Source organism: Gordionus sp. m RMFG-2023, chromosome 3 (assembly GCF_954871325.1).
Source record: "Gordionus sp. m RMFG-2023 chromosome 3, tfGorSpeb1-WG-v2, whole genome shotgun sequence".
Classification (NCBI taxonomy): Eukaryota; Metazoa; Nematomorpha; class Gordioida; order Chordodea; family Parachordodidae; genus Gordionus; species Gordionus sp. m RMFG-2023.
The window spans coordinates 6891324-6963412 of record NC_088777.1 but is presented as its reverse complement, the minus strand read 5'-3'; the positions used below and the strand labels follow the sequence as shown (position 1 = coordinate 6963412).

Here is a 72089-nt window from a genome sequence, read left to right as displayed (position 1 = left end):
TCAGGATTTGAATAATTAATTTTAGTTTTACAGCTTTATTATCGATTCGTTGCTTAAAATATTTCGGTATAATTTTTAATTTATATCTTGCACCCAGTATCCATATATAGTTACACAATCTGAAGTTCTGTAATAAAAAATCTATGATAAAGTTCTTTTAACTCATTTTCTTTGAGACCAAGAATATACGACATAGAAATTTTTATTATTATTTGGTTTGGAAATTATATTATAAATAATAAACTTATTTTTTGCTGTTTATATAATTCAGTAGAAAACATATTGTCTTTAATTTAAAAATCCTCATTGATTGTTTATTAAATAAGCATGATATTTAAGAAGTTTTCGAAAATTTTATTATATTCAAAATATTTGCAAAAAGCAATCAATATAATCGAATTCTCAGGTAATATTTTATTTTAATTTAATATATTACGGTAAGATATTAATAGCGATTTAAACTTTATTTCTCAAATTTGTTAAATAATGTGGAAATAGAAAATATTAAATTATAAAAATAGTATAAGATAATTCATATAATAATTTTACGTATATATTCATAAAATTATAAAAGTATAATTTGATTATCTATCTCTCCTATTTTATTATTTGATATTAGGTCTTGAATCTACATCCGCAGAAGATACTATTATGAAACAAAGCACAAGTGATATTTTTAAACTTATATTTTGATTGAATATATAAAATAAAATTGAATCGAACAGAGATAAAAATCACATTCTATAATAAATATAATAGATATGACCTATCCTAGAAGTAAATTTAGAGGTAATATGATTATTTAATTATAAAAATTTAAGAAGATTCATTTTAAGGGATAATTTTTAAAAAAATTTTTAAACTTAGTGTGGTTTAAAAAAAATCCTCATTGATTAATAAAACAAGCATGATATTTAAGTAGTTTGGAAATTTTTTATTATATTCAAAATTTTTGTAAAAAGGAAACGAAAAAATTGAATTCTCAGGTAGAATTTTTATTTTAATATATGGATAGTGAGTGATTTGGACTATTTATTTTTTGAATCTGATAAATAATGTTAGAAATATGACTATTCTATATTAATTATTTTCATAGAAAGATAAATCTTTTTAAAGCGATATTATATTTTGGGAAAAATATAAATATGCTATTGTAGACTGACCATATATAAAATTGATGTTGTTGTCTTAAATTTTTTATCATAATTTGTCCTGGCCTTTATTTTCTCGCTACCTAGAGGAATGTCAGATAGCTTTATATTTTATTATGTATAAATATTTCAACTTAAATAAAAACATAAGTATATCTGTTAATACCAATTTAACGGTAAAAATTTCAATATTGTGAGATTATATATAATTCAAAATCTATTTTAGTTTAATTGTATAATTATCATTGGATATAATTTTGTTGAGATTAGTTGGAAATTTATTTAAGTCAACGATATGTTGTAAAATAATATGCCGTAGCAGGAATAGTGTTGGAGCTACAACAAAATGCCGGCGTTTAGGAGCAAACATACCCATAGGCGTAGTCAGTTTATTTCTAAGAGGTGGGCACTATTAGGTTGATTTTATTCCCTCAGATTTTTTGGAGATATTTTAGATTATCTATTACAACCTAGCTATATTACATTTTTAAATAATAGCTTTGATTTTTTTTACCTCTTCTTTATTTAAAAAAATTATTAAATTTTACTTATTTTTTCTTCAAATTATCGTTTATATATTAGATATGTTGTATACATTTTTGGGAGAGAGATGAGTGGGGGTAGTGTAGTGTGAATTATTTTTATTAGTTTAAAATGCTACTCTGGCTATGCCTATGTGTACACCTCATAGGTTTCTGTTAATGTAATTATGTATAATTAAATAAATAAATTCCCTAATTTATTAAAATTATTTTACTAAATATTAAAGGGTCTGAAGAAAATGTTATCGAAGAAATGCACTAAACAATAAAAAAATTAAATTTTTTAATAATATCTTTCTTATGCTCATTTTATTTTGTTACTTTCATTATTTTAAAGTATAAAAAATGTTTAATAATTTAGCCGAAAAGATAATTAGCGATTTGTGATTATAATTAAGGATCAAAACCGTTTATGATTATTATATTATTAAATTTTATGTTTGGATATATTTTATATAATATTTAAATATGGGTGCACTTACTAAATTTCAATAAAATTGTTACGCATAATTAAATGAATATATTCGATAAAAAAATACACAGAGATTATATAATCAAATTAAAATATTTTATATCTGGTCGTTCTGAAATATTTTTTACAATTTGCTTATATTTTTATAAAAATCATTTATATAGTTTTTATCTAAATTATAGCAGCAACAATAGATTTTGTATCTTTATCTCTTATTTTTTCTTAAATACATCAACTCTCAATTCAATATTGTAAAACATGTAATATATATTTAAAATATTCATTGCCTATATTTTTACATGTGATTATATTTATTAGTGTCAAGTTTACGATTTATATGATAGATGATTTTAGCATATAAGGTCTCTATGTTAAGATACACCAGACATACGCTAGGTACTCTTCATTTCCATAAATCTGGATTAAAAGATTAAGGAAATATTATAAACAAGCATATTTTTGGGCAACATGAACATTTCCGCAAATTTGTTATAGGACTATTATTAAATATCTGTAGGTTGAATACAAAAGGATTGAACAAAGTACTAGCATACACATTTAAACTGTTAATTATTTAATATTTATATGGGATTAGTGGAGGCTAAAACTTATTATATTTTTATAGGCGAAGAATAAAATCATTATATTTAGGTTTGAAATGACCCCACTTTTGTCATCATATGGGGAGCTTTCCTTTAATCATACTCATTCTCATTACTTGAGATACCTGTTTCTATGCTATACATATTCTATTATGTTTTGAAACCTACCATTTAAAATTATTTAGCTATAATATATTGCATATTTTTATTTATTTCTAATTAATATCATAATCTTCTTGTTCGCCACTATCATTTTAAAATGATGAATAATATCAAAATAAAAAAAAAATTGGTCATCAAACTACCTCCAATCCCCCCACCCCTCTTAAATATTTCCTTTCTAGGTAGTTTAATTCAATTTATTTCTTATTTCTTTTAAAGTGTTAAATATTTTAATAGTTCAGTTTCATGTTTAAATTTTCATTAAACTACTCTCATATAAGGTAAAATACTTATTTATTAAGATATGCATAAATGATATGAGTATGGAAGAATCTAGATTCAAATTCTTGGTAAAAAAAAGAATATTAGAAACAAATATTATTATCCTATTATTAAAGAGATACAAAGTATAGAGATACAAAGTATCCTGCTAAATGATAGCATCTTAAATATAATATAACTTTTATAAAATTATCACTACCTATTAAATTAGAATAGATAAGTCTAACTTTTTATATAATATATTTAAGAAAAACTAAATTAATTAATTAGATTTTTTAATAAAAATTTAGAAAAATTGATAATAGCTCAATCATCATATTTGATAATGAGGTAGATTATGTTATATATTTGGCACATTCATAGTTTAGACAGGCAAGTTTGACTATTATTTTTTATCGAGTTAAATATTAATTTATAATATAGAGTATTTTAAAAATTATTATTTTTTGAAATAATAAATTTCTAAATAATTTTATTAAGCCTTCGCCGTTTTCGAGTATTTAACATTGTACCTAAACTGAATAAATTGTTAACCGGAGCTATAATAGCCAAGGGGGAGGGGGCATGAGAAAACTATCCCTTAGGAAAATTTGCCTATTGTCGCAAATATTATTTTAAGCTAATAAAAGATTTTTGCCTTACCACCTCCCACCCCTCTCCCCTTCTACAATATTTACAATATTTTATTATAAACAAGAATTTTGAAAGAAAAATAAGTAAAAGTTAATAAATTTTTAAAATAGTATAATTCAAAATTTTTAGAAAAAAGCAGTTTCAAAAAAAATGAAGACCAAAAATTATTTTAAAAATATAACATAACCAAAAGACTATAAAAAATTGACCTAAGGACCTCTAATAGTGCGGTAACCCACCTAATGTTGCCCTGACCCTTTCTCTAATAAATCCCTGGCTACTGAGTTGATAAAGGAATTATCTTAGTTTATATTTCAAAAATGTTCCTTAATGTAAGCTTAACAATTAATTTTTTCTAATATATTTCTACGATTTTTAGGATATTACAACCTCCAGCTTAATGTTATTTCTATTATTATAGAATAATTGTTTCACTAAAAAAATAAAATATCCTCATTTACTTGGTTATAAATGAGAAATCTAATGGTTGTAGTTTGATATGTGGGCTTCTTTTAATAATATATTTTTAAGTTTTTTTTGTCATCCGACTCAATCCATAAGTTTTTAAAGTATGTATGATAAGAATATCAAGAATACCTTAATTTATTAGGAAAATAAAGCGCAAACTTGAATTCTTATTTATCTAAATCCCTCTTTAACCAACAATAGTATAAGAAGTAATTTTACATAAAATTTCGTGCTTTTCCCATGTAATTTGTAAATTAACTATATGGCCTAAAACCTTAGAGTACTCTTCAATATTAACAAATCAACTTTTAGAGTTTTACTATCAATTTTTTCAAACTATCATATAGTATATCCCACATTATTATATGCTTATGAATACCTTTTACCTCCCTTATCTTTTCTGATATTTGGTTGGTCTTTTTAAATGTATTCCATAGTTATATATTTTCCCATTACTCCATTGTAAATCCAAAAGAATTATTGAGTGTTTTATATTGATGAAAGGCTTATCCTTAGTAGTCACAAATAATGATTTTTAAGCTAGTGGGTAAAAACATAGAATTACTGACATAAATTTCTTGGACAAAAAGTTTGGATTCCTTGTAAAAATATATTGGATATAAATATCCACAGAGACATCATACAAAAATATCTAATTTTTAAGAATTTTAACTGATTTTTATAGTATTAATTTAATATTACAAAGCAATTTTATGCAATATCTTAAAAAAATATAAGTTTGGATGAGGTAATGAGAATTTTGAATATTTTATAACATAGAAATTTAACTGACAATATCGATCAAGAATTTAAGAAAATTTAGATGATTGTTATGGTGATAGCTAAATTATACATTTTTGAGATTCATCTCCACTTGAGACAAACAAATCATTCTAATATTAACATGGATTTAATTGAAAATTTATTATAAAATAAAAACTTTTATTTTACTTTTAGAAAAATAGATAAAGATATCTCTAGAAATATATCTAGAGACAAATATTGTTTATAAATGTCTATCTTAATATAGATACCACATTTTTGTACCTATATACATTCTCTGCACTAAAGTTATGAATATAAGTCTCGTACCATTTAAATTTATAGTGTATTAGATACGCGATATTTTGTAAAATAAAATTCAAGTGATAATTCAATAAAGTTATTAATAGATTTTGTTTGCATTTTCTTAGTTTGAGTAAAATATAATGACAATGTTATAAAAATTTAGGCAATCTATATTTAAAATAGATATTACATTTGCCCGCAGAATGTTTAAGCATGGATCTGCTTTTAGATGAACTGTTCTGCAAACAATTGATGCAATTCTGAAATTCGTCACAAAGCATATATATTTTTCCAAAAATAATTAATCCTAAGTCTAACTTAACCTTCCTGGTGTTAATGCTACCCATTACTTTACGCGATTGATTGTAAAACTTAATAGATTACTATTTTATATCGCAATATATTTTGTTGATGTTAATTTTAAAATTATGAATTTTATAATAAAAAATAAAAAAAATTTAAATAAATAAACTTTTGATTATGATTTTGAACCAATAACATATTAAGTTTAAAGGTCAATTATAAATAATAGAAAACAAAAACATGAACTCCTACTACATTGCTTGCTCGTTTTGTGGAATCGGTTTAAAATAAAAAAATTTAAATAAAACTTTTTATTATGATTTTGAACCAATAACATATTAAGTTTAAAGGTCAATTATAAATAATAGAAAACAAAAACATGAACTCCTACTACATTGCTTCCTCGTTTTGTGGAATCTGTTGATAGAGATAAAAAAAAATTTTTGGGATCCGAAATTTTAATAAAAATTATACAAAAAATCTCAAACTAAAATAATTACTCTTTATTTCTCTATTTTAATGTTATGCATTAAATTAAAATATTCCGATTGAATGATTTAAATATATGATTATCTATTTTATTCTATTAATTATAAAATATTACATAAAATATTCGCCATTTTCAGATTTTTTTAAAACTTTTCTTGTTTATTAAATTCATTTTAAATTTATGATAATCGTTGTTTGAAAATTTTTTCCCCTCATGCCTAATGTCCAAAAGTTATATGAATGGCTGGTTTGGCTCTTTATTTATATATTTTAATGTGTTTTAATTAAACTTATAAAATATACATTTTTCGCCAATTGCAGCCCTCTAATGAAACATGAATATTTTCTCGAAACATGGGCTTTGCCTATATTTTATTGATGATGTTATGGCCAAAGGGGCCGGGCGGACACAGTAACTATATAAGAAAGCTATGTGGGGCCTGGTTATACGCCAATAATTTTTGAATTTTAACATTCGTATTAAAATATGAAAATCCTAATTAAATATTGTTTTTAATGATGTAAATATTATATTATTAATAAAATGTTTATAATAAAATGATATTATGATAACTTGAATAATAAAAATAAGACATAAAATTTAAATAATAAGATTTAAGTATATTTCAAATTTGAACAAATATAAGTTTAATCAAGTTCAATTTAAAAAATATAGATAACAATAACATCACTCACAAATAAAAAGACCACGACTTTTTATGAGTTTAAATATAAAATATTTTACAAAGAATTAAAAAAATTTTAATTAATTTTTCTTTATAATATTAAAATTATGTTGTTCAATTACTACATATTAATCACTATTTCACTAATCATTCTTGGAACTCCAAATAGTATACATTGACTTTTATATTTTATATTAGAGAATAGCAATAAGATGATGGGATATATCAAATTTTAGTCTGAATTACAGTCGATAGCTTTTTTTAAATATTTAATCTTTTAGGGGCAATTGTTAAAAGTACAGAATAATTATTATTTGAATTTCATAACTATTTTAAATTACGGATCTAGGTCTTATGGAGTCCTGATTATTTTTATAATAATTTTTATGTATCAAAAGAGCGAAAATATATTTTGACTGATATATTAATAACGACTAAGTGGGTCGGCACAGGTATAGAAAGGAATATCTCTTGACTGATTATTCTTAGGTATTTTAATGCGGGTCTATGAGAGTTTTATAACATAAAATTGGATATAACTATTTATTGATGATTAATAATTAAAATATCTTTTAATAAACCGGTTGGTCCTAGCTATTATTCTCTTCACTAACTAGCCTTCCCAACTTATTGTCCATTTCCTAATTATGGTAAAACAATCTACCTCAAATTTGGCCACCACACTAAAAAGTGTCAAAAAAATATCCCAAAGTGATCCTTTCGTTGGAATCTTAAATAATCTGGACTCAAAGGATTAATTTAATTTTAAATAACTTTGGTACCTGATGATGGCATTCTTCGCTATTTCTTCAACAATATTTTAGACACCCATTACCCTCGTCATGGATGCTAAAATCATTATTGGCCTTAATCAAAATCACAGGAAACTAAAATATTCTTACAACTCACTACAATCTTAGCTTTAAACCACTATGTCCCAGAATATAATTATGGTTAGGTTAAATTAAGCTTACTTTTTTGGGGTTATTCTTCAAAGGTAAATTTCTTATTCACCAAGTTATCAATCATAAATTGTTTGGTTACTAATGATTATACCCTATAATTTTTAATAAATAAAAAGTTTAAAAAAAAAAATTAGAGCGTTCTGGAAAAATTATTTTTTTAAATTGTAGTTATTTATATTTGTTCTAAAACTTAATTGTTAATTTTATAGGTTATAGATATGTTACAGGTTATATTAAAAAAAAATGTTTTTAACAAAATATTATATATATAGGATGAAGTGGATATTATATACAAGATAAAGGACACTAAATAATCTGCCGAAATTTTATAGTTGAAACTTTAGACAATTTTTTTTAAGGCCAAATATTGGTTAAGCCGTAATAGAGATGCAAAAAGTTTATATTTAGACCCTCTCCCCAACCCCGATAATATAAAACAAGCCTTTATTGTTACTTTTCTGCACATCTATTACAAAATTTGCAGCAAAGAAAAATTGACAACGAAGTCCAACAGAGCTAAAACATTGCTTTTATATAATATAAATACACAATTCTTCTGAACCAATGCTCAATTTAAGAAATAACAATTTTAATTCGATGTTCAATAAAGTAAGTAATAGCTGTAGGATGAGGTGATTATACACTAATTAAAAATGGTCAGAATTAGCTATTTTTTTAATTTTTTAAAATCCAATATCAAATTTTTTTTATAATCACTAATTAATAGAAAATATGTTAATAGTAATATTAAGTATAAAAGAAATTCAATAAAGCTCAAATTACATAAAAAATATTTTTAGCAAAATAATTATTACTTTGAGTTATATATAGTCAAACTCTATAATTTAGGCTTTAATAATGTAAAAATTTTAAGTCCCAGACAAATTCCTATGGCAACTGTCTACTTTGAAAAGTGGGTAGTTAATTTTTTGCCTATTTGCGTAGGGCCTATATAAAAGCAATTGTTATTAAATTTTTTTTATCAATAAAGGTTAAAAGAGAGAACGAATTAATGAAAATACTAATTTTATGCTATTATAAGAAATTATATTCTAATTTTAATGATATTCAAATTGATATAAACGTAAACAGATTACATATTTTAATAGATATAATTTGAATTTTTTTCAAGAACTAAAACAATTATTACCAGCCACATCTGATAAAGGATATATTTTTAACAATCACAACAAAGCTTTTAAAACGGGATATCCACTCACAGATATCCTTGGATGATATTTCCATCTAAAAAAGTGCGTGAATAGATAAATAAATAATTTGGGACTAAAAGTTGTCTATGAGTCTAAGATGACTTCCAATAATTGTGTTTTTTGGCCCTTGCATATTTACCAGAGGATGATGTTGGAAATGTATTTGATATCTTAGCAAAAATATTTCGAACTCACATAAGCTTATTTCTTACTGTGAGAAGACCTATACCAGAGTACGTATCTTTCCCAGCGTCCTTAACATGTTCCAACTTCTCATCTTTAACGATGGCTCGTGTCCATACCGATTACCTTGTTTCTTATAAAGACAGATTTAACTTTAAACAATCATTCATTCTTCTTGGCATTTTCTACAACCTCGTGTCTATACCAATTGCTTATTGTCCAACGACAGCATCCTCATTTTTATTCATCATTTATTTATTTCATCCAATGACTGCTTGTAAACTATTAATAATTGATTCTAATCCTTGGCAACCATGTCTTAAGCTGTTTCATATAATCTTGTCACTATTTGAATGATTATTTAAAATTTCTTACATTTTAGTGACAAACAAGATAATCTCTTTAATTATCTATACTATATATTCCTTGAAATGTGCGATCATTTGATATAACTTAATAGAATTTTATATATTTTGCATACCAATTTCTAAAAGTTATATATTTGTTATTATAATAAATAATAACATATTACTTTTCTGGTCGTTATTCAATATAAGCATTGTAGCAATCATATTTTTGTAAGGGTAATAATTAGAATATTTAAGTATTACTCGTTAAAATTCATAAGATACGTATAAATGAATTATTCGAAATAAGGGTTTGGAAGACAGAAATCATTGCTTTTTTGCTTCTAATTATATATATCAAATTAATTTAATAATTTAGCTTATGGCAACTGTAAATTTTAATTTTGTTAAATATCATATTTAGAGGAACACATTTAAATCCTTTCAAATTATATTAAGTTTTTTATAGATTTTTTATATAATTAATAGTGTAGGCATTCTATCGCTATAGTGAATACTATAAAATATTCCCAAAAGGAATTACACGGAATGTGATTCTGCTAATTACCGTGAAAAGCATTTCTGTAAATAAAAAGTAGCGCAGTATCGATAGGCCAACAAGTAGCGAGATAATTAGCGGACTATGCTTTATCAACATTGATAAAATATAGATATTAGTATTTGAATTTAGACGCACATGCTATCTGGCCGATATTAGACATTTTTATAGTTATATTTGCATTTTGAATTAAAGATATAATTATAGTGGTTCCATTTTTTCAAATTTTTAACAAATTTTGAATATATCCAGATTAAAGTAAGGTAAGAAATTTTGAAATATAAATTAAAGCACAAGAATATCTTAAGAATTATCGCATGTATATAAACTTAGAAAATATTCTCGAAAAAATTATAATGGATAAATATATCTAAAAATTTGGACATTTAATAGCTAAATCTCGATTGTGGCTAAAATGTTGAGTTTTTTTAAAAATCGGCTTAAATCGAGTCATTTAAAAACACTACTTCTCAAGTATATTTTAAAATAATAATCAGCCAAATATTAAAATTTTTTCTATCATTTGAAATAGATTCAGAAGAATTCTACGCTAATAATATTTGCAAAGTCTTGCCTGATTAATCAAAAACCAAAAGTATCCAGATATTATAATTGAAACGATGGGCTTTGCTGCTAGTCGAGATATATAAATATTAAATTTATAGAACCCTGCTTTTGACTCAATAATATCATATAATTAATCAAATTCGTCATCTACATTTGCCCTAATTTCCTTAAACTTCATATAATGTTATTAGGTATTCTCATAGTCTCAATCAAATTGATATCTTGAAATTTAGTTTTGTAGTGAAAAATTTTCAAATTATTTAGTATAAATTTTATAACTGTAGATAAATATGATGCCCAAAAAAAATATCGGTATTAATTCAAAGAATAAATTAGTTACGTATAATAAATAAATGTAAATTTGAATTATATATGATAATATGCATTGAAAGATAATTTAGCCGGCTTCTTCTAGCGGGGTCTATTTTGAATTTTTTCGATTCCTCGTCGGCCGAAATGCTCATTTTATATGTCTGCCATTGACAACCCGGGCCTTAGTTCTCATTTAGTTTTAAAGGAATTTAGAAATAATTTCACGGTAATGCATTTGCAGTTATGCTCTCGGATACCTCGCATAAAATATTTCTTACACTAGTGACTTTAGAAAGCAAAATTTTAGAAAACGCTCCAAAAAAAAAATTAATCAGATATTTAAATTTAAAAAACAATTAGTACAATAACACATAGATTAATCAGAAAGTTCTCATTTATTGAAAATAGAGTTATTGGTTACACGCTATTTTTAATTTTTAAGATAACGATTAACAATTCAATTAAGTTCTTTATCCCTTTCCGCCTAAAATAAAATATATTCATTATTTTTTTTAAGCTCCACCATACCGTAAAGGTAAGAATTATAAGCTAGTTTTATATTTACATTTACACAACTAACCGAAGACCCATTATTTTTAATAAAATTTAATCGGATATATAGCTTATATTTATACATTTTTTTTTCAAATAAATAAATTAAATTTGAAGGGAAAAAAATAATAAAGTAGTTACCTTAACTTAATTTTTGTTTTTAACTCTGAATAGTCGGAGACTGGGCTCCATTCTTTTTCAACATTTTAGATATAGATTTTTACATAAGGTGATTATATTTTTGGAATACATTAAAAGGTACACTAATTTCTATCTTTTATATCTGAAAATTTCTAGTTAGGATATCCATTTAGAATTTTAAGAAAGATGTCAGACCACAATTTGAACAATTTAAACATATGAGGAATTAATTTGCAATATCATCATAATATGTTAATTGATCATCTGTATCTCTTTCTCCAAATTTGATTATAAAACTATCATAAAAATATTATCCATTAAAGTTTATCAATGCGAGAGTAATTTAAAAATATTTTTTATAATGTAATTAGCAAAAAAATATATATACTCAAATTGAGCGGAAAAATTTTTATAACGTCGCCTGATTACAGGAGTGTTTTAATCGATATTTTATTTAAAATGAGTTAGAATAGAGATTATGAATATCTAAATAATATGTATATGATTTAAGAAGAATATTCAAATTAAAATAAATATAAAAACAAAGTTTAAAAAACTAAAACCTTTAGGTCTTCAGACTATCTATTTTCATGTCACACACCCGCATTCCCTTTTTTCACTCACCTTTAATATAATAGTTTTAATCCTTTAAATTATATATTGGAATAATGTTCACCTTAATATAAAATGATTTTACCAACTTATAGACCCGATGGAATACTATTTAGTGTGCTTTTTTATAAGGGAAGCTCTTTTATCACGTCTTAACTTATGGCTTATATCTAACCTATATTTGATCTTAATTCTACTAAAGAAGCAACCCTATTAGGCTACGGTTAAATTTTATGAATCCAATAATATCGAGTCAGGAGGCAGTTCCACCTTAGAAGTACTAATAGCAGAGTTCCTCATGTGAAACAAACTATTGATACTTGTATCATTCTTTAGTTCATTGTACTTTAATACGTTGTTCTTAATAAAAAAAATTAATGACTGTGTAGCTTAGTGATTCAAAATAATATGTTTTATAGGTTTTCATATCCCTGTTCTTTCTTCTTTTGTACCTGAATTTAAGATCAAGTTTAAAATATCATTTTAAGAGATTATATTTAATAAATATTTTAGTAGTAAATCTTGATATTCAAAATGTAATTAGCTACATATTAATATAACTAGTTAAAATTTTTTGAAAAATATAAAGAATTCCGTTACAGTTATTAGTTTCACATCTTAAAATGTAACTAATTACAGTTATTTTTTGCAAAAATTAAAAAAATTAGTTACAGTTATTTTTTGTAAAAATTAAAGAATTTGTTACAGTTACTCATTATATTTCAAAATATAACTAGTAATAGTTATTTTTTATAAATAAAAAATTGCTTGACACTAGTTTATACTCTTAAAAATATTTATTATTCCTCATTAAAAAATATTCCCTTTCTCAATATTAAAAAAATTTATTAAATTTTAATCAATTTGTTAGAGAAAAAATAATGAATTGAAACTTTAAGATATTTTCTTATTTTTTACAAAAACGTAGAAACTCTAATGATCAGGCGACTATGACCTTCACTTTTTATAAATTTATGACCCATTGGAATTAAACTGTTTATGGCTCCACTAGAATATAATTAACACCAATATTATAAAATATCTATTTAAATGAATTTTTAATCCAAAACTATTTCAAAAAAAACTAGGAACATTTATTTTACTAATTTAGGTGTATTTGTTAAACCAACATTATAATTCTAATATTGTATTCAATATTAAACAAATATTCTCCCAAAATTATATTAGGTGTAGATTATTATTTTGGAGGACGTCGACATCCTAGGTTAACGTGTACAATATCATATGGTACAATATGTCTAATATTTATACAATTTTAATTATGCAAATTTCCTATAATTCTTTAATTACAAATTATTATATTAGAGTTTTTTATTCTGGAAGGAAATAACAACCAATAGGAACAAATTTTTCAAAAGTACAAAAATGAAATAACATAAGAAACAATAGGAATAATAATAAAACAAAAATAAAACGTTATTTTACTTCGATTTTTAAAATATATGGATAAATTTTACTAAGTAGGACACAAAAATAAAAAATTAGCAATTCTTTTATAGTATAATTCTTTCATGCCCAGAAATTTATGATCACACAAATTTATTGAAAATAATTAAAATATATAGAAAAAATCTCAGATAATATTTTTTATAAAAATAAAAAACTATTTCATAAGATATTACAAAAATTAAAGTGGGGCATCTACTATTCAACTATGCACATAAATATATTTATGAATAATTTATTATTCAAAAAGTTTATAAAATTTAGACTTTAAGAGAATACCCACAGTACAAACTAAACCGAGCATTATCTTTTCCCTTGCTCAATCTTAAATAAATATGAGGTTACACATCTTCTAATCTACAAAGGCACGTTTTATCAGATGGTATGGGATGGCTGGGTAATGTTGATTAAAATTATCATTGCCAGCATACTACTCTACATTTTTTTCATAGTCATACAAGGTTGAACTTTGTAAATTTATCGAAATCACAAGATTCAGTTTGAGGAGCCAAGGTATTAATTATCGTTTGTATAAATATGGATAAACAGCAAAACCAATTTACAGGCATTAGTTTGGCTATATATAGACCGTGGAAATCGGGCCTTATGCTCTAATAATCCTGGTAGACTGGTATGTTAATCCCCATTAGCATGTTTATTACTAATAAAAATAAAAATTTTAAAAATATTGTCTAATTTAAATCTATTAAAGAAATACCAAAGTACTAATGATAAAAAAATGTTTATTTTGCCGTTTCATATATTGGGCTGCATATAAATTAGTTTTAAATGTCAAAAATTCCGGAATATGGAGTTTCAACATCTCTGATACTTTTAGGCCCAAAGCAAAGAATTAAATTCAATAAGTGGTTAAGGAATTAATTGAAGATCATTTTTCCAAAATGTGGGAGTATATAATAAATTTATATATGTCCCTTTAATGGAGGCTTTATGATTAGTTTAGCTATCTCATAATTTTGTCCATATATCAGAGATTGATTTCCATGGATACCCAATTTATTAAAGTGTCAAAAAATATACATTTATTTTAAAATATTTATTATAATATATTTCTATTAATCTCAGTAAAATTAATACCGTTATTTTATAGTGAGATAGGAACCAACCTAGGGAACTATAATATTAAGCTATACGACGAAGCATATAGTAAAGGTTTATATGTTTATTATTATGGGAGTCCATGTGCCATTTTTTTATATATGAATTACCATCTAAACATAATATTTTTACTCAAAATGATTTACAATTTTTTATATATCCAATACTTTTCTGAATTCTGGCATAATTTTCTTACTATAAACAAATTAATTAAACCCGGGGATGTACAGTAAATATTTAATAGCACGAGGCTGGTTATAATAGAACAATCTCGTGAGTTAAAATATATTGACTATTTGGTTTAAGATATTAATGGGGATAGATCAGGAGGTTTAACCGGTGCTATATTTTTACTTTACATAATTTATACCCGAGTTATGGTAGGAGTGAGGAAAATATATCACATTATTAAGACCAAATCAAATAATTAATATATTTTCGCGCACTTGATTTTATAGTAATAGGATATGGGCAAAGACTTTATGTGGCCAGACTTAGTGTGCATAAGATGACTAGCATTTTTTCCAAGCAAAACACTTTCAAAAAGAAAAAAGAAATATAAACACCTTTTATAATTTTCGAAACTTAAGGCTGATTTTTATTTTTACCTTTTATGTGAACTAAATTCATGACAAATATATTTTCTGCCCGATAATATCGAAAATAGGTAAATTGTAAAGGGCTCTTGTTGGGTAAGGTTTGTAAATAAAAGATAAATAGGGTGAGATAGAATATAGAAAAGGGGTCGTGATTTATTTTAAGGAAAGGGGAATAGGATAATCCTTTCAAGTTTTTTTCTGCATATTTTTGAATCCAAAATATGTTTTTTATATATCTATTTTAGTTGATAGTAATGGAGATGAAGGTAATTTATTTTATTCCACAGATAAAGAAATGAATTGCTTTGCTTATGAAATAATTATAACACTTTAAATTGGCCAAAATATATAAATAGAATAGCTCTAGTATTATTTTAATATAACAAAAATATTTATCCACCAATGATGAGCATGATGAATTCCATATTGAATCAGCGATCTAACCAGACCACCTTACAATTAAAAAATTTGTAAGATCTAAACACACTAACTAGTAAAATTTAAAATTTAATTTCCAACTCGGCTTACTTCTTGAGATACACCCCTTAAAAAGCCAAAATCTTAAAATATAGTTTAAATTATAATTATATCAAAAATTAATTTATCCAAAACCATAAATTGAAATTTATTATATAGCTCTTTATGTCCCTTTAATATATAAAATTTAATATTTATGAACTCAGCCTATTACCAAAACCGGAAATGATCTTTAAAGAGAACTACATTTGTTTCACTTCATATTTTGTAAATAGATATAGACATTATAGTGCCATATATTTGTACAAAATACTAAACTGAAAAGAAAACCGGTATAAGAGTTATAATTTAAAATTATAGTTATTTCAAAATTATGTTAAAATGAATAGAAGGTTTAGGATTAAAATATTTTTTCCATAAATAAATAGATAGATTGACAATGCGGCGTATTTAACATCTAGGTTTAGTTTTTATATTTTACAAAGAAAATAATTTTAACTATATTTATAACTTTATTTGAATATTTTTTATTTAAAAATCAATGAAAAATTAATATTACAATAATAACCGAATATTTTATTGATATAAGATTATAACTATATATTATAAATGTAAAATATTTATATAAATGATATATTAACTCGTTGGCATATATCGGAACATTATACACCTGTCTTCATCTTTGGAGAAAATTAATTTTTTAAAAATAATATTTGTAAATATACTTCATCATAGAGAATAATAATAAATTGTTTTCATTTAATGTTCTAAATATATTTAAAAAAAATGAAAATATAAATTCTTAGCAAATTAATAAAATTATGAAACATGCCGTAAACATCCATTAAATTTTTTTTAAATTATGAAAATTATATTCAAAATGCTTTATATGAATCAATTATTAATTATTTTTTATATAATATTGAAGTCGCGACTAAGGATATTTTGGAAAGCCATATTTATGATAATTAATATTATATTAATAAATATATTATTCATTCTTGATAGCAAGAACTTTTTAAAAGATATAATATCTTATCCTGATAAATTGTCAGACATTCACAAGCATGTGGAAACTTATTTATATTAAAATTTGAAAAAAAATCACTACTAGTCAAACATAAAATCAATATAAGAATCTTCTTGTGTATGATTTTTTAAAATAAATAAGATTAATATACTTTTAGATATTTGAGAACAGGAATGAGTTAGATGCAAAAATTTGCAAAACATCAGAATCTACTATTATGACATCATATGTATATTATTATCGGTAGTCTTCAAACCTAGCATCCCTCTTTACAAATATTTAACAGATGCTTAAAATAATAGCAGAATTCTTTAGGAAATCTTTCCTCATATAATAGGTGCTATCAGATCTTATTCAAAAGGCTATAAAATTTGGGGTTGAAAATTGATTTCCCATTTTATCTATGGTCAAATATATTTGTATAATTGCTAATAAATAGTTTTTTTATTGTGAGAACGGATCTTTTTTTAAAGTTGATTTTTGATTTCCGCTTCATGTTTTAGTTATATCGTTTAGATTGCTGGAATAACGGAAAAAGATTAAATTTTGAATGATATAATTTGACAAATAAGAGAATTTTTTCCAGCAAGAATGTAGATTCATATATTCTTTTGACCTTAAGAATAGGTTCTGACTATCATAAAAGACAATATTTTACCGGCACTAAATATAAAACTACTTGATTCACCAAATCTAGTAAAGTGTTGACATATATATATATATATTACATTGTTTTATGTTTATAGAGGATTTTAGATACGTCTAATATTTATATTACTTTAACTCTTGAACCTGTACTTCCCAGTCTAGGATTTTGCAATATAAGACAATAATAATGTTTCTATATAATTGAAAGTAAAAAAAAATTTTCTTTAAAAGGCCATTACTCGCCTTTTTGTAATAAGCTTTTTATGTACCTTTATTAACATTTATGTCATATTATAGGTTTATTATAGAGATATATAATAAAATGGTTTTAGCAAGATTATATTATTGATATATATAAAATAAAATAGTGGATATTAAAATATTTACTAATTACATAACGCAAAGTATATATTACTATTATATAAATTTTTTTTAATGAAGATAATCCAAAAATAAATAAAAATTTTTGGGTTGATTTAATATATTAGTAGGCTCTAATTTTATTAAAATCAACTTGCTCTGCACTAACATGTATACCTTTATACAGTTTTAAAAGAAATAATTTATTTGAAGAGTCTTTATGTGCATGTTTTCTTTCAGTTAGCGAAAATAATACATAAAATACTATATTTTTGGATAAATATAGCATAATAACATCAAGTATAAAAAAGAAATTTTCTTATTTTTATCAACTAAATCTAATTTAGGATATTTTGTTTTTAATTCACTTAATATTACATTAGCATTAATTTATTTAATTATTTTATTATATTGTTCTCAATATTAAATCTTTTATATCTCAGTTATTCCAAATGATTATTAAAGTAAGTCATCAATACACTTTTTGCATGCATCTAATTATAAATAAATAATTTTAAAAAAAATACGATTAAAAATTTGATTTTAATGGAGAAATATATATGTTTTTAAATTATCGTATCGGAGCATAAATAACAATAGGTCTAAAAATATTTATATTTTATTATATGATGATGCTGAATTTCAACTATATGGAATTGATAAAATTTTACTATTTATCACATATCCATTTAGAAGTTTATAAATATGTCATTTTTCATGCTATAATAGAGATATGCAATGTACCGGTGGGTGAAAAATATTTTTAAAATTGGCGAGTGAATTTAAAATATTTTTCTTGCGAAAGGAGCAGAATATAAAAATAATTTTTAAAATATTAAGTAAAATTTGAAAAAAATATATCATATACATTACATAATTTTTTTAATCGTATGCTAGAATGGATGTCGTTATATATTTTAAAAAAATAATAACTCTAATAAAAGCACTAATGTTTAATGATTACTAATATGACCTCTGTAATTAATTCATGTATATTATTATTTAATATTTGGCATTTTCTAATTATATATGATAAAATTACTAATAATTCTATTAAGTATATAATTTAATCAATAAATAATAATTCTTTACATTATTTATTGGCGACTTCGATAAAAAAAAATTAAAAAAAGGAGTGTAATAATAACACGGAGCAATTATCAATGAATGATGAAAATAAAGGTTTAAATATATATGTAGAAGATCATTTCCAAATGTGGAGATTATTCAAAAATTATTTTAAATCCATTCGATTCCATCAATACTGATATTCATAATTATATAAAAAATTTGGAATTTGTGAAGTAAAAATAAACAATATTAAAGCAGATTCAAAAAATGATATTGGAATACATTGGAATTCCAATTTGTGAAATTATAAATCGATAGTTCTTGAAAAAATTTAATTCATTGCTGATATATTTGATATAATGATATGAAATATTTTGTTAATTAGAGTTAAACGGGCAAGAAAAGAAGGGGAAGGATTAATTAATTATTTTCTAAAAACACATTCATTGAATACCATATAAATTTATAACATTGAGGCAGAAATTGTAAATAATTTATTGCTGGCATTTACCTATAAATAAATAATAAATTAATTCGAATTGATAAACTACCAAAGAAAATTTATTATTATAATATTTATATTATGCTCAGGCCATTAAAAAGATCTACGAAGAATTTAAAAGTTCTAAGTACAAAAAGTTTTCATATGCAAATTTATAGATTATTGTAAATTTACACGTATAAATTTATTTTAATAGTTCGAATATTTGAAATTTAATAAATTTCATGAAATATTTTCATGTCAAACTTATTGAAGATGTAAAGTCAATACTTCAATCATAGGAAAATATAAATTCAAATTACAAATAATTTTATCAATCTATATTGTAAGATCATCACAAGATCTTTTTTATTCCACTTTCATTCCAGTCTTTAAAAAGAAACGCTATTTAATATATACAATAGAACTGTGTTATTTCCTAATAATCGTATGTCCCTCATCGTTTCAAGTGGCGTAGCTAGGAATTTTTCTTAGAGGGGGTCCATACATATAAAATCCTGCAGACTCCTTTTAACAGGACTTCAGCCCTTTTGCCGGGCCTTCGGCCGAGTTTATCTTAAAATCATATTTGTTTTTCTTATAATATAAAAATCCTAGAATTATTGATCAATCTTCGATAATATATAATAAATATATTTTTTAAATACATCAATAATATGTTCTTATAATTTAGTAGATTATTCAATGACTTTATAATAATACTACTTAGAATAATTTTAATAATAATATAATATCCTTCCACAAACATCAAAACCAGAAAAATATAAATATTCATGGTATTTATTTGATATAAAGTTAAACTATTTGAGAAATTTAAGTTGAGTTTTATCTATCCGTATAACTTAGCTATTTTTTAATTTTCTTCTCCATCATATCCTATTTATACTTTCATTACTAGTTACTAATATTATTTTAGTAATAAAATACGTATATGATCATCGATAAAAAGATAATTTGAATTTTATTTTATTAATTTAAATATTGGTTCGGTCTTTTAGATTAGTAAAAAAAATAAAACACCAAACAGAAATTCTAAAGCACGGTGAAAAAATTTACTACCCGATTTTGTTGCTCATTAGTGCTACCACCGTTATTAAAATGAACCATGCTCATAAAATTTTTATATTTATTTTTATTTTCATAAGTGTCTGTTGTGTAGAAACACTAAATACTGAAATATTATCGATGTAGAAATTGAAACTAAACTTATATGAATGTAAATATCAGACAAAGTTATATTATTAACGACATTGTAAATTGAATATAAATGATTGAAAGATAGAAACCGCTATTAAAAAACTAAACAAAATATAATATTTTACAACATAAATAAGTGTTGTTAAACGGCTCGAAACAAAATTGAAATATCAAAATAAAGAATGTTTCAAAAAAATTAAAGAAATGAATGTAACAGTAAAATATATTTAAACATGTATGCAACAGTAATAAGTTGCTTAAACAAATTTTTTGGGGCTCCTAAATATTTGCCCATTTCTAAGTCTGTGAAGGGAAATTCTGCAATATACCCATTTTTTTCTACATTACTCTTATCTACTTTCCAAATTGTTAAAAATATAGCATAATAGAACATTAAAAAATAATCCACAAGGCTTTATTAAAAAAGCTTAATATGAACCAAATTATTTTAGAACATATTATTACATACTATTTTATATAAATAAAATAAAAAATTTAATCAGGTCGGATAATCCTTATTTAAAAGCAGATATTAATAATAATAATCATAAATTTATAGGTAAAAAAAATAGCTATATATGTAGTTAAGATAAAATATTTTGTAAAAGGTTAATCATTTAAAGGGACTTAATAAGTAAGTTAATAAGAGTATTAAAATTGAGTTTGATATTTTATTTTTCTTGATTATCATAATCCTTTAGTTAGTAAAAAAAATTAATTGCCCAAATATTTGCAACTTTCAATTGCCGAGATCTGCCATTCATTTATATCAATACTCTCTGTTTCATGTCCTCCTATCACCATATACTCCGTCTTTTCTCTATTTACTTTTAATACTTAATCTTTCTTTTATTTCATCCTTAGATTCGGCAAGTATCACAATATCATCTGCAATTATCATATTCCACGGGACTGTTTGAGGTATAGACTGTGCTAATACATCTATTACTGTAATGAAGAGAAGTGGGGTGAGAGCCGACCCTTGATAAATAATCAAAGTTTTCAGTCCTTTCCATTTCGTCTCTTGTATGCACGCTATATCAACTTTTCTCTTGTTCAAATTGATGCCAATTCTCTCGTCTTACCTTTATGTGTACCAATATTCAAACTTGGTAATCTTGTCTTCTTTACTTTGACCTTTACTTCACAGGATGGAGTTCTACACCCTGCGCGTCGCTTGGGAACGCCCTAGCTTTCATATTCATATTTCCATTTGTTTCCTTCATTTTGTTTATTGGACAGGTATCCTTAGCACCCGGCTGTCCAACCCTGTCGGTGACCGGGGTGTCATCTCTAAGCTCCGAAATTCATCATACCATATGTCTTTACACATCAGTCATCGAAGAAAAACTTGAAAGTTCTTATGCTCCTTACCAGGATTGAACCTGCGTCCTTGTTTCTTACTTCTGTTTCCAGGTATACATCTAACCCATTAGGCCACCCCCTTAATGTTTATAAAATAATTTATGTCAGATCAGTAAATCATATTTCTTAGATATATCATTAACTATTTTTAATAAATTGAATGGTTATATAATTATTCATTAATTTCTCATTTTAGCTGAATTCTTAACAGGAGGAAAAACATAAAAATTTATTATTTAATATATATTATTATTATTATAAATTATGGAAAATTTATCTAATATTAATTAAACTTAACATATGATTATTATAGATCAGAATCTTTTGTGATTATTATATTTATCAAATTATAACAATTTTATTCGGGATTTCTTTAAAATTTTATAGCATATATTTTTATATTAATGGAGTTGGTTAAGAGTTACCACTAAAGAATAAAAATTATTATTAAATTCAATAATTCTCAAAAGTTTTATATTAATATATTTTTGCAATGCAATTAAGTTTGGATAATGTTTTTCCACTTGGAAGCAAGCGTTTTTTAAAAAAATATTATATTTAATTTGGACTAGTAAAATTTTTAAGATAATCTTCTAGGAGATTCTAAATATTAATTGAATTAATACAATATCTGGTTCTGATTTAATGTATATATTATATAATGTCTATATTTGTGATCTGACTGAAATGGCTAGCGGACATAGCAATAAAATAGGACCAACATAAGATAAAAAAAAATGCTTTATTAATAAATGGAGGATTATGAAGCACACTGAAAATTAAAAAAAATTATATCCAATTTTTAATAACATCTTTATTTAAAATAAAAGATTGCATGTAGAAAAGATATATTATTTTACTAAAAATAAAAACTGAAATACTCAAAGATTTTTTCCTTATTTGTAAATTACTTTAATACTATAATGACTTGTGCTTTAATTCAACACCTCAAATTTATAACCATTATGAACGCTCAAAGATTATGACGTTACAATATTAAAATAAATTTAATCATATTTTATTAATTCTCACATCATGTACTTTCTTGTTTAACTTTTTGCCATTTTTATATTCCGATTTTGGGCATTATAAACGTTTAAATTGCACATAGAATCTACAAGATGCTAGAATTTTTTTCAATAATATAATTTCTTTATTTATTATGCCCTATAGATCTGGTTTAAATCAGGAGGGAGAGGGTATCAAAAACTTTAAAATATATCTAGAAAATGGTACAAAATGCGAACATAAATGTAGAATAATATTTGAGCAACCTATGATTTTCCCTGGAATGTATTCCGAGAAAACATTTTTATAATTTTAAAATAATACATGTAAAACAAAAAATTTTGTTGTCATCAATAAATTAAGTAAAATTGGTCCGTATCCAAAAATAAGATATTTTAACTTTTTATTCGATGGAAAAAAAGTTTAAGTTTTAAATGGATATTGAGCATCTTCCTTATTATTATTAATAAAATTTAAAAAAAGGAACAATTCCTGGTGCTGTTTTAGTAACAATCTTAACACATCAATTAATTTTCAAACCTTTAATTAAAATTTTTTTTAAAAATAGTCTCATCTAACCCCCTTTGGAGTATATTTAACTATTACAAAATGCTTTATGAATGGTTGGAAGCATTATCAAGTCGTAACCTAGGTAACCTCTTATTAGATGAACAATTAAGAGTTGTCATAAGCCATCGAATTGGATGTAACTCAACCATATACATGCATCAAATTTAAAATATTAGTTGATTCCAAAGGGAGGTGATCTTAATTGTATATATAGATCCAAGACATGCAGCAATTAATTCAGCTATTAGCCGTTCTCTTATCAGGGCCCGAATACTAAACATCCTGAGCCTGCTAATTTATCATTAGATGATGGCCTAAAACCGGATGGCTTAACTTCTGTACATTGTTCATTAGGGAAATCCTTAATTTGGGACTTCAGAAGCGTATCTTCATTTCCAAAAAATTTAAATTCTAATCTGGTTGACATATAGCTGAGAAAAAAAAACAATTGAATATTCCAAATTAACAAATTATATTTTTTTACCAATCGATATCTCTTCCCTTTGACATACGTTAAGTGGAACTTTAAAATTTTTAAACTATAGGCGGCCAAATAAGAGCCCTTACATCAGAACCTAAAGATTATAATTTTTTTAAAAATATACAAATTACAATTTTATAATACAATTACTCATGATTTTTGTGTAGTCCCACCTCCGTTTTTATAAAATGAGGTTTTAATAAATGTATTTTTTTTCAAAAAAAATATTTGATATATCCGTAATTTACATTGTATGACTAGATATTTTCAATTCATATTAGTTTTAAATATATGTAACACTATATTGCAATACTATTAATCAAATTAAGACATGGAACAATATAATAATGGGAATAAAAATAATTTTAGATAATTTTTTCATATTTGGCTGATATCGAAGGATATAGTATACTGAAGAACTGATAATATTGAAAAAAAAATTATTTTGACAAAGAATTCATTATCATCAAAAGAAGATTTATAAAATTTAATTTAATTTAAGCCAACCAAATAATTTAAAAAAATAAATTAATTAATAAACATATTAAGCCTGGGTGTTAGGTTGGTAGAGTGTAGCATATGTTTTCGTTATTTTATTATCTTATTTGTTAATAAATATGTGAATTCCATAACAAATCAACATGAGCTTCAACCCTCTCTCAGATTTCTCTAAAATTTTACTAGAGTTTGCAAATGTTACAACTAAGAAAAAATTTTTTTTTAACCTCTAACCCCAAACAGCGGCTGAGATACGGGGCACTAAAGATCAAATAAATTAGAAATTTTGGGCAAAATGTTCTCCCTTTAAATTTGGATGTAATTTAGCTAGAAGTTTCATTTAAATTTCATTATATAGTCTGATGGTAGATCTTAGATTATATAATATTAAATATTTGAAATATTTAAATGTCAAAAACCGAAAGAAGAAAACCGGAAATGATCATAAAATCAAATCGGCTATATTAATCCTCTCAAATCTTTTTATTTAGATATTTAGGACTAATTAAAATGTGCAAAATTTCAAGTTGGGCCGATTTAAGGTTTAGGAGATATTTTTAATCATTAATCAATTGTAAAAATTCGTAATAAATATTTGATAAATCATTAATTTTAACATATTTAAGCTAAAAATTTTTAAATATATTATTTTATGTTTTCAAATAAAAGATTAAATAAATGTGGGGGAGAGGGGCTATTTTACCTGAGTTTCCTCAATCTAAGATAAAAGTTTGAGATATCATTAGACAATAGTGAAATTGATTATGTAATTTTTAAAAAATGGTTATGTGCTGATCGAACGACTTTTGAAACAATTTTGCAATTCGATACCCGATTTTATAAATTTATTTTTGGAAAAATTAAACACGTTAATCCTACATTGATTTATATCTTCGCAACTGTCAGCATTTCACAATTTAAATTTAAGTTTTAAATGTTTAAGAATTTGTAGTCATATATAATAATTCGGAAAATTTTGCTTTTGTGGCACAGCACAATGAGTAGTTTATTTATTAAAAATCCCTTTTTATTTATTTCATAATATTGCAAATTTTATAGGTAATTATAGATACATCAAAATAAAATAAATAAAGAGTCATATTTACCGTTATAGTAATCTTTAAACATTGTAAATAATATTTTCAGATAAATTAGCAACCATAAATGGGATGGCGAACGGGTTGATTTTTTAAAACAATAGGTGAGTGGAGTTCAAACTTCGTATTCCAGACCGATTGCATAATCCCTAATTTAAGATTTTTTTTGTTAAATTTATATTTCGGAGTTAGTTTAAAAAAAATAAACTAGTTGATATTCTAATCTAAATAATATATAATAAAATTATATTTGTTTAGATTTTGATAATATATTATATAAAACAGGGTTTCGAACCGTTTTGTATAACGGTTCGGTTCGTTCCGGTTTTTAGTTTAAAATTTTATAAAGGTTTTGTTCCATTTCGGTTTTTAAAAAAAAAATCATATCGGTTCGGTTTATAATTTATAACGGTTCTTTTCGGTTTGTTCCGGTTTTTATAAATTTAATTTAAAAAAAAATTAATCATTAACCATGTATATATTAATTTTAGAGAAAAATCTTTTTAGTTTATAATTTCTTATTTAATTTATCCATGATAATCTAATAAATATTTTTATTAAATTTAGGAAATATAAATTAGACAAATTAGTTTTTTTTTATTTCATAAATAAATAAGATAAAAACAAACATGCGTAAATACAATAATGAATAAAATAATATGTATACTATACTATTTAGGTTTAAAAAGAGAATTCGAACGGATAACTAAATATTTTCTAATATTTCAGGATTTAATTTAGTTCTCTGCGCAGAGAGTATAAACTTAAGGCTTGAAAATGCTCTTTATACGGAGACCTGCATAGCTGGAACTGCTAGCACAGTTATAGCTAACTTATAAAGTTCTGGCATACTATTCTTTACATTTTCCCAATAATTCAAAAGATTAGTATCTTTTTCTAATCTCTCTATATTATCAAATTGACCGAATTATATATTCTATTTCTATACATTTATAATAATTTTCGATGCCCTGAGAATTATTCTTATTAAGACTTTCATGCGACTTTAATAAATCTTCAAAATCATCATCTAAATTATCCTTCGAATACGAACACGTAGGCATAGTATTTAGAATTTCAATATTCTGATTATTTAGATTTTGTATCAAGTTCCAAGTTTTACAAAGATGTTTTCTGGCGATCTCTCTTTCTTCAAAAGTTAAAAATACATTATATCTAGGGTCGAGATAAATAGCAGAGCAAAAAACTTCATTTTTGAAATTTATTTCTAGTGCTTTCATCGTAGAAACTAAAAGTCTGGCAAATGGAGTGTCTACTTTACTCGTTTGCATGAGACATTTGATCCACGCAGCATAAAAATCGCCCATTGTCAATTGTTCACTTTGTAAATATTTTGTCAAAACATAAGCTGGATATAAAGCTTTTAATATGTCACTAATTATTTTAAGATATCTTATTTAATTAACAGATAAATTGTCTAATCTATATAAATTAAGTATTTAAAGAAAAAACAACAAACCTGGTATTATTTGATATATAATGTTGATAATATAAAAATATTTAATTTGATATATAATGTTGATAATATAGAAATATTTAATTTGAAAAGAAATCACCAATTTAAAAAATGCCCCCAAGGAAAATTAAAATTTTAAATTTAGGTTAATAATTTAAAATTAATTATTTTTAAAACCGTTTTGAACCGGTTTAAACCGGTTCAAAATATTTATAACGGTTCGGTTCGCTCTTTTAATATTTTCTTCATAACGGTTCGGTTAAGATTACGGTTCAGAAAATCATAACGGTTCATTCCGGTTTTGCGGTTCGGTTCGGTTCGAACCCCTGATATAAAATATATAAATATATTATAAAATCATACACGTAGATAGAGGCAAATCAGAAGGACACACCTTGTTCCCTCTTAGCAAAATGATGAGATTGTGAATTATTTTTGAAGAATTATAAATGTCTTTGTGAATTGCAAATTACGAGTTTTCTATTTTAAATAGGTTATGTTGGCCTAGCGTTATCAGCGCGACAACTTATCAAGCGGCACTTTATCATGCGCCACTTTACGTTACTTTATCACAACAAATAAGACAGAAGTTAAATATTTCTTTATTGTTATTTAATAATTTTGTTAAATATTATTATACTTAAACCGATAAACATAATAAAATTTTATTAATCAAAAAGATTAAAAGTAATAAAATTTAATATTAAAAATATATTACCCAAACTCTTTGATAGTTTCAGAAATTATAATATCTTATTCCTCATCCAAAATTTCTTTGCATTAGAAGTAATTATTAAATTATAATTACAATGATATGGATTTGGCGGAGGTTATGAGATTGAGAATCGCTAATATTACTTTAAAAATTTAGAAAACTAATAGATAATATTGAACAAAAATTTAACGAAATTTATGTAATTGATGAGGCAAAAGTGAAATAACATAACTTTGAGTGCCAACCTATACTTGTACCTAGTTCCTAGATAAGCTAATTGTTCCAATATAAACGTAGACTCAATTGAGGATCAAAAATAAATATGGGATACCATTTAAATTTATAGTCTTTTGAAAATATGCAAATATGTAAAATAATTCAATATTATATTTAATAGATTATTCGCTCTTCTTAGTTTAAATAAAATATAAAGATAATATTATTTAAATCTAGAAAAATCCTTGCCTGCAAAAAGTTATAGCTCATTAATACAATTTGAACTACCGTAAAAGCTTTTTTCAAATATATTATTATCTACTCTTTTCTGCGTAGCTCGTAAAATTTTGAGTATATTAGTATTTTTAATGGCGGCATATTTCTTTGATAATTTTTTTAAAATTATTATTGTTATTATTAAAAACTAGCAATAATGATGTTGAAAAAGACAAAAAAAAAACAAACCACAAGTACCTTTATTTCCAGCCATGCATAGTCAACTTGAGAGACCTGCAAAATTATTTTTTTTGGCCCGAGCCCGCCTCTGGCTCGGTAATTATTTCTAAATTCAGACTCGGTGCGGCATGGGACTGAGAAATTTTATAAAATCATATGTTGAAAAAATCTTAAACTCTAAATGCACTTTTTATTCTTTATTTTAATGTTATGCATTAAATTTAAACATTTAATCACTTTGAATGATTTAATTATGATTACCCATTTATTTCATCACCTGGTATTTGGAAAAAACTTCCCGAAAAAACCCATGAAAAATAACCCCACCCGGAAAAACCCCTTTTTAAACCTCGGAAAAACCCCATGAAAAATTCCAATTCAAAAAAAAAGGAAAATCATTATTTTTTAAAAAAAATTTCTTGTCAACTTTTCTTAAATTTTTGTTATTCCTTCTTATTTTATTTCTAACTTTTTGCAATTTATTTATTTTATTTTTCTTACTGTATCTTTTCTCAATTTATATTTTTCTTCTCATTTCTGATAATTTTTTTGTCTTTTTAAAAATAATTTATAATTCCCTGTTATTTTTCTTCAATTCTCTACGACCTTTTTTTCCTTATATTGTATTCTTTTACATACATTCAATCACTTTAAGTCATTCATTGATAATTCCTTTTAGGAATTCTTTTTAATTTTTAATTTCTTTTAGTATAACCTAGCAATAATTAATATTGATAAATAAATTTATAAGCGAATGCCACAATCATTAACAGCTATTAAGATGTATTATCTTATTGTTTATCATTAAAGGTTTAAATATAGATTTAATCAACAGAATCAAATTGTTTATCAGAATTGAAAACACTATAATTCCTAGTATCTAGACAATTGAAAGTTAACATATCACCTTTATACGGTATATTAAGATAAAAATTTTTTTATTATATTTTAATTTGATATTTTACTAATATAATATTTAAGTAATAAAATTTATATCTTATAAAAAAAATTAATGGATATTCATCCTGGAAAAATTATATTTGAAGGTTATTCTTATACCATCCATAAAAAATGCCTAAACAAGATAAATCCTAAGATTCTATAAAAAGACAAGAAATCATAGGGCAAAGCACAACCCTTCAAATCTTGAGAATTTGGAAGACTTAGTTATTGAAGGTATTAGTATAAATATAATTATATTTTCATAAAAATTTAAATATTATAGGTGATTGGGTAAATTGTGGCTCTCAGAACGCAAAAAGATTTTTATTATTTGAGAATGGTCCACATGCTGAAGAACGTATAATCATGTTTGCAACGAATGAATCTTTAAATTTAATAGCAAATACGATAGTTTGGTATAATGGAAATTTTGCCATGCCTCCAAAAAATTTTCTACAATTATATGTCATTAGAGTATCAATAAAAACTATTTTTTATCACCGCCGTTTATGGTGTGCTCTAAAAAAAACGCAAAATACATATGAAAAAAATATTTAAAATAATAATGTCTAATGTCGTGAAAGAGATTTATTTCCTATCCATATACATGAATTTCGAAAAGTCTGCTATGAGCGCTTAAAACTATCATTGGTATGATTATTAATATGTTTAATTATTTATTTTTATTTTTTCAATTAGGGGATCACATCGTAGTACCCATAGAAAAATTCAGAAGCTCCTTTATGTGATATGGGCAATGCAATGACATTCCTGAAATCGGTTACTACGAGCAATGGTAAGGATATTCTTAAATATTTCGATAAAAATTACGTCAGTGGAGTATCAAGGGAGGTCACAAGAAACAATTCACAATCCAAGACACGTCTAATTGGGCCACAATTTCCTCCAGAAACTTGGAACGTGAATCAAAGCATTCTATCCGACGAAGAACGCACAAATAATCAATGCAAAGTGTGAAATCATCGTTTTTCTAATCTGGTAGGGAAGATTGGACACCGAAAACAAAATCGGAAAGTTACAATACCCAGATTCGGTTAAAAAAACGAGGAATACCGTAATGGAATGCAAAGCCTTCCAGATTTTATAAGAGCGATTTCCTTTAATATTCGATGTCAACCCTATAATTATTATTCTAAATTATTAAATTTGCAGATACATAATAATGATTTACCAATAAAATAAACATATTTTATTGCAAATTTAGTCTACTTAAAGTAATTAAGGATGGATATTGTATTTATTACTTATAGCAAATAAATTTTACGAAAATAAGTAATACATGGGTCATTTTAATGGGGTATTTTTTTTCCAGTACCAATTCATCAGCATTTTTTCTTGTTAAAGCATTTTTTATGGAGGGTATATGAGTCAATTTTAATTAATGAGGGCCTAATAACTCACTAAATTATATTTTTTACTAAAATACTAATTTGTCTATACCTTGATATTATTAAAAGTAATTTCGAAAAAAAATTTCGGCGTTTTTTTTCCGGGGAATTTTTTCCAGGGATTTTTTTCCATGGGTGATTTTTCCGGGATTCCACCAAATTTGATGTGAAAATGAAATATTTTTCTAGAATTTTTTAAACTCTTCTCGTTATTTAAATTCATTTTTAATTTTGATATTCACATGAAAAAAAAATGGAATAATATGATATAAATTTAACATGAATATTTAATTGAGGCATTACTGCACCTAATTATATCGATCATGTTACGGCCAAATGGGTCTGGCGACCTTGCATTACACTAGCTCCTACTGGCCTTGGTTATACACTATTAATGGTTAAACTCAGAATAAATTTATACTATGAATCACCTGATTATAAAAAGAAAATTTAGATAAACAAGTTGACCTTTAATATTTAAAAAAAGTATACTTATAAGGTTAAAGTTCAGCTTTAAAAGATAAATAACAAAAACAAAATCTCTAATAGACATATCTCAATGGCAATTAGTAAAAAATTCAAAAAAATAAGCCTACATATATATTTTCATTTGAAAAGTTTAAGGTCAATTTAAAATGTTTAGATAACAAAAACATGAACTTCCAATAAAAATTATTATAAAAACATATTATTTTTTAACTTTTTTAAAAATATTTTTGAAATATACATTTGATAAAAATAATTAAAAAGAATTATAAATTAAATTTTTTAATATTAAAGTTATGTTATTTAGTTACTTTTTAATAATCACGATTATACCAATCATTCTTGGATCTGAATATGGTACTTTTCGTTTATATTATTTTATATTAGAGAGTTTCAATCAGATGATCGGATTTAAAAATTTTAGTCTGAACTATAGTTGACGTTTTGAAATTTATACAATTAGAGAATAATTATATTTACAACTCATTATCATTTTAAAATTTATTCAAGCCTAATGTGGTCCTGATTGTTTTTTTGAAATATTTTTGTGTATTAGTCGCTTAAAGTTGTGACTGTAGGTCTGTGAGAGTAAGGAATTCTTATACCAAGAACTAATTTACAAATTTTAAATATAAAAATTTGAAATGCATATAAAATTGATTGCAATTATAATAAATAATTTAAGAGCAGATCTACTCTTTGAAAGAAAATTTGTCAGTTTTATTTTTATATATAGGGTTATAACATAAAAATATTTTGATATCTAATACATTTAATATCATTGACTAGAATAGTGATAAGGGGCCCTATACTCCCTGAGAGGAAGCAGAATACCTCTAAGAAATAAAATATCCTCAGCTAAAAGAGTGGATAAATATTTTTTAACAACAAATCTAAATTATAAATTTTATATGCAAAAAATTTTATTACATCAAATCTTTTATATATTATACAGACACCTACAGATTCATTTGCACAGCCTGGCCCGAATTTTTTAAAAATTATATTATATATTATTAATTCTTATAGCTAATAATAGCGATGTAAAATATTTGTTTTTAAAATATAAGCCCGGCCGGCCTGATTATTTTTTAAAAGAAATTTCAGCCTGTTTAGCTCGGGTATTCTAAATAGGCCTGGCCGGGTATATTTAAAAAAATTAAGATACAGTCAGGCCCGCTTACCCGGGCCAGGGGACTGGGCCCCCAGGCCTCTGATATGTAATAATTATAACAAAAAAATATTTTTAGCAAATTAATAATTTACACAAATAAGGGTTATATTTATATGAGAACATATTCAAAATCTGAAATAAGTTTTATGAGAACTATCATATTGTTGCGTGTCCCCTTAAAAAGCTTGGTTAATAAAAACCAAATAATCAAGACATCTTATTGTTTTACTTATGATTGTATTATTATTAACATATTGCAAAGAATAAGGGTGGTGACGATATGGTGCGAGGTTCGAGTCAGTAAAAATATATTTTATTAACCTTATTTCTTTTTCTTTTGTTAAGGTATTTATACATTTTCTAACATATAAATTAGAATATAAAACGAAATATAAAAAAGTAAAAATAATATATAAAAAAGTAAGGTTACGCCGTTTATAAAATAAAATTAGATTATAACAAAAATAATAAAAGTTCAAATGCAAAAAACAAAAAATAAGATAAAGGAATAACGCAACATTCTCCCTCTTCTGATAATTTCATCGGAGAAGTCATAGAGAGTTTGTTGTTCAAGTGGTTTATAATTTTGGTAATCAAGTTGTATCACAAATCATCATAACGTTGGCTTGTCCAATCGTTGGTTTGTATAAATCGATAATTATCATTTTTCCAGTTGAATATTGGAATTTGGAATAAATCAGAATATGTAATTTGGAATAGTTGATCAAATCAAATATATGAATAATATGCACGAATAAAATTTTGAATTTCGGAACAATAAAATATGTAATAAGGAATGATAAAATATGTAATAAGGAATGATAATTTATGTAATAAGGAATGATAATTTATGTAATAAGGAATGATATATTATAATGATTATTATATTATTTTTTAAGTATTAAGTTAATCATAACGTTTTATACTTTTAGCGTTTTATGCGTTTTATATTTTTAGCGTTTTATATATTTAATTAGTAGCGTTTTAATATTTAATTAGTAGCGTTTTAATATTTAATTTATTATTTTTATTTATTTTCAATCTCCGAGGTTAAAATATGCAAATATTATGCACATTTCCCTCTTAAATTTCACACAATATTTTTCTAAAATAATGATGTTTAATTTTTACATAACCTTTTGTCTTCAAAAGCTTTATTTCAAAAACATTTTTATCATATTAAGTATTACTTTAAGGGTTATTTAAATCAATCCCTTTTAATTCATATGTTTTAATTACATTTTAACATATTTAAAATTAAGTTTTATCTTCTTGTTTAGGATTTTTAATGGTTTATTTTTAATTATATCTAAGAATTCATCTTTAGGTTTTGTTAATTAACAACAATTCGTCATCATTCAAGAAATCAAAAAATATCAATATTATCCATTATGATTTTACATTTTAGTAATTTTAAAAATTTATAACATGCCTTTATCCTGGCATAAAATTTTAATTTATAATACTTCTTACGTGGATTAGAATAATAAGTAACCATCATTGGTCTCACAAAATAGAATTCATAACCTATCGTTCAACTTCCATATCAGTTCTTCCTAGGTTGTCACATTAGGTTAGGTGCTGGCTATTATATTCCAGTCCAACATCCAGAGCCGGGACACCATAAAGAAAGAAGCTTTTTGCATGAAAGAACGTACTAAGGTTTGATTCTTGGTCATCTCAGTAGTTTAGGTAGTCACAATAGATAAGGTAGTCATAACATCACAATAGATAAGGTAGTCATAATAGGTAGTCATCTCCATAGGTTAAGCACAAGGTAGAGTCATAATAGGTAGTCATCTCCATAGGTTAAGCACAAGGTAGAGTCATAATAGGTAGTCATCTCCATAGGTTAAGCATTCAACACAATAGGTAGTCATATAAATAGAGTCATCTCAATAGATTAAACAATCGTCATAGATTAGATGGTCATCTCAGCAGATTAGGTAGTCATCTTTTTCTAGTCCACCACCCAAAGGGCACCATGCAAAGAATATGGATGGAGACGATATTGCGCGAGGTTCGAGTCAGTAAAAATATATTTTATTAACCTTATTTCTTTTTCTTTTGTTAAGGTATTTATACATTTTCTAACATATAAATTAGAATATAAAACGAAATATAAAAAAGTAAAATAATATATAAAAAAGTAAGGTTACGCCGTTTATAAAATAAAATTAGATTATAACAAAAATAATAAAAGTTCAAATGCAAAAAACAAAAAATAAGATAATATTAATTTGGTGATATTTGATATTTTACAAATTGTTTTTTGAAAGTTTTCCATAATCAGTTATCATTTCATGTACAATAATATTGCGATTAATTTTCTACAATTTATCTGAGCCTTTACAATAAATGAAATTATAATTTAAAGAAAAATGTTTTTATATGATTTTTCATAAAAGATTTATAAAAAAAATTTCAAACAGATACACCCCCCCCTCTCCGAACCTTTATTCCTTCTAATAATTTGAGTCTATTTTTTTAGGTTAACTCAATATTTTGATCTAAAAAAAATATTGCCGAAACTTCGAGATTTCGCTAATAGATGATCAAACCTTTGTATCATCTATCAGCAAAATCTTCAGATTTTTATAATATTCCGCTCGATAAAAAAGTGAGTTAGCCATTTTTAAAAATTGGTTCAAATTGAGCTTTTTTACAATATACTACCATCATCATGGTATCTTCCTAAAAACCAATACTATCAAGGGTATGCATTGCACCCCTATGTAAATTTCAGGAATCAATCGTTTCACCCCCACTCCCCCCCCTCCTCCTCCTTCCAATTCCTTTGTTGTAGAGGCCATTGATAGTGATTACAATTTAAGAGGGCAAGTCTAAGAGGAAAGGCCGTTTTTTAATAATATTTTGATAAATAAAAAATTTACGATAATTATGAGTAGATCTGTAGAGTGTAAGGAGATGCCAGGATTATTTTATGCAATTTTTTAAGATAAATTCTTGATATGGTAACAAATTAAAATTAATAAAAGGTAATATTCTGATTATAATATGAATTATTACTCTAACATTTATAAATATTTTTTGGAATAAACCACTCTTAGTGATATCAATTCATAAATCATGTATTTAGAATGTTTAAAAACGATTCTATGACATAAAGATATGAGCTAAGACTTACAAACAGGACTGCTGGCGTTTTGCTCAATAGCGGATTATCTATTCTTTATTAATGGATAATTAGTAATTAGGCTAACCGATGATATTTCCATTATTCTAATTAAATCAAATATTTAATTTAGAAATTATTTTTAAATAGGTGATGGAATAAGTAAATTAAAATTTTATATTAATTATATCTTCCTTTTTTCCCAAAACCGATTTAATATTATTTATTTGATAGATGTCAAACTATTTAACGTTTTCAATACTAAAAACGATTAAATAGAACAAAAAATTTTATAAAAAAATCAAGATAATAATAGGATTAGATATTATATTTACTCAAAATAATTATTTTATTATTTACCAAGATATGATATTCAAATATTTGAGAAAATTTTACTATATAATTTATTTAAATAATTTTTACCAATGTTTTTCTAGGATATGCCTGTTATAGTAATTATAAAAAAATTTTTCATTGCAATAGTCGAAAAAATATTTTGCCATAAAAATATATAATAAAACTATGAGGTGGGATATCAAATATAAGAACTGGTTTAAAGGAGATTTATAAACGGGAGAAGAAGTTTCGGCAGAGCAATGTTTTTTTTAGATTATAGGTTCAAAAGACTCAAAAGTGACTTTATATCAAATAAATATCATGAATATTTATATTTTTCTGGTTTTGATGTTTGTGGAAGGATATTATCTTACTATTGAAATTATTCTGGATAATATTATTATAAATTCATAGAGAATAATCTATTAAATTATAATAACATATTATTGATACATTTAAAAAAGCCACTGAATATACCCAAAAAGAATATTTATGGCATAATAGTTTCCTTTAAATATTGAATATGTGTTTTTATTATTGTTGTTTTTAAATGCAATTTTCATAATTTCTCATATTCAAATTTCAATACGCAAAAGTAAAGCTTAAATATAATACTCAAAAAGCTCTTATAAATTTCTGAAAATTAATACTATTTCATCAATATCTTTAAAATTAAATTTTATGGTAGTTGGAACATATATCATCTGTTCAAATAAAGAATAATTTTATATAGAATTAGGTTTAATCTTTTATTTATAATAGTTATTAAATAATTTAAATTAAACCTCTATTATTTTTTATTTTTGATAAATTGATGCATAAGTTAGTTTTGAGGGTATAAAAAAATTATATATAAAATTTTATTTAAAAAAAAGAAATATATTCGTATATGCATTAAGCAGTTATATAATTTTGGTTAAAATAATTAATCAGTATAGTTGAGTTTTCTAGAAGAAAACTCAAAGTCTCGTAAGGATCGGGCTTATAAGATCCCTGGTCTCCACTACAATTTTTTGTTATATTTTGATTCATTATAATTCTAATCATATCCTAATTTTTATGTTCTTTGATATAAAATTATTTTTTTCAAATAAAATAAAGGAATCACAGCTAGAATAGAGATATGTACACCTGATCCTGGTATTTAATTTTACAATATTAAATATAAATAAAAGGTCATTAAAATAATTTTGATTTAGATTAACTTAATTTTTAATATTATATTAATGAGTTTGTGAATCCAATTTTACTGAAGTTTTATAATATTTTAATATATTTTTTTTAGTCAATATTGACGAACAAATAGGTAACGTATTATTTATTTTAGTGTACATTACTTTTCATAATAAAACAATGTGAATCAAACAGCAATTCAATTTTTTTCAGAAGTTATAGATTTGAGATCGACCATTATTTGTTTTTCTGACTAAATGGTCTAGATAAGTGATATATTACACTTCTTCCTCTCGATTCTTCCATATAAATGGGTAATCAATACAATTCTAGTGATACCTTATCTTTTAGTTTCCCATATAAATAATTTACATCAAAATTTTATATAACCTTAAAAAAAGAAATAAGAGTTTCATTGATATATAAAATATATATATGGAAAATCAAAATGGCATGTCACATCAGTAGCTAATATATATTCAACAACGTTATGAATGTATAGCAGGGATTGAATAGCCAGTCTAGTAAATATATGTCACTTATCAGGATAGATGACAGATTAAGTAACTATATTGTATTTGGCTTTTTAACTCATGAATACAGTTATACAGTAAAATTTGGCTGTGCTGTGATGCAATCTAAACTAGTTCGGCTTATCAGCATAAGTTTTATTTCGTGAGCAGTTATATCTTAATCATTGACATATAATACCATCTAGACTCAATTCATTTAGTTTTTCGTAGATGCAAATTGGATAGTGACATGCCATTTGAATTTTTATTTTAGAATTTTATTAGTTATATGTATAAAATATATTATATGGAAATTCAAAATATCATGTCACCAGCTGATTTGTATTAAAGGATCTTTTAAAATGCATTTTAATGAATAAAGCATTATCTAGGTAAGTTTTGTATGTCGTTGTTATGATTACATTAGCAAAGGTGAATAAATTTTGTACAACATAAACTCTATATTATTATAGAGTTTCAATTTATTTTATCATTTCTTCGCTGGAATTCCATTTTTTTTTTATTAAACTTTTTCATGGATTAAAATTTTTCCCCAAACTCTAATATTTTTTCATTTTATTTATCAGTTGGTATTTTTAAAATTTTTTAAATATTTGATTGTCATTTTTTTCTACTGTTAAACTTTTGTTTATTTTAACATTTTTAATTTTATATTTCAATCATAATATTTATAATTTTAATGAAATATTTAACATCTGCTCTAATATAAAATAAGGTTGTGGTTTCATAATTTTTTATTTTTACAATTTTGACAAATTTACAAAATAGGGACATTAGGGTTTAGTAAATAAATGGAATTATAGCCACATAACAGCTTTTGTCATAAGATATAACCCTAGAGATGATTATGCTCATAGATGGAGGAAAGATTGATATGGACTTGAGTAATGTTATTATGACTAAAATCTTAATTTGGTGAGGCGAAATATTTTACAACACTTGTAATAATATATTAAGAGATCACCTTATGAATATCTAACTTCACAAAAAAAAGAGAACTTGACAATCTGATACAATATACAATACAATATTAATCACAAATATTCAAAACAACACAAAATTTTATTCAAACATTATCCAAAAATCATTATTACTTATCAAGTAAATTCAAATAACCTTAATAAGAAAAATATTTATATATTGTTTTAAGCTGATAATATAATTATTTCAAGCTTAAAATTATTGATATGAATATCACTTTTCAAAAAATATTGAAAGACATTACCCATGCAACTAGTTTATTCGACAAACATTTTGTAAGCTTGACAGTTTAATTAATTAGTATTCTTTATCTATCTATTGTTGTTTGTTTGTAACAAAAATTTATTTAAGTTTTGTTATCGATTTTTGTTTGATTGTCTTGTAGATCCCGCTCTTTTTCGATTCCGCAACTTCTTAATATAGGTTTTGTAAGAATGTCGATCAGAATTTTAAAATGTTTATCCGAATATTCGATTTTCAATTTATCTTAAAAATATATTTAAGAACGATGATTAATCAGATCTCTACATCAATTCTTTGATGGCGAACTTTTTATTAACTTATTTCTGAATATTATACTAAAATAATAAAAGGATTGCCATATTTCTTTAAACAGATAATGCACGGAGAAATTTTAATTTCCATGAATCAATCTTAATTTATATCCGGATTTATTTTATTATTTCAAATTGTAAGTTTCTATACTTAAAATAATTACTACAATTTTTTTTTTGTATCAAATTCATTTTAGATGGATATGATAGCAGAGGTGATTAAATATTTTGCATCGCATTGTAATATTATATCATTCAAAGTTTTATAATTATGTTTTAAATTTAATTTTTTTTGTTTTCTAACCCTGTATTCAAAGTTAGTGCGAATTAAAAATTAGTGATGATCATATTTAGATCTAGATTGAATTATTTGTAATAATTTGTTTTAACTATGAATTCAGGGTAATTTATTGAGATATAATATTTTAAATACAATTTCAGTGCAACATTAATTTTTAAATTTTACTTGGTCTTTATTATCTAGGAAAGAGTGGTGTTTTATTATTCATAGAAATTAAAGTGCTATAAAATATAGATGAGCAAACATTCCAAAATATTTAAAGGTAGTTTTATTTTTTTTACCAGTATCTTGAAACTAATATAAGAGAAAAAAAATCACATAAGTTTTTTATTTATATATAATTTTTTAAAAATTATAATTTTAGAAAAATGAGAAACACTTCTGGGTATCGCCTTTCTCAGTGCGTGTTATAGCGTTTCTTTATTTTTAGATTATTTTAATATATAAATGTTAATCCTAAGTAAATAAATATAAATGCCTTAAATATGTGTCCAGGTTCATTTATATTATATATATTATATTTATATATCATCTGAAAAAAAAACTAGTTAATATTATTATCATTTTTATTTCATATTATGTTTCATGTAACTTATATCCAGAAGTTTTAAATTTATTTAATGTTTATTGGAAAAATTGATGTTAATATTACTGAAAATTTTTATGTAATAAATGTTCTTAAGGTCAAGGACGGCGTTCACCTACAAGTGAGCCATTTTCTGCGATTTATAATATAATTAATTTTTTATTATATAATACAGGAAAATACTTTTTGAAATATTTGTATTATTAAATAATCGTAAACTTGTAAAACGACTGGTGACGTGTGATTATAACTCTAATAAATATGACATTTTAATTATTAATCAATTATAATAAATATTTGAAAAAACATTAATTGTAATATATTTAAGTTAAAATCTTTTATATATTATATTATATTAGGTTTTAAATATTAAATTAAAGAAAGGAGGGGGGGGGGGAGGGGCTATTGTTAACTTATTATATTTACTTCATGTTTAATTATTCTTAAACAGAAGATTTATTACAATCCATCTAATTTATATGAGGATAAACATTGTGAAAGCCTGAAATGCTTGGATTATTAAGAATAAATCATTAACTATTAAATTAGCATTATCTGAGGTAAAAAATTTAGAAAAATTAATTTTGAAAAATTTCGATATAATTAAAGGGAGTGGATTTTGCCCAAATTGTAATTATACTTCAAAATTTAGAGACTCATATCTCGGCTGCTGCTTGGAGTCAGGGGGTTAAAATCTTATTTTCTTAATAGAAAATACTGTAAAAATTATAAAAAACTGAGAAGATCCGGTCGAAATTAATGTTTATTTTATCCACGTCATTGAATTTACCATATATATTATTAATATAAATTAAATAGTCAGAAAAGTCAACTTTTATATTATAGATTCTAAAACTTTTTATAAAATTCAATGTTGGTTTCAATCAATCAAAGAACTTTTTTAATAATTTTAATTCAATTTAAAATTTTCAACAATCTAAAAACCTTTTGTAATAAACTACCTTTTTCGAGTTTTCTTGGGATGCAAGCTAATTGCACCGAGCCCATAAGAGATATTTGATCATAGTCAAGAATTCGACAACTTTTAACACTATTAATTGCATTTCGAATATTTAATTTCCTCTATTCTTCTCAATTTTACTAATTTGATTCTTAATCCACTCCTAAGCATGTTAAAATTGCAAGTATCTGTCATAATTTATAAACTCTAGAAACCATTCTTCTTAGATTATTTAATGTTTTCTAATAGTACACCCGTTTTATGGAATAGATTGCATATCTAAAATCGCTAAAAAAGGCATTAGATTCTGCTTGATCCTGCTTTTCGCTTCCAATAATTATAGCTCTCTTTATAAATTTCTATAAGAACTTCTATCCTAAAACTACAATTAAAAAACTTAGGTATTCAGTAGCACTTTCCTAGAATTCATTAACCTATTTATTTTATTTTCCTCTTTAAAAGTCCCTGAACATATACCCTATTCCCAATTAAATAAATTCAGTTTAATTTAGATCAATTTCGTAACTGGTACCGTACCTAGCATATTAGTCTTTTTCAAAGCTTTTAGTTTAATATATTAGTTATAACATAATGCGAGGTTAAACTTCTCTCTTCTTTCCTCAGTTTTTTATTTCTTCTTCATAGCCAAAATTCACACTATTTTTTTTTTTTGTATAACTGAATTCATTTTATCTAAATAATTTTATCATTTTAAATTCATATTATGTTTCATGTAACTTATATCCAGAAGTTTTAAATTTATTTAATGTTTATTGGAATAAATGATGTTAATAATACTGAAAATTTTTTAACATATGTTCTTCAGGACAAGGACAGCGTGGATCTACAAGTGAGCCATTTTCTACGACTTATAATATAATTAAATTATTATTATATAATATAGGAAAATACTTTTTGAAATATTTGTATTATTAAATATTCGTAAACTTTTTAAACGACTGGTGACTCGTGATTTTAGTTTTGCATTTAGAATTTCATTCATAGTAAGAGAATAAAAAATTGAAGTACTATAAAAAAAATAGATGAAGTAGATTTTCCAAAATATTTAAATGTAATTTTATTCTTTATATAATCTTTATGGTAGAAATTAAAATTTAAGAAAAAAATATATCATATTTTTATCAATATAAAATTTTAAAAAGTGAAAATTTAAGAATTATGAAAAACACTATTTAACGTTATGCAGTGCATGTAATAACTCTTTTTTATATATAGATCTTTAAAAAATATTTTATATAAAAATATTGATCCTAATTAAATAAATGTCAAATATTTTGATAATTCCAGATTATTTTATATTATTTCACTCAAAAAAATCTGTCACTCAAAACTGTCATAAATTATAAAAAATATAAAAAATATAAGTCATCTTAATTTTATCATTCTTGATAAGATAAACTGGTGGCATTGGCCTTTAATTTTCTTATAAATATAATTGATTACCCGGCTATGTTTCAAAATATAAAACGCATTTTTATAAAAATAAAAGTGAAAACCTAAAATATATATATATAATATAGTCAAACGTAAAGACCTCCAATTTTATATATGGGGAAATAAATCCACCTAATAGAGCAGCATTCCACATCTCTTTAGCGAAATCCTCTATTTGCCTATGATAATACTTACCCTACTTATTTCAGACAATTTAGCTATAAATTTTTAAATCATTTTCAATTTACTATATATAAAATATATGGTTCCAAAAGATTTTAAAAAACATGCTGATTTTTTTACACATATTCTGAGAGGGTTAATCACCTAATTATTAATATCTAATCTCGCAAAAAAAGAGAGATCCGCAACAGGTATATACAAAAAAATATTAAATTAATATATACGACCAATCATAAATATTCAAAGCAACACTATCACTTTATTTTTTAAAAATTGAAACTTGCATATTTTACATATTCACTTACAATTACATACTATTAACTTTAATAAGAAAAATTATATATCCTTGTTTTAAGAAGTATAATTTAGGAAGATACTACTCAAGGTATCTTCGTTATTAGAAATATAATTTGCAAGTCTAACAGTCCAAATTAATAATTAAACTAATCTAATCTTTCTATTACGAAGGTTATTTGTAATAGGAACATATTTAACTATTGTTTTAATTGTGCAGATTTCAATTATAGAAAATATCTCATAATAATTAATCAAATTCAACTATTAAGATATTCATTAATTATCCGATTATAATTTTTGATATGTTTTATGACTAGCTTAAGATATTTAGAAGCTTTATAATTTTTCTTTTTATTTGATTTATATCTAAATTCCAATTTAAAAATTTGTATATTTTCAAATACAAATAAAATAATAATATATTTTTTTTAAAAAAGAAAATAAGCGATTTATCATATATATTCTTTTCCACATTAATAAAGAATTAAATATATATAAAAACTATAATATAACTGTATGTTTATCTCTATTGGTATAAACAAGACAATTAAATTCTTATTTGATGGTTTTTTTAGAATTTTGTAACAATTGAGATGTTATTAACGTCCTCTCCACGGCTCACCATTTATTGCATATAAATCTTTCTTTATTAAAAAATTTTAGAAAATGCTTTTTATTTGACACCTTTTTGAAACTTGTTACACTCTAAAACAAATTAAAAATAAATTTTTGAAATAACAAATATTCGTTTAAATTCGCTTACGCATAACATTGTTGGCCAAGAAATTATGCCAAGACCATAAAATATTGTCTTTATTATTCATGATTTTAGCTCTTAGATGGCAAATCATATTTTAAGTTACTCTAGAATCCCTAAATCTCTTTAATGCCGATTTCTTTGTTTTTTCGCAACATTTTATTTTCAATTTAAGTTTCTAATAATTTAAATACAATGACTAAATGCCTACATCTATGTTACTATTTGAATACCCTAATCTTAACAAAAGCATTGGGTAAGCCATCCTTCTTAAAACATATAGCGCTTGGTAATCTAAGTCAATAAATTGTCATTTTTCTCCCTTTTATTTCTCGATAAACCCTTTCCCATTCACATCCTAAATTTTATACTAATTTTATATTCTATTCGATTTTATATCTAATTTTCTAGTCAATCATTCTTAATCCATGCATTTAGATAATTATTATTTCAAATATTTTTATGAATTTCTATATAATATATTTTCCTAAAATGTCCAAAGTTTTACTTATCTAAAAATAATTCCTGTATAATAATTTTTTTTTCTATCTATGCATTTCAGATACAAATTCACGTAATAAACCAAGTAATTCATTATTTTACTTTTTTTCTTTTATTATATTATTCGGAGGTTTATTCACAACCCGAATTTGCGGTGAAATAATAAACGGTATTTTTGTAAACTTTGATACGAATTTACTCTAAAGCACAAGTTTGCGACAAATAAGCTAAATATGCTAGATTTTTGGGTATTTATATATATTTCGCCGCATTCGCGCTAACTATAAATGCAAGGTAATAAATCTGTCTAAAATTTAATATTTTTGGTTTCCATTATTCAGTAAATAAAATTATAGCATAACATTAATTTTTAAGTTTTATTATCTTTTTATGCTAAAAAATTCAAATGCTCTGAAGAAATAAATGAATCAAATATTTTAAAATGTAAAAGTAGTTTTACTTTTTACATATCCCATTTTTAAAATATAAAATTCTTAAAAAAACTGAAAGTTTAGGAAAAATGAAAAAAATTTACTTTAGATTTAGCGGCGAGTGTTATATTGCTTTTTTATTTTTTAATTTCTAATATAAAAATGTTAATCAAATAAAAATACCTTATAAAATATGTTTAAATATTGCAGATACATTCATATTGTATATAGTAATATGATAAGAAACATTGACGTTTCAATTACTTCCCCCTTAAGATAAAATTAATATAATTGCAAGAATTATTAAAAATTAAACCTTATAAACCCCTTTTAATAATTGTTTTTTAAACTTCTAAAATGTTTGTTATAACATTTCTTAACTTAATAAATAATTAAACTATCTCCCGTATCTTAGATATATATATATATATATATCTTAAGATTCATAACAATTAACATTAAATTATTAACATAAAATTTTTAGATTCTTACTCACAAAAAGAAATATCTAATTCTTTTTTTCCCCCGTTAATGACCATTACATATCAAATACCTGAAATCAAATTCTTCTATATACAAATTATAGGTCAGTTTTAGCTAATTCATTTTTAAAAATTCTTCATCAAATCAAGATAAATATGTTCTACATATTTACATGACCTAAATTTATATTCAGAAGATTGGTTACTGATTAAAGCGGATTGCCTTCTCAGAATATTGTGATTAATCTCTTGACCGATTACATAATAAATCAAAGTCAGAAAAAAGGACTATTCTGAATTTAAATCCAAAATTATTGAGTTACTCGAATTTAATATTTAATTTATGATAAAAATAAATATAGAAAATCAACCACCCAATCTTAAAATTAGTGTGGAATTTCCAGATTCATTAAATTGGATGGAACAGAAAAAGGGTTAGAGGGATTCATTATTAATATTCGTAAATAATATGGCTTAAAAATGATTTACATGCCCTCTTTGGTTCCATTCATACGTCGTTTTATATGATATATGCTTAATTTTGGGTAAGAAAGTTAAATGTCCTCCAGGATTATCATTCATTTTGCTATCAATTAACTATAATATTAAACAATGCACCTATCCATCGCACCTGTTTACTCAACATTATTAAAAAAAATACATCTCCAACAGTATTCCCCTGTAACTCCCATGAAAAAGTTCTGTAGTTTTTTAAAGAATCAGTATTAACTATTTATTTTAAGTAATTAACATAAAATCAGGTAATAAAAAATCAATCGCCTTATGTTTGATTTTCTTATTTATAATTTCACTGATTTATATTCAAATAAATCATAAAATTCATTATCAGAGGTAAAAAAAAATTAGAAAAATTAATTTTGAAATATTTCAAAAGATATAGTTAAAGGAAGTGCATTTTGCCCAAATTGTAATATTTTTTCGAAATTTAGAGATTCATATCTAGGCTGCTGCTTTGAGTCAGGGGGCTAAAATCTTATTTTCTTGATATAAACAAACTGTAAAAATTTATAAATAAACTGAGACGATCGGGTCAAAATTCATGTTTATTTTATCTATGTCATTTAATTTACCATATAAATTATTAATATAAATTACAATATATTATTTTAAATAGTTCAAAAAGGTAACTTTTATATTATATTCGATTATAAAACTTTTTATAAAATTCAATGTAGGTTTCAAAGAAATTTTAATAATTTTTATTCAATTTGTGATTTTCAACAATCTAACAGCCTTTTCTAATAAACTACCCTTTTTGAGCTTTCTTGGGATGCAAACTAATTGTACTGAGCTTAGGAGAGGATATTTATTCATACCCAAGAAATCGACGAATTTTAACACTATTAATTACATCTCGTATATTTTATTTCTTCAATTCTTCTTACCATACAATTAGGGATAGTTCCCTTTAATTTTACTAACTTGTATCTTAATCCTCTCCCAATGATGTTGAAATTGCAAGTATCTATCAATTTAAATACTCTAGAAACCATTCTTCTTTGATTATTCAATGTTTTCTAATAGTACAGCCCATAAATATTTTATTCTTTTATAGAATAGATCGCGTATCTATAATTGCTAAAAAAAGCACTCTGCTATCTGATCCTGTTCTTCGATTCCATTAATTATAGCTTTCTTCACAATTTTCTCTTCTTTCCAAGAACTAAAAAACTTAAATATTCAGTAGCACCTTCTTAGAATTCATTATCCTAATTTAATTTTATTTCCTCTTTAAAAGTCCCTGAACATATACCTTATTTCCAAATAAATAAATTCAGTTTGATTTAGATCTCCATTTTAATCAATTTCGAAACTGGTACCTAACATATTAGTCTTTTCAAAGCTTTTAGTTTAATATATTAGATATAACATAATGTAAGAATAAATTTCTCTTTCCTTTCCTCAGTTTTTTACTTCTTCTTCATAGCCAGAAATTCAGACTATTTTTTTTTGTATAATTGAATTTATTTTATCTAAATCAGCATTTTTAATTCATATTACATGCAAATTTATATCCTGAAGTTTTAAATTTATTTAATGTTTATTAAAATATGTGATGTTAATAATACTGAAAATTTTTATGTAACAACAAATGTTCTTCAGGCCAAGGACGGCGTCGATCTACAAGTGAGCCATTTTCTGCGATTTATAATATGATTAATTTATTATAAAATATAGAAATACATTTTGAAATATTTGTATTAAATATTCGTTAACTTGTAAAACAACTGGTGACGCGTGATTTTAATTTTTCATTTAATTTCATTCGTAGTAAGAGAATAAAAAATAGATGAAGTAGATTTTCCAAAGTGTTTAAACGTAATTTTATTCTTTATATAATCTCTATGGTACAAATTAAAATTTAAGAAAAAAATATCTCTTATATTTTTAACAATAAATTTTAAAAAGTGCAAATTTAAGAATTATGAAAAACACCATTTAACCTTATGTGGTGCATGTAATAGAATTTCTTTATATAAAGATATTAAAGAAATATTATATATAAAAATATCGATCTTAATTAAATAAATGTCAAATATGTTAATATTACCAGATTTATCAATATTATGTCACTCGAAAAAATTTGTTGTCTCTCAAAACTGTCACAAAATTTACAAAAGATAAGTCATCTTTATCATTCGTGATTTAAGATAAACTGGTGGCATTGGTCATTTTCTTATAAATATAATTGATTACCCGGCTATGATTTAAAATCATTATAAAATGCATTTTTATAAATATATAAGTTAAAACCTAAAATATAATAATCTAATATAGTCAAAGGCCTACAATATGTAGACCTATAGACCTCCAATTTTATTTATGGGGAAGGAACCCACCTAATAATTTTTTCACCATCTCTTTAGCGACTGTATATGCCTATGAGAATACTTATACTAATTATTTCAAATAATCTAGCTATAAATTTTTAAGTTATTTTCAATTTACTATTTAAAAAAAATATATGGTTCCAAAAGTTCATAAAAACAGTGTGAATAACATATTCTGAGAGGGTTAATCACCCAGCTATGAATATCTATTCCCACAAAAAAGAGAAATCAGCAACCAGATATATACAACAAAATATTAAATAAATATACCCTGTAATAAATAAAATTATATATCCCAGTTTTAAGAAGAAGATAATAAAATAATTTCAAATCTCAAGTTTGAATTTTATCTCTTATTAAGAAATATATTTCAGGAAGATACTACTCAAGATAGCTTCGTTATTAGAAAAATAATTTTGCAAGTCTAAGAGAATAAATTAATTATTAAATTAATCTAATCTTTCTATTAAGAAGATTTTGTAATAGGAACATATTTGAGTTAACTAACCATTTTGATTTAATTGTGCGGAATTACGCGAATATCTCATATTGGTTACTCTAAATTCATCTATCAAGATTTTCATAATTATCAGATTATAGTTTTTGATACGTTTAATGACTAACTATAGATATTTAGACCTTTTAGAATTTTTATTTTATTTTATATCTAAATTAAAAAATTTGTAAATTTTTAAAACAAATAAAACTAAAATTAAATATTAATATATAAATAAAATATAGGTTTTTTTTCAATATATATTCTTTTCCACGTCAATTATTATATGCATATTTAAAATTCGTGGCATCAACTCTCTCCTGCAATAAAGGAGGCTTAGGGTTACGATCACCCATAGCCTTATCAATTAGTGGTTTACATCTCGTCCATATTGGCAAGCTCCAAAATAATAATAGATCATCTGTCCTTGCCAAATGCACTGCTTGACTAAGCCTATGTTACATGGAAAGGCTCAGTCGGAGATGAATGTCAACCACCAGCCTCCCAAAAAAGGATTGGTAATATCCAATGCAAGGTCCTTTGATTATCTCTTTTAGACCCTGCAATCTGAAGATCATGCCCTATTAGCTTCCCTCAACCTAGGCATGGCATGAATACTTGTGCCATCCTCTCTAAAAATCTTGATCTCGAACTTTGAAATCAAGAATTCAGTTTAACTGTAGCCATTCGCTTAAATATGACAGCCTCAGTTTCATATAAATGCGCCAAGTGCAAAAAACCAGTAAGTCAAACTGGTTGTCATTTCCTCCAATGCATCTTTAGGAAGGGACGCTCAATCAGGCATAACAGATGCAATGTTCTCATAAAACGAGCTTTACAGTCCGCAGGCTTTCCTACCACTTTAGAACCCCCAGGTCTCTTTACGAATGGGAGACGACCCGATGGACACAAATTATTTGGGAGAATTGCCGATTTCTAGCGTGGGATTTCTCCTGCGTTGACCCTCTCTCACCCTCTAACATCAATAAGGAAATTTTAAAATACACAGAGGATTTAAAACAAATAAATATGTGGATATTCCAGCTCGTTCCAGTTGTCAAGAAACCTTAACATCTTTTGGAAGTCAGGCTATTATCCTAATTAAAAAGATTGGAGCCTTAAGAACTAAATCAGGAGACCCAAAAAAAGCGTCTACTTACGTCAACGCATATGAATTCAGATTATAAAATCTAATTTCACATGCTTCATAGGTTCATTCCCCGAGGAGCTCAATTAATCTAGATTTTCTTCTTTTTCCCTAAATTATTTAAACCCCCCCCCCTCCACCCCCCATCTTTCTCATATAATCATTTGCATTAATTATATTACCATTATATTTATTATTATACTTTGTATTATGAAGTAGTTATTTGTTAAATTTCTTGAATTTTCTAGAATTTAGTTTTGGACATGATTTTATTTTTATATTAATATAATATATTTTCTTATATTATTTTATATTTTATAATTCAAAAATAATATTAAAAATAAAAAAAAAAATAAAACTATAATACAGATATGTTTATATTATTGGTATAGATAAGTTCAATCCTTGTTTGATGGTTTTTTAGAATTTTGTTACAATTGAGATGTTATTAACGTCCTCTCCACGCCTAACCATTTATTGCATATAAATCTTTCTATATTAAAAATCTAGAAAATTTATACCTAATTTTTTAGTCAATCATTCTTAATCCATGCATTTAGACAATTATTATTTCAAATTATATTATGAATTTCTATATAATTTATATTTTCCTAAAATGTCCATAGTTTTACATATCTAAAAATAATTCCTATTTAATAATTTTTTTCAATATAATGCATTTCAGATACATATTCTGATGAAGAACCAAGTGATTCATTATTTTCCTTTATTTGTATTATTATATTATTCAGAGGTTTATGAATTCACAGCCCCAATTTAAGAATAAACATTATTTTTGTATAACGAATATACTCTAAAGCACAAGTTTGGACAAAACAAGCTAAATATGCTAGATTTATGTGTATTTAAATATCTTTCACCGCATTCGCGCTAACTATGAATGCAAAGTCATAAACCTGTCTAAAATTTAATTTTTTTTGGTATCTAATTTATTCAGTAAATAAAATTATATTGCAACATTAATTTTTAAGTTTTTTTAATCTTTTTATGGTAAAAAAAATAAAAATGCTTTAAAGAAATAGATGAATCAAATATTTCAAAATGTAAAAAGTAGCTTTATTCTTTACATTCTATAAGGTAGAAATTAATATTATATAAGATACCCTATTTTTTTTAAATATAAAATTTAAAAAAATGAAAGTTTAAGAAAATTGAAAAAATCAGTTTAGATTTAGCGGGTGTTATTCTTAAAATTTAAAATATGTTTAAATATAGCAGATACATCCATATAGAGTATTATTATATTTTAGGAAACTTATTGACGTTTCAATTCACACTTCAGATAAAATTAATTTACTTGGAAGAATTATTATAAATTAAAAGCTTATAAACCCGAAATAAATGTATCTTCAACCGTATTCCCCTGTATCTCCCATGAAAAAGTTCTCCGATTTTTTAAAGGATCAGTGTAAAATCTTTATTCTAAACTAACTAACAGAAAACGGGTAATAAAAAATTAATCGCCTTATGTTTGATTTTCTAATTACAATTTCACTGATTTAATTTATTTTTATGTTTTTCACAGTTTTTTAAACTATAAAAATTTTTATAAAATAAACCATATAAAAATTAGTTAAAATATTATCATAATTTGAATAATTAATTCTACTGACATTAGAATCTTTAGGTCTTAAGTTTTACCCAAAATGAACTAAGAATATTTTAACTCATGTAAAAGTCTAATGTCGTTAAAAACTTATTTTATAAATAAAAATCTTGCAAAGCAAATTTTAAAGAAACATTAGATATTATTTTAATATTTTATAACTTTAAATTTTTTTGAATACATTGTAAATGAGATTTTTGATAATTTTTGAAAATAAAATAATTATATCTCGATAGAAATTAATTTAAATGTCAATTTGTTTTAAAATCATTATGATACTCTGTATGAATATTGCCTATTAGTCTTATTATTTGTAAAAATTTATCAACTATCTTTATATTATCATTTTAGACAAACTCGTGGCAGTGTTTTTATAAATATGGTTGAAATTTCTTTAAAATAAATCCGGGCTTAAAAATAGCTGATACGCATCCCGCCAAACTTCTCCCAGGTCTTCATATTAAATTTTAAGATATTTGATAAAATTGAGAGTAAAGTGTAATTTTTATAAAAATACAATATTAATAAAAATGTAAAAAATTATAAAATACTTTTGACTTGTTAAAATTTAAACTTGCATTTAAAACTTTTCATGAGCTTATTTCTGCGAAACATTTATAGAATCATTGACGTGTCTTTATTAAAATACCTTTATGATTTAGATTTCATATTTCGATTTTATTAATAATTTTTTGAGAAGAAATTACCTACCCTGGAATAACTATATGTCGCCCTTACTAAATCAAATTATTCTACAATATATGAAAATAAAAAAATTTCCCCTATTATGATAAAATCAAAATATTTATTTCAAATATTAATTTACATAGGATACGAGATTGGTAAGGATTAAATGAATCTTATATATTTATTTTATTGCTTACCTAAAGACATATATGATATTAAATTTTATAGCAAGTACTATTTCACTTGCTAATAAATTCTTTAATTCTTAAAATAAATACGATTAAACAAAGATTCAAAATTAAATATAGTTTTCAAAATTGGAAGAAATAAAGTTGCCTTGTATATGTTGTATTTAAGAAATTCAAGGGGATTTAGAAATCTTTCAATTTTAAACAATTACTTGAATGTAATTTTTCAATTTGAAACTATGAATTGGTTAATAAATTTATTCCAGCATATTTATAGTATCCACACTTAATTTCGCACAATTTTGCCATATAGATTTTTATATGGATTTATTTATATACAAGTGAAACATAAATTTTACAATATAATTTTCTAAAATTAACAGTATTTGTATTATCCACACGCCGGAATAATACACTTTGATCAAATCCAATTGATTCAATTTTAAAAATCACCATCAATTAAATAGTTAAAAATGAAAGATTTACATCATCATAATAACTCAAAATAATAATTTTTCTAAGAATATATCTCTTGGCATACCATTTTAATTATATTAAATTAAAAATTATTTTAAAATTTAATAAATTATTCTAGTCATCGGCTGCATTGGTAAAAAAAATATACAATCTTTCATTTAATTAAATATATTTCTATCCTAAAAGTGTATAGAAATTTTCATGAAGGCTTTTTTTATCAATAATATGAATTGTGTTGATTATATGTAGAATAAGTCTAAATTTATCTCAAAATTTTTCTAACATAGCACCCATATTACGATTAAAGAGTTTTATTTTTTTATAAATATTTATATATCTAAACAAGATTTGTTCAAATAATTTTCTGGTCTCGATTTGCAAGGCTCTAATAAGAAAAACAACTATAAAATTATTAATCAACATGTTATTGTAGCTGATGATATTATCCTCTTTATTAATTTTTATAGGTCTTAAGTTTTACATTATTAAAGAGTACCTTGTGATATAGATTATTCCTATCAGTGCCTACATGACAAATTTATTAGAGGCAACTCCCTTCAAAACTTAATCATACCTCTTTAAAATTTATTGACATATCAGTCCATATTAAATTGCAAATAAATTGATAATGTAATCAAGAAAATTTTTTTTTAAGATATTACTTCAAAACATTTTCCAGCCACCATTTATACTTAGTTACTTATGATTAAGATACGAACCTTTATGCAGAAAGGATTGGATTATGATAGGTTAAGGACAAAATTTTTCTAAATAATACTGCTAATATTATTAGATTTATATTTATGAATAAAATAGAAAAAAAAATTAAATTTGAGAAAAAATTTGAAAAAATTCCATTATAAAGTTTAAGTTATCAAATTGTCTAAATTATAATTCATATATATATAACAAATCGTGTTTAAACCGGATGAAAAAATTACAATTAGTTGGTTCGCTTCTATTAGGGAATTTGTCATAAAGATTTGATTACAGTTATTTATAATTTAAAATATCATACCGGTTCATTTCTCTATAACGGTTCTGTTAGCTAAGGGTACCTTTATAATAATTTAAAATTTAGTTCGACATGTATAAGGTGAAATTGTTTCCACGTCTGTTTCTCTTGGCTGCATATTCCTTAATATGCATATCAAATACTAATGGCTTCACCCCTCTGTACCCGTTGATTCCTGCTCCTATTTTCATTTTATTCTATATAGGAAATGTCATCCTAACCATTATATTCATTAAAATATATTTAAAAAATATTATATTTTATAAAGCGCATACATATAGAGACGAATATTGTTGGTATGAAAAGAGAGGTTTAATATTAATCCTAATATTTAGAAGTTTATATGTGGATAATATTACTAAAATGATTCATTGTACATGATTAGAATGGCTTTTTATTATAAATAAAAATCTAGTATTATTTTTTTTTTAATTAACTACTATTTTAACTAAGCAGTTATCAAATTTTTTATATTCATATTTAGATATTATAAAAGGAACTAGTAGTAAGTATTATCAAGTTATTTTGAACTATTTGTCATAACTTGTCTGTTGTCGCTTCACGAATATATCATAAGATAATAATCATTTCTACATACAAAATGATTTCTAAGAAAATTAAAATAATTGGGAAGTAAATAAATGTTCAATAATTTTACAATATATCTTTTATATATTTAATTTTAATAAATATTTAATTTTGATAAAAGAGAATTATATCATCACAATATTTTTAAAAAAAATTCCTTAAAGATGACAAATATTTATTTTTGGCGTAAATGTGTTAGTTTCTTTTTCAACTTTAACTTATTTTTTAAATTTCAAGAACTTATTGGATAAGTATTTTAAGCATGTTTAGACTACCTACCCTATAAATTTCAAAGAATCTTGCCTTTAATTTTGAGTTTAAAATATATAAAAATCTAAATAAAATCTAATTAAAAGTTCATAACAAAATGCATTTCAACCATAATCTTAAGTTAAAAATTTTAAAAACACCTTTTAAAAAAAGATTTAAGTTGAGAAACAAAATACCATATTAACTGAAAAAAACACATATATGCTAACAAATATGGTGAATTTTATGACAAATCGATATGACTTTTAACCCGACCTTCTCAAAATTTACTAAAATTTTAAGAGTTTGAATAAAGAAAAAAATATATAATTTTAGCCTCCAACTCCAAACATCTAATGAGATACAGACCACTAAAATCGAAAAAATTGGGCATTTTAGGCAAATGATCTCCTTTTAATCTTATTGGAGAAAATTGAGCTAGAAGTATCATAATCTTTTTATTGACTAATGATAGGCCTTTAAAGTAACATAGTGTTAAAAATTGTTTGAAAAAATTTCAATGTTAAAACATTAAATAGAAAACCTGAAATGATAGTTTTCTCACATTTTTTTTATATATAGCTATAAGATTGATTAATAAATATGACATTTTAAATATTAATCAATTGTATAAATTCGCAATAAATATAAAAATTAATTGTAATAGGTTTAAGTTAAAATCTTTTTTATTTTATTATATTAGGTTTTAAATATGAAATTAAATAAGGGAGGGGAGTGGGGCTATTGGTAACTTATATAATATATTTATTTCGCTCCTAGAATCATAATTCTTTTAGACAGTATATTTATCATAATCCATTTAATTAGATGAGGACATAGGCGTATCCAAGATTTTCCTAAGGGGGGGGGATTTAAAAATTACTGGGGTCTTCGCCCCAAGACCCTATTTTGGACAGGCCTTCGGCCGGGTTACCCTAGTCTAAATATAGTCATAAAATAATTTTACAAGATAGGAGATTAATTTTAACAAAAAAAATAAGCTTGAAAGAAATATGAAATATATTTTTATTAGTTTATATAAAATATGATAAATTACTTGTATATACATAAATATATAAGCATGGTAATTTTATTCTAAACAATAAGAAATTCATTTATAAAAAGTAAGTAGATATAGAGTTGATATTCCTCTATTATATAAAATTAATTACAAAATACCAGGTAAAATTCCACTTTACAGTTAGAGAATTACTTAATATTTTAACATATTTTACTAATCAATGCACATGATAATAAATATAGCAACAATTTGCATTAATTATTTAACGCCATCAATATATGTATATGGGCCATACAACAATGGTCCGTAGCACAACAGGTACTTCAGCAGGCTTCACAATAGCCGAAGGAGTTCATCAAGGGTCGGCTCTCAGCCCACTTCTCTTCATTACAGTAATAAATGTATTAGCACAGTCTATACCTCAAACAGTCCCGTGGAATATGATATTTGCAGATGATATTGTGATACTTGCCGAATCTAAAGATGAAATGAAAGAAAGACTAGTGAGTTGGATAAATATCCTAAAAACGCACGAATTAAAAGTAAATAGAGAAAAGACGGAGTATATGGTGATAGGAGGAGATGAAACAGAGTGTATTGATATAAATGAATGGCAGATATCGGCAATTGAAAGCTGCAAATATTTAGGCTCCACTATACAAACAAACGGCACAATAGAAAAAGAGATAAAGAGTAAGATTAATCAAGGGTGGCTAAAGTGGAGATCTTTATCTGGAGTGCTATTTGATAAAAGAATCCCACACAAATTAAAGGGAAAAATTTACAGTTCCAAAATACAACCAACTATTCTATATAGTTCGGAAACATGGCCAACCAAAGAATCAGACGGGATAAGTCTACAAACCATGGAGATGAGAATGCCGAGGATGATTGCTGGGGTAACAAGGGTCAAAACTTCAATGGGGCCATAAAGTTAGAGCCAATATAAAGTAGTATAAATTAGATAAAAGAGATTGTATTAATAACATAAAGTGGAGAGAGATGTTGAAGGAGCTTACCACCAGAAAAGGTAAAAGCTAAAGAGAAAAAAAAATCAATTTAATTTAAATAAAAAATAATATTAAAAATTAATCTTCATATTATTCATCCCACAATGTCTTTAAAAGATATTTTCTAATGTCCTTATCAATATTTTATAGTTTTCTGTAAAATATATAAATTGCTATATTGGTAAAAATTATTTGATATCTTATGATAATTGATAAAATTAGATATAATGTAAATCTACGACATATAATATTCTACTGTTTGTATTGTGCTTTAATCTTTTTATTTAATCTATAATTTAATTAATAGTTTTATAATTATATTTTACTTTTATTAAGATAAATAAATTAAAATTACTCACTTTATAAAAAATAGATATATTATATTATTTAGTAATTTTATGGATCTATTACTAATAATTATAATACATTTCACTTTTGTCTTAAGACTTATCTTAGGCTTATATTCCATTTCTAGCATTTTTGGTTCACTTTTTTTTATATATAAAAGCTAAATTAGGATTTTATAAAAAAATATAAACTTTTACATTCATTCTTTCAAATTTAGATATACATTTTTGGGGGTCAGGGAGTGGGAAGGGGAGGACTAATGGGAAATTTTTTATTAGCTTAAAATGATATTCACAAAAGTGATAAATTTCTGAAGGAGGGAGAAAATTTCTTTTTGCCCCCCCCCCGCCTCCTCCCTCTCTCTGGCCACGCCTATGTATGAGGATAAACGTGCCTAAGAAATGTTTGGATGACTAAGAATAAATAATTAACTATTAAATTTTCATTATCTGAGAAAATTATAAAAATTAATTTTGAAATATTACTTATAGATATAGTTAAAGGGAGTTCATTTTACCCAAATTGAAAATTTTTCGACATTTAGAGACTCATATCTCGGCTGCTGTTTGAAGTTGGGGGACTAAAATCTTAATTTTACTTAATTTAAACATATTCTTGTTAAAATTTTTAAAAAATATGATAGGATCGGGTTGAAATTCACGTTATTGTTATCTTCTCGTGGAATTTACCATATATATATAATTATTATTATATAAAATACAATTTATTATTTTCTATAGCTGTTATTGGTAAGTTTTATATTATGCTATAAAACATTTTGTAAAATTCAATTTAGATTTCAATCAATCAAAGATTTTTTAATAATTTTTATAATTTATGAATCTCAACTATCTTACAGCCTTTTATAATACACTACCGTTTTATATTTTTCTTGGGATGCAAACTAATTGCACAGCTTATGAGAGCGATTTGACTATACCCAAAGGACTAACCCGATCTTTTACTCTATTAAATACATCTCGAATATTTAATCTATCTTTCACATAATTAGGGATGGTTCCCCTTAATTTTGTACTTGTATCATAATCCTCTCCCAATCGTGTTAAAATTGCAAGTATCTCTCATAATTTATAACCACTTTTATCAACAAATTTCTTTACTAATTTTATTAAATTAATTTTTATTCATAAAACATTCTTCTTTGATCATTTAATTTTGTCTAACAGCACAGAACTATTTTTTTCTTTTATGGAATTTATCGCATATCTAAAATGGCTAAAAAAAAGCAAAAAACTCTGATATCTGAAGTTCTTTTCATAATTATCTATTGGAAATAAATTTTTTCCAAGAATTAATTTAAGTTAAAAAACTTGAATTTATGTATTAAGTAGCTCTTTCTTAAGATTCATTACCCGAATTTTTTTTTATTTCCTCTTTAAAAGTGCATAAAAATATACTCTACTACCACGTAAATAAATTCATTCCTCTGTTTAATTTAGATATTATCCATTTAACCAATTTCCAAACTGGTCCCTAGCATATTTGTCCTTTCAAAAGCTTTTAGCTTAAAATATTGGCTATAACATATAATGAAAAAGAATTTCTCTTACTTTCCTCAATTTTTATTTCTTTTCATAGCTGCAAATTCACACCATTTTTATTTTTTTTTGCATAACTGAATTCAATTTATCTAAATATTTAGCATTTTTAACTCATATTGTGTTTCATGTAATTTATTATCAGAAATTTTAAGTTTATTTAATGTTTATTGAAACAAATGATGTTAATAATATTGAAATTTTTTATATAACAAATGTTTTTCAGGTCAAGGATGGCTTAGACCTACAAGTGAGTCATTTTTTATGATTTATAATAATATAAATTTTTTATTAAATAATATAGGAAAATACTAAATAATCTGTTTTATTTAATGTTCGCAACTTGTAAAAAAAAACATTTAAATTCTATCTCCTTGCTTTTTATATAATAATTTCTTACACTCTAGATGTTGCCTATTAGTTATTAGAAGAGATAAATTAAATATATTATTTTTAGCTGTTGAAATTATCTTGTAGTCATCAATTTTCAAGATTTAAAAAAAAATCGAAATTTTGTGGGATAAAATATTAATAAACAGGGAATTAATAATCATGTATAGCGTTAAACTTTATTAATATTTTAGGTGTTTTATTAAAATAATAGCGTTGTATTTTTATCGATATCTACAAAAAAAATTGATAATTTTGATAATCGCCTATGGTTAATGTCAGATATCATTAGCGAAGAAATATTTAAAATATAACTTTGCTACAATGATAAGGATGGGAGGGGAAGAAGAAGCTACCGAATACGCGCCTACTTAACTATAAAAAATCATAAATAGAAACATTTTTGAAATACGATACATTATATTTGTTTACCAAAGTTTTCTACTGACTATAAAACAAATATAAAATTTTACTAAATAAATTATAACAGTCACAAAAACATTTAAGTGCAGTTACTCATAATAAAATAAAATATATATGCAAATTAAAATTTTATATAAAATAATTTAGGATCCAAAAAAAAATAACGAAAAAGCATAAATAAACATAACAATTTTCCAACAAAATTTTGAATACAAAAATTAAAAATCATAAAGTTAAAATAAGTAAAATAAAAATATATTAAAAGTTGATTTTAAAGTTATTAACAATTTTTCATTTTTTTTAAATTTTAACATTTAGGTTAATTTAAATCTAGTTATTGGTTTTAATTTTAAAAGATAATTAAATTTTTTTCATTCAAACTCGATATACAGGACCATATTGTAAGTATTAATACGTTTTATATGGTAAATATAATATAAGTGATTATCTAAATCTAAAATTTAATACATTGCCTGTTTTAAAAATTTATGCAAACTTCTAAAGTTGATATTTTTATTTTATAGGGGATGCACAACCTCCAAAATATGACGGTGAGAATTTATATTGTACTATTTGTATTCCAGTAAAATAAATTAAATAATGTATTTCTTTGTTACTTAAATCTTCTTCCTTCTTGACTCTTACACAAATTATATTTCTCCATTGATTTGAATTTACATTTCTCTAAAGATTTTATCTAGCCTTCCTAACTCCCTGGCCATTTTGCTAGCTTTCTAAGCCAATTAAAACTTTAATCCTTTATAGAATTTTATATCACTAAAATATTTACCTTCTCTTCCCCTCAAACCCCTCTTCTTCATCACAATTTTTTTTACCTTTCTATCAATATTTAAATCTCTTTAATATCTGAATCAATATAATATATACTGCATATCAAAGAAAATTAATAACTAGGTATAATAATGTAAATAAGAAAACGTTTATTTAAATATAGGCGGAAACTTCAATTTTTTAAAATAATTTTCAAAAAATCATATCTTAAATAGATTATTTACATGAAATTTTGTAATACCTTTTATAATTTAAGGTAGATCTATAAAAAATGACAAAACACATCTTAAATAGATTATTTAGATCAAATTTTGTAATACCTTATATAATCCAAGGTAAATCTATAAAAAAATGACCAAACACATCTTAAATTTTATCCCTATCATCCTTCTATGCAAAATTCCCACCTCCCACTCCCTCCCTTATTATTTTTTAAAAGCAATTTGTTTCTGATATGTTGGATTATCCGGAAAACACACCATTTTGAAATCATACCCTAGTCATATATTATAACGCTGAAAACAAACATAGTTGATATCTTTGAATGCAATTATAGAATCAAAATATGTACTATATCGAGCCTCTTTTTCTTATAACACTAATAACCTCTTCTTCCATTGATTACACGCCATCGTTAAATTAAGGATCACACTTCAAATTTTTAATAAGCGCGCCATATGATTCAAAATTTAATAATCTATTTTCATAAATAAAAGTTTTAAAATTGTTCTATGCATGATAATTTGGCTAATTTAGACAGGGATCATTTTCGGCTTTATCACTTTATATATTTCCCTATTACTATTTATTGCTTGAAATACTATCGTAAAATATCTGCTGTAATTATGGCATATACCTTCTATGAATAAATTATTAATAAAGATTCCAAATTTGAATTCCAAACTTTATTTACTTCAAAACAGTTATGCTAGATTTTTTGCTTTAAATACTTACCAATTATCGTTAAAAGATACATACTATAATCTGCTATACACCTCCTAGATTGTCACCATGTGGCTTAATAATTTCATTCTTCAAAAGTTCTCATATCGCTTTGAACTTTAAACTCAAATTAACAATTATCCCGTTAGAGAACTACTATTATAAAGTAAGTCTCTCCGATTCCATACGCCATCACGACATTATATCAAGTTCCGCAGTAGAAGGGAGTATGTGTCAAGACTAAATAATAGCAGCAAACCACGCCAACAAATTAAAGTGGAGAATATGTTGTTATATTATCATACTTTGCATAAAAATATTAACATTCATACATGTAGCGCTCAAAAAGCTATGAGAGCTTATTAGTTACGTTAAAATAAAACAAATGTATATTCGAGGGGTGTTTGCTACCAAATATTTGAAGGGGTAAGGGATAGACATCTAACGGTAGGAATTGGTAATTATTGAAGGTTATCAAATAATTTTTAGATGAAAAGGCCAACAAATACTGCTGTAAAAATTTATTTAATACTTTTATTATAAACCTATTGTAATTAAAACGTTGCGGGGGCAATAAAATTTATACCTTTAGTTTTAGGGGCTTAAGAATATCACAGCCGAAATGATGAATTTAGAGGGTAGTTAAAGATTTTTGAGGGGGATTTACCTCCAGTAGACGGTGTCCAAGGTTAAAAATAAAATTACTACATAAATTTATCATGTCATTATAAAATCTATATATTAAAATTAATTGCATTTATGATAAATTTCTATATATAGAACTTACCAAAATGGGTATATATATATTTGATTAAAATTACGAATTAAGTCTTATCAACAAAATATATAAATTATTACTTTTAAGAACACTTAATTAAAACTAAGCTTTTTAAAAAATAATTATTTTCCTTTATTATTGTTCTTAATCTCAACCGATATAGAAATTTGTTCGGAACAACGAATTGGAATAGGTATTAATTAGGAATTTTCTAATGGTGATTAGGAATCTCAATTTTTAACTATTTATTAAGGGCGATTTTACAATGTGCTTTGTTTTACCGGAAACATATTCTCATATGTGCATCTCTTCTATAAATTTTTATGTTTTCATAATATATTAGATTATTTAGAAATTTTCTTGGAATCGAACTCTATCCCTCTGTAATTTTATTTTCGATATAATTAGAATTTTCAAAATTAAGAATCGCTTTGTAATAAATAATTTATAAATGAGAGATTCTCAATAACCACTGAAGAATTCTGATTAGTTCTTATTACAGAAAAACATGTCACATATATATATATATTAAAATATAATTATTTGAAAATTTTTATCTCATATATTTATACTTGGAATCTGACAGACCATATATCAGGGTCCGGAGTAGAGCATACTATGGAAAAAGGTAAAAAAATACATTTCTTACAACATATATTTATTTACTTTATGTTATATAAAACTCGAGTCGAAAGATTATTTTATATATTCTTTCTTTATTAAAATACTATAATAGATATAAATATAAATAAGAGAAAACCTGAAGGTATACAAATATGACTCAATTATAATATAATTTATAACAATTATCGAGTATTTAAAATAATCCTGAATCTTATTTTATTCAGAAATTCTCATTCATTTTTAGTATAATATGTTTATATTGAAGACATTTAATCAAATTTGATATTTTCTTAATTTTTATTATAAGGTTTCGTCAAAAAATTTTTCTTCTCAGGTATATTTTATTTGACAGTGTTGGAATGAATTTCGTAATTTCTTTAATAATTAAATTATAAGGATTTTAGGTTTTAAAAAATTGAAATCTGCATGCTAAATATTTAAATAAATCATTTGATCAAATAATTTATATGAATTAGACTCATTATAAATTTGGAAATGGTGTGAATAGCCAATAAATACTTTCACTTTATTAAAGTAATTATTTTATTTTTTTAGCTAAAAAATTATTACCAAAAGAAGAAGAAACTGTCTTGAACAATGAAAATTCATAATTTATATATCTCTATATATCTAAATTATTGAAATAAATTATTATCTTATTTAAACACTAAACACTAATTAAAACAAAAATTGTTTGTGATTATTGCATATGCTGGATTAAATTATAACAATATATGGGCCATTTTGTATTTTATTTTCCAACATTTAAATATTTTTAATAAAAACTTTGATTAATAATATTCAAGCTAAATTTAATATATTTTATGTTAATATTATTTATTACTAGAATCTTTATCATGAATTTTAAGTTTAATAGAAGTCATACAGATTATCTGGCTTCGTCGTGAATTTAAACATTAACTAAGCAGATTCTTTGCTTTCTAGATAGAAACATGAGATTTGATTTCAATAAGAAAATTAATCTTTTATAATAGCATAAGTATAAAAGGAATTAAGTGTAAAGGAGATATCTATAATCATTTAAAAAAATATTTTATCTTGACATTATATTTTTTTAAGTTCATATTTTAGATTTAAAGTTTTAAGTAATATTTGATATCAAAAATATCAAAGAAACTATATTTCAATAAATTAATTGTAGTAAAAGTCTCCTGACCTATTAATAATATGTTATTTTTTTGATTAAACTTTTATCAATCTGTGGATTGTTAAAATTTGTTCTTAATATTATTTTTTACAAACCTTTAAAATGATCAAATAAAAAAATAATTAATATTGTACCTATGAGATTTGATAAAGAGGGTATAGTAATTGTCAAAAATTTTCAAAATGAAAAGTGTGAAAAAAACCTTGATCCAAATTATGCCTAAAATAGTTAAAGTTGGCATTGGCAATAAAGGTCACTTAATCTTAATAAAAATTAACATTTATAAATAATTAATCTCATAAAATTATATTATAGTTGAATAATTGGTAAAATTTTTGAGTCTATCATTATATTAAAATTTAAGGATATTTTTTGATAAATTTAATTATTGTGACTGGCTGAATTGCTCGCATTTCCTAAATGAGGAGAATAAATGTGATAATGAAGTTAGTTGTGAGAAATTCAAAAGATCGATATAGATTTGCAAAGGTGAAAGTCGAGAAAATATTCAAGAATAATAAAGTAATCATTACTTTACTAGAGCAGTGATAATTCGTTTATAAGTGAAAAGAAGTTTGTATCTTATTATAAATAACATTATATAAACTAGTTTAATAATAAAAGGTTGATTTATTGAAGTCTAGGTAGTGATTTAATCGTTAATTGAAAGTAGCTATGAAAAAAAAATTAAGATATGTCAAATAATTATGCCGTTTGGTTCTCACAGAAATCCGTGACAATATTTATCAAGAATAATGTTTAAAAAATTATAGATCAAAAGATATTGAGGTGCTTCAAATTTGTTAAATTGAGATTACGAAGTATTGAAACCAATGTCATGTAACCTAGAATAGTCGTAGCCAGACATATGTTACGGATGGGGGCATTGGGTTGGGTTTTCTGCCATAATTTTATTATTGGAGGTATTTAGGTCCACTTATTGTAAGACCTTTGGCTATGTACATTTTCACAAAAATAATTGTGGGTTTTTATCAATTTTTATTTTTTAAAATTATTAACTTTTACAAATTTTTCTCAAATTCTTGATGTATATTTTTTGAAGGGATGTTTGAGTGGAAGTATTTAATAAAGATTTTCACTTAACCCACCCTCCTCCTCAGCTACCTATGCTTAGATTATTCATTTATTAAATAAATTTCGAAGTATGGCGGAAATACAAATATCCGGTTACACGCCATTTTTATTGTTGATATCTATTAAAATGTTTTACAGGGTGCTCAGAAGAACCGATACAAAAGTATTTATGGTTGGGTTTTAAATGTTAAAAATAACAACTAAAATTTATAGACATCTTGATATAAAAAGAGCAACAAAATGTATTTGCCAAAATATACCGCCAGAATTAGAGAAAATCGATAAATGGTTGATACTTTCAGAATATTTTAAAGTCTGTATGAATTTAATAAATTATTGCTTAATATATATTTGTATAATAAAAAATATTAATTTTATGGTAAAATGATAAAATATATTTAATGATATTTAATATCTTTCTTCGTATTTAATTTATGAAATTAAAGATTTTAATAGCCTATATTTATTTTAAACATCTTTTTAACTTATAAATTTTTATTATTTTTGGGTATGCAATTCTTAATTTTTTTAATATAACTCTAATTATCAAAATTTCAAATCAGTTGCATTGAATTCACACATATTTTTACATTAAGTCTTTCTAACATTAATTTTTCCTTTAAATAGAGTATTTATTCTTATATTTAGTTCTATGAATCCTTTATATCTAAAATAGTATTTTTGGTTAAATAGAATCTTTAGAGAAAATTGGATCAGGTAAAATAAAACGGGAATTTTTTGAACTAACGAGTAAACTTAAAAGTTGTTTAGATCGTACCAGTCTTTAAATTTAAATTTGATTCAGTTAAGAATTTTACTAACGCCATTTTATTGCGTCTTGGAAATAATAGTACTAGTTATTATATTTTGTCTTATGAATGTAACTCTTAATAATATTAAAATTATTCTTGTATTTGCGTGTATATTTAAATAATACAAAAATATAATAAGTTTAATGAATTCTAAACATATATTATGTTAATACATAATACTGCACATATAATCTTTCCGAGTGCCACGAGATAAAAATTTCTTAAGAAATTTAAGGCATCATGTCTAAAGATTATAGTTGAGTAATCACTAAATACCGGCTAATTTTACCTCAATCCAGAGATGCGTGCCAGAGAAAATATATTAACATTAAGGCGTTTTAATTTATATTAGCTACTTTCAAATCTGGGCTGCTATATTTTTAAGAAAATCCCAAAGCATGATAGTTATCGGCTAAAAACACATTAGCCGGCTAAAAATTGTCATAAACGGTTATTTTGCTACCAAATAGTAACCTGGAATCTCGCCTATAGAATAATAATATTATAATACTCTACTTTGTAATTAAATAAATGTATTTAAGTTTAAATAATATTTCCCACGTCAAATAAATCACGATTCGGCCGACCCCTTTTAAAATTGTTAAAATTTCTGTAATTATTTAAATAGGTAAATGAATAAGAAAGCCGTTTATTTTAGCTCGCTGGCACACCTTGTTCTTGAGATATAGGGGCTCAAAGGTACAAAAAAGAGCCACTTTGGAATGTGTAAAATTTTTAAAATGCTTATATCTCAAAAAATATTTATAATAAAAAAAATTATAATATATCATTTTGTAGGTAAAGTAATTCTCTAATGGGCTAACAAAGAATAATAAGTATTGGCGCTATTATAGGCTTTTAACATTCGGTTTATTTAAATTGCCTTACCTGTATTTTTAAACAAAATAGTGAGTTTGTTTTCAAATTTTTTTATTGCTTTTTATTTAGACACCTGTGTTAAATATATATACAATATCAAAACCTTGGCGAAGCTATCGACTCCAAAAATTGATAAAAAAAATAGATAGCTCTTTATGAAATTATGGATTATGCTTAAAATTTTGCTGCTAACTTATCAATAATCAGATATTTTCACTTTTTATACTAAAGAATTTTAATTTTTTAGTCAAGATTTTTCTAGTGGATAAAAATGCACAATATTTTCAAATTATATTGGTTAATGCTCAAATATGATATTCTAAAAAAATCAGCAGAAAAAAATAATCCTAAATAGAAAATCTAGCCTGGTGCATATCTGCACCGTTAACCATTAAGAGGTTAAAAAAGATAAAAATTATGTATAATAATATAAGATCAAAAAACAATAGAAATCTTTATTCTTTTTTTTGTAATTTATAATAAAAACGAGAAAATGTTTATATATTATGAAAATCCTTGAAAAATTTACTATGAAGTGTGATTTGACATGTTTGGCACATATATTTTGAGTGCGTATGGCAATATCTGCATCTACGTCTTTTTCCATCTATAATTTTGGATAAATAATTTCCAGATGAATCAGTAGGGTTTTCGCTCTATAATGCAAACTGGCTAGCGTGCTCTTTACTTAAATCTTTATAAATTTTAATTGGTGTTCAAATGAAGTAGTAACTTCTCGCCTAAATGCAAGCAATCTCTTCTTCTCCTCTCGATTCATGAATTTCCAAATTTTCCACGAATTTACCAAAGCTACATAGATAAAATTGGTGAATATTGGCCATCGCCCTTTTTCCTCTCTTTTTATTCTATAGGGATTATCACACAGATCAACTCCACCGATGTGTTTGTTATAAGCAGTGATCATATTTGGTTGAGGAATTTTTATTTTAGAAGATATTTTCTTGGAATACCTCGTCACCACTGTATTATAATTCCAACCTATAAATATTTCATTTTTCGAACCTATAATCATAATATCCTCTTTCTTTTTTGCTACAGCATTTATGGATTCAACTGGGCAATGCTCCATTCTATTATCCCTCACAATTCCATTTGTAAAATATCCCATTTGTTTTAAGTATGACAAAAGTTTTGAGGTATAGAAATTATCAACATATATTATATGATAATTTGGTTTTGTAAGGCCTAACTTTATAAAATCAATCATGTATATGTTTTTAGTATTGTCTGTCAAAAATAGAATTCCAATAAATCTCTTAATATCAGGGATGGTTATACATTATTCGACCTATTCATTTGTTTTGCATAAATATTACTTTGATCTACAATTAGGGAATATAAGTCTTCGCCGAAAATTAAAAATATCTAATGGATTTTTATTATGCAATTTGTCTTCAAGTTTTATTTTATCTTCATTTTCCCCATTGAAAGGAATTGTAGATAACGTATCTGTTTTTTCCATTTTAAATTGCGAGAAATTACAGAATAGCTTCTTGTGGCAGATGCTTCTGGAATGTCGTCATCAATTGAATTATAAATCTCCAATTCACCAGCAGTATCCGAAGGTAAAACTCCGTCATTTGTTAAGTCATTTTAGAAATGATTCATTTAAAAATTTTAATTAAAAATTAAATATTTATTTTATAGAATCTTGATTTTTTAATTAATCATCTATTATTTTGATAATTTTGATTGAATTGACAAAACAGGTGCATAAGAAAAAAATGTTCAGCAAGGAAGAGGGTATAAATAATTTAAAATTTTTATGAATAATTTTAATTTTCGAATATTTATGAACCGAATATTTGCGAATAATTTCATTTAATTAGTTCGAGATAAAAAATTATATAAGAAACATATTATTCGATTCTCAGGTAGCTCAAAAATATTTTCAAAAATTTTTTTTCAAAACTTTCAGGGGACTCGAGCCACACCCCCCCTCACCTTAGTAATGGTAATAGTTTTAAGTATAATATTATAATTCATCATGTTAAATTTGATTTTTTTAAATTTTTTAAAATAAAAACTACTATGTTTAAAAATGATATATAGGAGGTGGTGTATATATGCACCTTTAACCAGTAATGGGATATACTAATTAACTGAGAAGCAGAGTGGGCATATGCCCATTAGACACTTAATAGTGTAACAAATTTCCAATAATAAATATTTATCATATAATTTTTTTAATTTTTAAGGTATCTACAATTTCATTAAATTTTTCATCATTTGATGAAGATAATGGTATAATTTTAGTCGTTAAAACTTTTTTTACTCTAGATATTTTTTTCTTCGAATATTTCTTTTCACATAAGCGTTTTCTTTTAATGAGAGATTCCACATTTGATTGTAGGGATTTATTAATGTTATCAATAGCCTCTTTTTTAATTATATGAAGGGGAGAATCAATATCTACATTGTCATTTGAAGTATAAGGAATATTTGCTAATTTTTGTAGCCATGAAGAGCATATTAACATATCTAGAATGGTAATTTTTTTAAGGTCATACAGGGTAGAATCTTTCTTAGATTCTCGCGATAATAGGCATGTCTCTGTAGATTAAATGGGTTGCAACATTTTAATATTTGGTACGTCCATCTGTGATATAGAATAAAATTTTAATTTGATCTACACCTAGAATACATGTTTTCGCACTTTACAAATCCAGATTGTTATTGGTAGACAGACGATAAAATTAATCTGAACGGACAGGTTAAAATTATTTCATAGAAAGAGAGATCGTTTTAAACAATTTATTTTGTAAAATATAATTGAATATATGCCTAATAAATCATTCGTTTTTATTGCAGCTGTTATATATTATCGAGCTAATAAGGCATTCGCTCGCTATAGTAGCAAAGTAGAGAACTAAAAATGTAAAACATTTTAAGAATAGTGGGATGGGGGGGGGGAGGCAGAACTGGGAAATTTTATCACAAATAAACGTTTCAATCTTTTTATAATCCTTATGAATAATATTTTTCAACCATTAGCGCCATCTATTTTTTTCTTCAAATTTTGGTAAAAATGTATATTTCGGAAAAGCCGATGGCGTCGCCAAGGTTTTGACATCGTATATATATTTATAAAAGGTGTCTAAATAAAAAGAAAAAAAAAGATTCGAAAATAAACTTACTATTTAAAAATACAGGTAAAGCAATTTAGGTAAACCGGGTGTTAAAAGCCTATAATGGAGCCAATATTTATTATTTTCTGTTATCCCATTAGAAAATTATTTTACCTACAAAATGATATATTATAATAATTTTTACTATAAATAGATTTTGAGATATAAGCATTTTAAATATTTTACAGATTCCAAAGTGGCTCTTTTTTGTATCTTAGAGCCCCTATATTTCAAGAATCAAGTGTACTAGCGAGCTAAAATAAACGGCATTCTCATTCTTTTACCTATCTAAATAATTCCAGAAATTTTTAACAATTTTAAATGGGGTCGGCCGAAAAGTGCCTTTTTTGATCGATTTGACATGGAATGGCCCAAACGCACAAATGATAATAAACATTTTAAGCGTTTTTCATAATACGTTTCTAAAATTTAATACAATAAATTTATAAAACTTAATTTAAAAATAAAACAAAATTTTTCAAAAAGTAGAATTCATAGTGCATCGCCTTATAGTTTATTTTATTGAAGTGTTCCAATTAATTTTTTCAAAAATTGAATAGAAAGTAAGATAAAAGGCTTTAAATGTAAGGTAAGTAAATTATATTACAACAAATGAATTTTAAAAAAAATGACATTATAGAGTATTGTTTTAATTAATGTTAATTTTTTTAATAGAAAATTGTGTAGTCATGGGAATTAGTTTTGTTAAAAATCCCGATTTGGATCTATTTTTAAATACTGCCCGATTAACATTATAACCAGAATAACATTATGTAAGCCTACTGATTTAGCTCATAACTGGCAGAACATCTATTTGCCCAATCTCAATGCTTACATAATATTATTTTACCTAATTTCTTAATCGGACCGTTTTGAAAATTATGACCCAAATGGGCTTTTTAACTTCAATAATGGAAAGAGGGAGCAAATATTTGATTCAAGTGAAGTGAGAGAGCAATTTAATTCATTTAACGGGTGCTTTACCAGAAAAATTTAAGTTACTCTCTCGGTTAACTTTTATTATGATAGAAGAAAAGTCCATCAATCTATATAAAATTAGTAATCAAGTATATAAAATGCTTCAGAAACCAATAACTTTTATTCTCTATCCTAGGGAGCAATGGATTTGGCCATTATATTACCATATCTATTATTTTAAACATATATTGAGTATTTTATCATGATTTAGATATCATAAATTGGTCAACATCACTAATACATAATTAGTAGTAGCTCTCAGTGGCGTAGCTAAGAATTTTCCTTAATTTAAAAGACATGAACAATAAATTATATCATAATGAGCTGTTATTTTATTTATAATTTGTAGTTGATCAATGAATGAGGTTTGTTGATTCTAAATAAGAGAATTTATTAAAATAAAATCGATTCTAATAAAAACTTTAAGATTTACATAAATTAAAGCTGCTTTAAGTTAAATATTTTCTTCTTCTCCCTGATTTTTCTTTTGACGGTCCTTATCATCAATATTTGTAAGATTCATTTTTCTCATATCCACCGATATCACCTTTATTCATGTCATCTTAGGTTCCTCGAGATCCTAATCCTCCTACTTCCACTAAGATAAACCACTTTTCCCAGTCATCTTATGTTTTACGTTCCACTTATCACTCCAATCATTTCTATTCTCATGCTCGCAATTAATTTTTCTCTCTTTCAGACACACCACATCCATCTAATCATCCTAATCTCTGTTATTTCCAATTTGGTTTCGTGGGCCACTTTCATTGCCCATATTTCATATCCAATTACTAAACAAGTCCTCACAGAGCTTACCTAAACTTTTACCTTTAACTTCATTATGTAAAATTAAAATTAATATAAGTATAAATTGAGTTGAGATTAAATATGACATAAGTTTAATATTGAAAATGCCTAGCTAAATTTTATTTGAACATTCTTTGTTAATAAAAACACAAGATTTAAATTATTTAGGATATAAAATGAATACGAAATGAAAGTAAATATTTGATAGATTTCAAAAAGTCTATATTATTTTCTATTTAAATTTGAAGTATTGAAAGGGATACATATTGTATTATTTCAACATTAAAATAATAATTATATTACATAACAGTTCCTGCTTCTAAAGTTAAATATATACTCTTTTTCCAAGATATTAAGCTTAAAGCTAGAAAATTATATGAGTATACCATATACTAAGTGTATTTTAAATAAATATAAAGGGTGACATTTATAAAATCCAAACTCAAGGAATCATTAAAGTATTGTTCAACACAGCGTCTACATGGCCGGGAGGGGGGGGGGGGTAGGAGACAAATGCCTCCAAAATATATTAGCATTTTTGGGGGTAGGTATCGATTTTAAGGGGTTGATATTAATTTTTTGGGGGTAGGCATTATTTTTTTGGGGGTAAGTATTGATTTTTGGTGGGTAATTTTTTATTTGAATTATAA

The 72089-nt window shown here is 24.4% G+C and overlaps 1 long non-coding RNA gene across 1 annotated transcript; it reads left to right on the top strand.

The window, feature by feature from the left end:
• The first annotated feature begins 58828 nt into the window (after nucleotides 1–58828).
• LOC135926550 (uncharacterized) lies at nucleotides 58829–63259 on the top strand. Its single transcript, XR_010571911.1, has 4 exons — nucleotides 58829–58852; nucleotides 59940–59966; nucleotides 62514–62555; nucleotides 63107–63259. It is a non-coding gene; the product is annotated as an uncharacterized LOC135926550 (long non-coding RNA).
• Nucleotides 63260–72089: the final 8830 nt, after the last annotated feature.